At 39.4% G+C, this 72,089-nt stretch overlaps 4 protein-coding genes across 8 annotated transcripts; 3 read left to right on the top strand and 1 right to left on the bottom strand.

The window, feature by feature from the left end:
- The first annotated feature begins 23,174 nt into the window (after window positions 1-23,174).
- LOC104093350 (protein TOPLESS-RELATED PROTEIN 2-like) lies at window positions 23,175-36,457 on the top strand. Of its 5 annotated transcripts, none has more exons than XM_009599080.4 (26): window positions 23,176-23,434; window positions 23,577-24,143; window positions 24,526-24,705; window positions 24,829-24,942; window positions 25,021-25,179; window positions 26,143-26,320; window positions 26,435-26,561; window positions 26,658-26,767; window positions 26,887-27,025; window positions 27,241-27,350; window positions 27,718-27,787; window positions 27,890-27,963; window positions 28,057-28,152; window positions 28,285-28,380; window positions 28,546-28,673; window positions 29,563-29,797; window positions 29,886-30,050; window positions 30,174-30,281; window positions 30,411-30,557; window positions 31,083-31,193; window positions 31,293-31,475; window positions 31,650-31,778; window positions 32,745-32,840; window positions 33,074-33,259; window positions 33,903-34,075; window positions 35,993-36,457. In XM_009599080.4, exons 2-26 carry the CDS (start codon window positions 24,064-24,066, stop codon window positions 36,207-36,209), a joined length of 3,411 nt encoding a protein of 1,136 aa, XP_009597375.1. In that variant the 5' UTR covers window positions 23,176-23,434; window positions 23,577-24,063; the 3' UTR covers window positions 36,210-36,457. The 5 variants fall into 5 exon arrangements, with proteins under 5 accessions (XP_009597371.1, XP_009597375.1, XP_009597374.1 ...); XM_009599079.4 differs by having other exon boundaries at window positions 35,990-36,457; XM_009599076.4 differs by having other exon boundaries at window positions 23,175-23,434; window positions 27,718-27,963; window positions 35,990-36,457.
- A 3,132-nt stretch (window positions 36,458-39,589) lies between these two features.
- On the bottom strand, window positions 39,590-43,408 carry LOC138897564 (uncharacterized). Its single transcript, XM_070183546.1, has 3 exons — window positions 42,945-43,408; window positions 42,376-42,638; window positions 39,590-39,648 (listed from the first exon to the last, which is right to left on the bottom strand). Exons 1-3 carry the CDS (start codon window positions 43,406-43,408, stop codon window positions 39,590-39,592), a joined length of 786 nt encoding a protein of 261 aa, XP_070039647.1.
- A 17,616-nt stretch (window positions 43,409-61,024) lies between these two features.
- LOC138897563 (uncharacterized) lies at window positions 61,025-62,020 on the top strand. The gene has a single exon (XM_070183545.1). It carries the CDS (start codon window positions 61,025-61,027, stop codon window positions 62,018-62,020), a length of 996 nt encoding a protein of 331 aa, XP_070039646.1.
- A 264-nt stretch (window positions 62,021-62,284) lies between these two features.
- Window positions 62,285-62,761, top strand: LOC104093352 (uncharacterized). The gene has a single exon (XM_009599083.1). The coding sequence runs from the start codon at window positions 62,285-62,287 to the stop codon at window positions 62,759-62,761; it is 477 nt and encodes a 158-aa protein (XP_009597378.1).
- Window positions 62,762-72,089: the final 9,328 nt, after the last annotated feature.

Raw genomic sequence — 72,089 nt, 5'->3', positions numbered from 1 at the left:
ATAAGTTTTGCCAGTGATTTTCTTATGTTACAATGGTCGTTGAAGCCACTATTTATAGCTATACATAGGGAACAAGATCTAGGATCAAGCCCCTCTTAAATGACAATAAAGAGTGCCATTGATGAATATATAACGGCACGCCATGAATGGCAAAAATCTCTGCAGCGGCTGCATATTTAATACCGGAAATATTTTTCATTAAATGTCATCCGCTGACAAATATTTGTTTGCTTCCGTTGACCGCATTCCCTTCGGGATCTACCCGGTACCAACCGAAGTTGTTGTCCTCGGTCTTGGTTTACACTCGACTTATCTTCCGTCTACCTCTGGTTTCACGTCTCACTCAATCATTCGAGCATTTAATATAAACCAATTTACCCTATACAGATAGTCCCACTGCTTTCCGGTGGCACATTTTTGTGTCATCGGAAAGTTGGTGAAGATTCCTTTCTTGGCGGGAAATTTTTTAAACTCTTCTGAACAGTTTCTGACGCCTGATAAGACGCACGTCTCCTCGCATTTAATACCCCGAAAACGTGTTACCCCCACGATTTAGCAATATTTTTACTGGTTCTCGAGGTAATCATGACCACGATTTTAGCCGTCTATACCTTTACTTATACACCTCATTCTTCTTCTTTCACTTCTAACAACTTCATAAGCTTTCTTAACCTCTTTGCACTCAACTTCCTTCTACTTTCATCTCTCTCTGGTCTTCTTCAAAAAGATCTATCATCTCCTTATTATTATGGCTTCCCCTACTAAATCTTCCAAAAACTCTGGTTTTCTCTTCGGTAAAGGTCCGAAGAGGAGCAAAGATAAGGAAGTTGATGCTGATGTTGATCCTTCCACGGTGAGTACCATCATACCTAAATACCTGAATACTGCCAATGACTTCCAAGAGAAGTTCCCCACTTCAAACCCTCGAACTTGGGCTGTTGGTTAATATCCTTCTTCTATTTGCCCTTCCGGTATTCCTGCTGTGAATGAGGATTGTGACTGTCATGCCTTAAATATCATTACTCCTGACCTGATGGAGCGAGTGACCTTCACTAAGAAGGGTTTACGTTTATACGTACCCCTTCACTTTGGACCCATTCTCATTGAGCGGGGGACTTGACCTTGTGATCTTGGAATTCTGCCACCGGTATCAGGTTTGTTTGGCATAAGTAGGCCCTTCTGTATAGCGAACGCTGGCTAGTCTACACCAGTTGTGCTTGGAGACGAGGAAAACCCTCACCCTGACACATATGATGAACCTCTACTCTGCCAAAATCTTCCGTGGGGGAGTAAATTTCAGCAAGCATGGCCATCATGATTTGCTTACTAGCATGGATGATGACAATGACCATGGATGGATGGAGCGGTTTGTCGTATCCCGGCCACAACTCCATCTTTCCTAAATCCTGGAATCGTTCACGTAAGTTCAAAATCTACCCTTCTCCGAAAAAGGTCGTTCCATGTCATTGCTAACCTTTTTTCTTTCATTATTTCAGCTACTCGGTGGACACCACCAAGGGTTGAAGGCCTGGACTGATGGGTTCAAAAGATTTTGGGCATCACTACGCTAGATACCTGTCGGTGGAAGGAGTTGGCCCCCAAATACGGGTGGAAGTTCAAGAACCATAGTAAACTGACTCTTCCTTCATTCCGCCTTTGTATGTAAGAAAAACTGTTAACCTTACCTTTTTGTTTGATTCAGGGCTCCTACAGGGTTTTGTTTCTTGCCCTGAGGAGGATGTTTTGGCCGATCCCGCAGAGGTTGCGAGGTTATTGCATGAGGCTCTCACTCGGACCGGTGCCCTTGGGTCTTCTTTCAGTGCAGGTGCTTCCTCTCGGAGTTCCCGGATAGAGAACAAACAACCAAAAAGTCGGCGTTCTTCCTAGGCCGGGGGTAAAAATAAGAAGGTAAGGAAGGCCACGCCCGAACCAGCCACAACCACTGTGATTATTGACGATGACAAGGAAGGTAGTGATGAGGAGGCTTCCCTCCAAAGGAGACAACTGTCACGACCCGATTTCTAACCAAGACGTAACGCACTCAGTGCCTTAACTTGACCGAGCGAACCATCTTGGCTTATCTATTCTATTCTATTTTTGTTATGCAATGCATCTCAACACAATTCGATATGATTTAAAGTAAATACTTTTCTGAATCTTCAAATGAAATAATATTCTAAAAAGAAATTCATTCTGTTATCTTGAATACATTGAAAAATAAATGTAATGCAAAGTGGACACCCATGATTCTGTTCTGACTCTCTCTATGAAGCCTCTAAGAAATACTGAAATAATAAGACAAAATTCTGGAATCAACGAACTCCGTGAACTAAAATAGAGCTCACCAAATCTTCTGGTAATAGGAGGAGAATATCCTAGCTCGTAGCCTGCTTACCTGCAAAATATGTGCCTACATTGACATAAGTCAATGTAGGTTCCCATGAAGAGAATGTCAGTACACCACAGCGGTACTCAGTAAGTAAAGCAATCCTCCCACTAAAGCTGGAACGAGACTCTGAAAGAAGTATGTATGAATGATATAAGAAAGTTCTAAAACCTTTTGATGAAGAGTTGAAACAAACAACTCATATATCTAGTATAAAGTCTTCTTGATGTCATTCATAAAAATTCTCTTCTTTTCTTTTCTCTTCTTTTCTGAAAAATATAATAAACAACGTTCAAATAGATAGATATATAAACTTTCTTGAAACAATCCTTGTACATTTTTCAAAGAATTTTCTTTTCTTTTCTGGGGAGTTTCATTGATTCTAACATTCTTTCTGATTCTCATTCTGATTCTGAAAATGTCACCATATGATCGTATGGTGGACGATCCTAGCCCGATCGCCTGGACCTCATTCCTGTGGTGCCTCACAGTTCAAGGTTCTAGCATGCCCGCGTTCTTGTGCCTTACCAGGGCACATCTATCATAGTGCCCGAACCAACGGTACACTAGTCTCCTACTCTGGCACGAGTAGTTTCGGGGTAACATAAACCACTAGAGGCTATGAACCCTTCTCAAAGATCTAAGGAAACTCCCAAAATATTTTTCTGAGTAATTCTTGCATCACAAAATATGAAACAATGATACATCTTCATAATTCTTATCAAAACATTTCCATATAATCATGTAAAAGAAATTTTCAATGAAGTCTATACATTAAAGAAACATATGCAAGTCATGAATGCATGAGACATGATTTATGAAATAACAGATTATTCTTGAGTTATTAACCATGATAATCATCTAAAAGATTTTTTACAATTCTAATGGATAATGTGAGTCCACTCGCTCCATTCAGAGCCCACATTAACACCCTATACAGTCTAACAATAACTTATGGCATGATCTTTGTGAGAAGATAACTTTAGTAAAAGCATTGTCTCTACTCACCTTGATTCCTTGCTTTTGAATACCTTCGTTTGCTCCAATCCAATGAGTTCAACTCACCAAACTATACATAGTTAATAAAGATCAATACTAGAAGTTCAAAGATTTCCAAAATATAGAAACCTTAGGTTTGATTCTTCTCTCCTTCTAGGGTTTATCGTTAATCTAAGTTCTTGTAGTAGTTTCTAGGAGCAAATATCAACCATAAACCTCTCTAACAATTGTGGTTGAAAGCGGTTGCGAAGCTTACCTTGAATCGTGAAACCCTAGGTTAGTTGATAGACCTTGTTCTAGAGTTCTTGTTGAGAATCTAGCGATTTTGAGATGGAATATTGTTAGAATTGATATTTGGAAGTAGTATTCTAACGCTAATCACACTAAAAATTCTTAAGGTAATATGAGAACCCTTGGATGACTTGAGGATGAGAGGGGAGGTTTAATCTTTAAAGAATGAGGCTATTTTCTCTCTGCTCGTCCCTTTTATTTCAATTTCATGCCTTCGACGTCACGGTCCACGCCCAGTGCCACCCAAAACGCCCTAAAAATTCTACTTCTGACTTTGCAGTTTTGATTCGCGTCTGGCGCCCCCCGGGCGCCCAAAACGCTGCCTTTTTTTGCCGACATAATAGTATTCAGTAAACCGCCTATAACCTTTTATAGGAATATCGAAATGATAAACGGTTTAAAGTGTTAGAAACTAGACTTCAAGAGATTTCTTTTGACATGTAGCTCAAATCTCAATTCAATCTATATTGATCGATATGATCATTTAAACTTAGGTCATATGCGGCTAAGGTAATTTTTATCCCTTAAACAACTCTAATGGATTCCAGTTTACTCCTCTCCTCTTATAACCATCCATTCAACCTTCTAAACATAAGATTTATGTATTTTATGCCGTCATAACTTTTCTCACATCTTTGTGAACTTAGATCTTGAGTGAAAACATAATACTTAGCAAAAGTTTTTTTTTTCCGGGGCTTTACAATCTTCCCCCCCTATATGACATTCGTCCTCGAATGTCGAATGGGTAACTTAAAGTTAAAACTCCTTCCATTAGCTCTATGTCTCTTTTGCATAGTTTATCTAAAATGCAAAATTTGGCATACACTTTAAATTTCTTATAATTTCTATAGTGCCTCCTTTGGAACTAGAGCAACCACAATATTTTTAACATGTCAAATCTCAATCATTTATAGTCCATACGGCTATCCAACTACAACCCAAAATCCAGGCCACTCATGATCACACATAGCTATCAAAACATGTACATATATAGGTAGGAAAACTTTTCGAAACTTGAAATAGTTACATGCCTCTTCCTCAAATAAATGATGGTACTTTTTCTTCAAGTCCTCTTCGGCTTCCCATGTAGCCTTTTCTAAGCCTTTCTTTAGTCTATAATTTCTTGAGGATAACATAAAATATGACTTTATGTATATAGATCTTTTGTGACCTTTAAGAGAAATTATATAATATCCAAACCAATATAAGTTCCCTTATATATCGTATAAAGCTACTATACAAATATAATTTCACAATAACCTCCCTTGTTTGTGATTCAACCTCTATGCTCGAATTATTCACTCTTACTATTCTGATTTGCGACATGACCGTACTCACTTTTTCACTTTTCTTCTAATTCTTTCATCATGAAAAGACACGTATAGGTTGAAAAATGCACCATCTATTGTAGGTCTGCTCATAAAAGTCATAAAGTTACATCGGAAACATGACTCATATTTAGGCACTTCTTTCTTGATTTTTCTTTCTAACAAAAGATTTAAGGGGATTTATACATTATCTCCCTTTTCTTCTCAGAGTAGATATACTTTCCTTATATATCCCATATTTATAATATACCATATTTTTCGCAACCTCAATCTTAGGACGCCATTCTTCCACGTAGTACTGTTGCTGGCCTTTAGTCGTTTATATCTAATATTCCTTTTATCCATTTTGGGTCTTAGGATACCACTTATCTTATCAGGTTCGCTATATCAATTTGGCAACCCGGCCCTCTGCCCACTTGATTTTTACAAATAGAACTACTTCTGAACTTATGACAATATTTAACTTTGCGAGTTACCTATTCTACGGATAGGATATTATCCACCTCCATATGGCTTGTGACAAGTGGTGACACATAAACTCTAGAACATCCATGTATGTTCTTCATCTTCTCATCTTTTCTGATTTCTAGAAATTACCCAAAACATAGTGGTGCTCTTCTACCATCCTTGGGATTACTATAATTTAATGTCTGTCATGCCCTACGTATTGGCACCATTCTCAAGTTTATCACTTAATACTCTATACGATAGGAACATATTAGGGTTGCGGCATCGCATAGCTTAGGCGCACTAGCATACTCTGCTTTAGCTTTTGCACCATTTTTTAAATATACTTGTATGCATCCTCACATAACTTTTTAACGAATAATACTCTAGTGCTATTGTAGCCTCTCAGGCTATTAATATTTTAAGAACTCCACCCCTTGGTCTTGATCTATATGTGCGCTCATGATATCCCTTTTCTGTGGCATTCCTCATCTGTCTCTCTTAATCCCTTGATACACTCTAATCTACTACAACTTTCATGGTGCCTTTATCTTACTTTTTGTATTTAACCCGCATGATACAAGCACCTTTAATATTTGTGTACATACTCGAACCTGTCATATACTTCGATGATTGTTTGCTAGCCAACGATAAATGGTTTTGGCCTTGATCCTTAAAAGAGGATGTTAATTCATTTTCTAGTATGAGTCTATGGTTCTGACACTACAAACATTGCAATTATATGTACTTACTATCTATTTGTTTCACAGATGTATGAGGTCTTTTCTTGTTGGGCCTATCTCATGCCGTTTTTACTTATCACGATTCACCTTTGAAAGTATTGGACTTGTTCTTTACCCTTCTTTGTGCTTCATAGGACTCTTCCTTAATTGTACATGTTTCACTTCAGTAACCTAGTAATCAATTACTATTCTCGTAAGGAGATATTTCTTTCATGCATCCATATCCATTTACTTTGATACTTACCTCGTATATAGGTTTTTCGAGTACTAACCATTGTCTAGATTTATCTTAGTGTCGTCAACATCTCTTTAAATGTGCCTCCACGTGCATTTAATCCTTCAATAATATTCAAGACTTCCGCGATTTAATACTTTATAGATGAACCCCGTTTCTATTCATTGTTGCATCTCTTAATACCACTAGTTAGTCATGATCTCATATTGGCTTATTTTCTTCTAGTTATCTATTTCTTTAGGATATAATTTCTTATTTCATCATCTAGATTGTGTAATGCCTACACCTGACCACTTATTTGACCAATTGGCTCACTCATCCTGGGCCCTCTTGGTTCTTATGTATCCAAACTTTACAGCACTACAAAACTACTAACCTTTTATCTATACATCATTTACCATCTAATTTATTGTATTAGGTTGCACACTTCACATGCAAATCACCTTGATACTATTTCTTATAATGTTCTATTCTATTTTGAGTCACATTTAGTCGAACTTGAGAAAGTGAGGCTCTTCGAGGAACTCTTATGGCAACTCTCAAAATCTACTGTGCATTGGTAAAATTATTTGTGTGCACCATAGAAAAAAATATATATATATTATGTAATCTTACCCCTTTTTGATATCATACATTTACATAATTTCTTGGGGTATCTCGAAATTAAACTTCTAGCGGGAAGACTAATATTTTTGATATCTTTCCCCTTAGGGCTTGACTTCTCTGAATCTTTCTATGATACTATGGTACCTTAGCCAGACTGAACATCTATCTTATTAAAATATATAAATATCATATATTCTCATTATGTATATGCCTACATGCTATAAATTATGTGCTTAGCTTGTTGGCATGTGATTATTCTCAAGCTCGACCTTAAGTCATATTAAGCACCGCTGGCGACGATCAAAATATTATATAGTTGAGATTCGAGTCCCTTTATCCAATATCTCTGAATATTTCATAACTATGCTAGCTCCAAAATGTATCGGTATCATTTTAAGAACTCTAGGGACTTTCACTCTTATATCTTATTGGAAGTATATTCTTCACTTTATCCCATTGTATGTAGCATACATTCTCTCCATAATGCAAGGATGACTTTCTGAGTTTTGTGACTTTTCTTTTCCCTTAAGAGGATGCCTTATAATATATATTTCCCCTCTCTTCTATCTCCTCTTGTTCTTTGGTACTCATGACCAGACATTGTATCTTTAAAAAGTTTGGTGTTATTGTTCTACCGTGGTTTACCTCATGGTGGTGATTTATCTCAACTTTAAAATTTTGCAGTCATGTCTCTTTGCACTTCTGAAACTGTAATAGACCACGCATGCACTTCAAAAGATCTATTCATTGTGTTGTTATAGGCTCTCATACATATAATAAACCACCAGTTTCTTCTTATCATCTTCATCATCTAGAGGACATTCTTTATTAGGGGCAACAAAGTACTTGTTGCGACTACCATAAGTTTCATCCTAAGAGTATGTACAATTCTTATCTAACCCCCGTACATAACTTATTAGTGTCGTTGTTTTGCATAAAATTTGGTCTCAACTCAGGGACGAAATCTGGATATGTATTTCATGTGCCTAATCTCTTCACATTAATAATAGCATATGCCATGGCTGACCTCTTTGGTATATAAGTTAAATTTGGACATAGATTAGGGATATAGTCTTTCATCGTGTTGCTACTAACCTAACTAGCACCGATTCCTAGTGAGTTTCATGACAACTTTGACCTTATTGAAGACATCATCACCTCATCTCTTCAGTACAAAGTCTTTGACACGTTTATGATAGTTCTAATTTGTTACAATCTTGAATTAGGTCATCTCGGTATTACCTCATTCTCCCTTCTGGGATACACTTTTCTTGGTCAGTTCCCAGCTTAGCCTTTATTCTCCATTAAAGGCATTTAGCACTAAATCACCTCACTTTTAGACGGTGATGTCTTGCTAGCTTTTCTACAGTGTCTAATTCCATCGGTATATCAACCATTCAATTAATCGACGAAATAAAAGTCTGATTTACACTTTAAGCTTTAACGCACGATCTAGAGTCGTTTATAAGAAGTGGGGGCATCACAACGATAAACGGGACTCTACTGACCCGACTTCATAGACCCCTAGTACTCTTTAAACCCGTCGCTCTGATACCAAGTTTGTCACGACCCGATTTCTAACCAAGACGTAACTGGCACTCAGTGCCTTAACTTGACCGAGCGAACCATCTTGGCTTCTCTATTCTATTCTATTTTTGTTATGCAATACATCTCAACATAATTCTATATGATTTAAAGTAAATACTTTTCTGAATCTTCAAATGAAATAATATTCTGAAAAGAAATTTATTATGTTATCTTGAATACATTGAAAAACAAATGTAATACAAAGTGGATACCCATGACTCCGTTCTGACTATGTCTATGAAGCCTCTAAGAAATACTGAAATAATAAGATAAAATTATGAAATCAACAAACTCCACGAACTAAAATGGAGCTTACCAAATCTTCTGGTAATGGGAGGAGAATATCCTAGCTCGTAGCGTGCTTACCTGCAAATTTTGTGCCTACATTGACATAGGTCAATGTAGGTTCCCATGAAGAGACTCTCAGTACACCACTGTGGTACTCAGTAAGTAAAGCAATTCTCTTCTTTTCTTTTCTCCTATTTTCTAAAAATTATAATTAAAAAAAATTCAAATAGATATATAAATAAACTTTCTTGAAACAATCCTTGTAAATTTTCCAAAGTATTTTCTTTTCTGGGGAGTTCTATTGATTCTGACATTCTTTCTGATTCTGAAAATATCGCCGTATGATCGGTATGGTGGATGACCCTAGCCCGATCGCCTGGACCCTATTCCTGTGGTGCCTCACAGTTCAAGGTTCTAGCATGCTTGTGTTCTTATGCCTTACCAGCGCACTTCTATCATAGTGCCCAAACCAACGGTATACTAATTTCCTACTCTAGCACGAGTAGTTTCGGGGTAACATAAACCACTAGAGGCTATGAACCCTTCTCCGAGATCTAAGGAAACTCCCAAAATGTTCTTCTGAGTAATTCTTGCATCAAAAAATTTAAAACAATAATATATCTTCATAGTGCTCATCAAAACAGATCCATAAAATCATGTAAAAGAAATTTTCCATACAGTCTATACATTAAAGAAACATATGCAAGTCATCAATGCATGAGACATGATTTATGGAACAACAGACTATTCTTGAGTTATTAATCATGATAATCATCTAAGATCTTTTTTACAATTCTAATGGATAATGTCAGTCCACTCTTCCATTCAGAGCCCACATTAACACCCTATACAGTCTAATAATAACTTATGGCATGATCTTTGTAAGAAGACAACTTTAGTAAAAGCATTGTCTCTACTCACCTTGATTCCTGACTTTTGAATACCTTCATTTGCTCCAATCTAATGGGTTCAACTCACCAAACAAATCTATATATAGTTAATTTAAATATCAATACTAGAAGTTCAAAGATTTCCAAAATATAGAAACCCTAGGTTTAATTTTTCTCTCCTTCTAGGGTTTATCGTTAATCTAAGTTCTTGTAGTAGTTTCTAGGAGAAAATATCAACCATAAACCTCTCTAACAACTGTGGTTGAAAGCGGTTACGAAACTTACCTTGAATCGTGAAACCCTAGGTTTGTGGAGAGACTTTGTTCTTGAGTTCTTGGTTAGAATCTAGGGATTTTGAGATGGAATATTGTTAGAATTGATGTTTGGAAGAGTATTCTAATGCTAATCGCACTGAAAACTCTTAAGGTAGTATGAGAACCCTTGGATGACTTGAGGATGAGAGGGGAAATTTAATCTTTAAAGAATGAGGCTATTTTCTCTCTCCCGTCCCTTTTATAGCATTCTGTTGGAAGCCTTGCATATTCTTGGACATGCTGAATGTCGTGCGACACTCCATTTAAAGCATGCCAAGTTAATAACCAGGTATGTCACTTGATCTCTATGTGTTGTGCCTCCCGTATGGGTCCTTGATCCTCTGTACATCAGAAGTCACCTCTTAGGTCTAACTATGTGAATTTGAATTGATATCATGTCTTGCCATATCCTTGAATGAGATACTACTGTGAACATGTTGATCACCTAACAATCTTGTCTAAACCTAAGAAAGTTAGCTCGATGTCTAATTCTTGAGATTTCCATGCTTAAGAATGAACTCCATGACTTCTTGCTTGAAAGTCATGACTCATCCTAAATAGATGTCAGGTCATTAGGATTTCAATTCATCTAGATATCCAGCCTATAGGATAAAATATTCAGATAACTTGCTACGAATGATCTGTAACATTTGTTCTTTATTTAGTTCGAATAATTATTTAATCTGATTTGAACACTGGAAATACTCTATTTAGAAACTAATAGTAAGAGAAGTTAACAACTTTGTTTGTGTTAAAGACTATTGAGTTGTATTTCTCTAACAGGTTCTTTACATGACTAAACTGCAAATGATTTGAACCAAATACTAGAAAGCATATTATTAGGAAGTATGAGTTGAAATCTAGTTTTTCATGATAATTCGATCTCCATGTGTGTTGCATATGTATTCTGGTTTGGCTATGATGTTACAGGTGGCCTAATTCGAGCATTGGGCAAGAGTTTAGAGTCGTCTGGGAAGGGGAAGGTGTAATAATTATTCTGTTGGAATCTCCTATGCGCTTGAAGCTCATTAGTTTAGCCTATGTTGCAATGTTGGCCTTGTAATGCCGCTATAAATAATCTGTAGTAGTGTAAAAAGGGATGATGAGGCTGGAAACTTGTTTGTCATGTGTTGCTGCTATGTGCTATTTGCTATCTTGGTTTTTTTTTTTTACTCATCAGTGAAGTCATGCTTTAGTTTTCAATAATAGGGAGAATTAGTTTTCTGTTTTGTTATTGTATTAATAATAATTTATTGTAGTATTCTTGGGCTCTTTAATACACCCAGTTTTCTTTCAACATTGGAAATTGCCTAATATTTTGAACATGTCGCCAACCTAATCTTTTTTTTAAGAAAGAAGGGGAACCAGAAGATCTTGATTGAAATAAGATTTGTTTAAGTTCGGTCTTTCTGTAAAGAATTTTTATTCATTTAAGGCTTGGGGCCAAGAACAACGTTTTGTATATGAATAAGCTTTCTGGTGTATAATTCTATTCCTTTTGCAACACGAACCATGTGTCTTATGTCAGCCCATCTTTTCTGCTTTACTTTTCTACATATATGAACATATTACTTCATACTTTAATTCTAAAACTTTTTTATCTACTCAACCTTTCTAATAACTTTTTGGTTATGTCTATTCTCTTACGCCTATACTTGAGTCACTTAGTATCGAATTAAGACAGCAGCATATGTCAGGAGCCCATTTACTACATTAGTTAATCACTTCAATTAATTTGATTAATTCGGAGGCCAATATGAGCTATTTCTTATATTATATGCTACTTGTTTAAGTCCCTATGTGCTTATCTTATGTGACGCTTCGATAATCAAAGAATAGAAACCTGAGGTTTCTTTAAGTCTAGAATCATCCCTTAGATAGTGTCCAACACCTCCTGGACTACACGGATGGGACGGGTAAGCTTACTAAGGCACGATTTAGAATCAACTAGTACGTTTTAGGTAACAACTTAAAAATATGATACACAAATTGCCCGAATAGCTATTACACTTTGGGCTTTAGAAGTCTTAGCAGACTTTGCACGGGAGTTGATCCATTAAAAGTAAAAATTTAGGCCCCTTTAACTATTTAATTGATCATCCTTATATATTTCATTTGTGTGGGGATAGCTAGATTTTATTTTATTTTATTTTTTCGTTTTCAATGGTAATTTATGTAATAGTCGTTATATAATAGGAGTTGTTTACTTCCAATTAGTAAATTTGCTTCTCTGTTCCTTTGTATCTTATTTATACGTTTGCTTTCAAAACAATTTTGCTTAATTATTATCAGTCAATTTTCTTTCTTTTACTTTCTTTGTCACTTAGTACAATTGATAAATAATTGCATGTTAATCACTTAGCTATTAATAATAATTAATCAATTGGCATGTTTAAACCACTTAAGTTTACTTAATAACTCATATAATCCCACTTAGTTTAAAATTCGGCCGGAAACCACAGTTGTAGACTTCGAAGAGTGCCTAACACCTTCTCTTCAAAGGTAATTTGAACCCTTACCCTATCTTTGGTGACGTAGACTAGTCAAACTGAGTTATTCACAAATAGGTGCCCTAACGCACCTTAAAATCGTTAGGTGACGACTCTTCTCTTTTAATACCCATTTAAAAGAGTTGTCGTATGTTGAAACCCGCTTTCGCGAGAAAATGGGGCACAACAACAATAAATAGCACTACCTCTGCCGAAGCTGCTTCTCAACCTACAACACTATAAGCTTCATCTCCCTCCACACCAGTTGTGCCTTCATTACCAGCAATTGCCACATCTAATCCCCCGGCCGAAGACACTCGAGAGGATGATGTCCCTCCTCCCCAGTCCCTTGACCATGAGAATTTGGGGCACAACTATTCACCCCCTTCTGCAGATCCCCAAGGAAGGAGGAGCGTCTCTCTCGGTCTCAAAGGAGTGCCACCAATTATCTGAAGCCACTGGCTTCAAAAAAAAGATAAGACAAAAGCACATTCTCTTTTATGGGAGTGTATGTTGAATAAAATCATGCACAATGCAGCAGCAATACCGTACTTGTACTTTTACTGCTTGTTTCTAATTGTTTTGTTACAACAGGGTTTCTGACTTTGATAATTGTTTCACAAGCCAACTTTCTCGCTTCCGAGGGCTTTCAAAGATTGATCCTTGACAAAGAGGGACTCATGTTCGAGCGGGATCAACTGTTGGCCGAGAGGAATCAACTCGCCGGGCGCCTCCCAGTGCTAGAGGCGAAGGCTGCTGAAGCGATTGAGCTTGAGGCCCGGTTGCAATAGAGTGAGCAAGAGGTGATGACTCACAGTCAAGAAGCCACTCAGCTACATGTACAACTTCAAGATGCAAAGGCTAAGTGGGCTGAGTCTCAAGATGCTGCTTTTGCTGCTACCGAGTGCGAGTCTGCCTCCATTGAACGAGCAAATAATTTGGAGGCAGCTTTGAGCTCCAAAGCTGAAGAGGCTGCTGCTGCCGAGGAAAAATGGGCCCAGAAGGAATAGAGGTATAAGAAGATCATAGAGCAAAACCGAGTCCAGACATAACGCTTCGTGATCTCGATCTTAGCCTCGGTGCCACAAGATCCGAGCGGGATGGCCTTTTGGCCGAAGTAGACAGGCTTAAGGCAAAACTTCAGCCCCAAAGGGATTCCTTCGTTATTGAAAAAACATACTCTATGTACCATATGAGGAGGAAAACCCTGGAAGAGGCCAAAGCTGGCGTTATTGATATTGACGATGAGATTGCCAAGGCCCGCATGCTGGAGTTAACTGCTTGAGAACGTCTCCCGGCTCAGCCTGATACAACTGACTCTTCTAGTGTCGGTTCTGAGTTTTCGAGAACTGAGGAGGAACTTGAAAAGAATGATGATGAAGGCCAAAATCCTACATTGGCGGTAGATCCGCCTACTTCTCCCGGGGGTGTAGATGCCTCTCTTCCCTCGAGTTCCGGTGGCGATGAAGTTTAGCCTTTTCCCTTTCTTTTTTGTTGTTTTCCTTTTGTGCCTTTGTACTTATGCTGCTTGGCATGTTTGATAAATAAAAAGGACTTTTTGTTTAAGTATTGCGCAAAGTTCAATCTCTTTGCGTCGAATTAAGTAAGGCTTCGGGTGTGTTTCTTTTGATATTTTTGGATTTCGGGCATAAACTCTTCCGGAACCAACCCTTTACTATGAGGGTTTCATAAGAGGGACCTCTTATGTTTACGGTGCTCTTAAGGAGTACGTCTCATGTTCATTCCGGCACTAACATTTGAAGTTTTCAGTTAACTTTCAAATGATAAAATCAGTTCATCATTTGGACAAGAAACAAGATAAAAATAAAAGGATTTCATTTTTATTCCTTCTATCTTCAAAGTACATAAGCATTTGTTTGCTAAAAAAAGAAATTGCCAATACATGTGGCTAATTTGTACAACTTGTTTCTACGTGGTTAGCTGTGCAGTCCCTGGTCCTCATGAGACATTATTTTTCCCGGGTTTCGCAGTCCTGGTTTTCGTGGCAATCATGTTGTCGTAACCTAGTACTATTCCCCAGTGTTCGAACGCAAAGTATGCGAGTTGGAACACTGGAAGTCTTGTTCCTCTGAGGAAAAAATATTTGTGAACGGTTGAATAATCTTTGGTCCGATGGCAAGCTTCGTTTCCCGTTAGGAACTTTGCCATCGAGCCAAAGATTATTTAACCATCCCATAGTGTCTTGTTGTTTCGGTGCCTTGTCATTTAAAGGTCTTAACTCTACTGATGACGTTTCCTTCGTAGTATGCTTTCCGTTGCTGCCTCGTTAAAAACCTTGCTAGAAAAACCTAATTGGGACAGAAAATGGTTGAAGGAAAAAAGAGTGCAGCGCATACTTTGAGTATAAGCAGGACCCATCAACACTAATACCTATTGAGGTGAGTCACGTTCCAATTTCTCGGCAATTTGATTCCATCTTGATTCTTAGTTCGTATGATCCCTTCCCGGTGATAGTTGAAACCTGATAGAGGCCTTCCCACGTCGGACCCAATTTTTTCGCATTGAGCTCCCGGGTGTTCTGAGTCACTTTTCTCAAAACCAAGTCTCTCACTTTAAAGTAGCGAAGATTGGCCCTCCGGTTATAGTATCTTTCCATTCTTTGTTTCTAAGCCACCATCCTTATGTGCGCCAAGTCCTTACGTTCATCAAGCAGCTCCAGTTTGACCATCATTGCCTCATTATTTGCTTCCTCGTCTATTCTGAAGTACCGCAAGTTCGGTTCTCCTACTTCTATCGGGATCAGAGATTCTGCACCGTATACGAGAGAGAAAGGTGTCTCTTTCGTGCTTGACTTGGTCGTCGTCTGGTATGCCCACAACACTCCCGGTAACTCTTTGGGCCATTTGCCTTTGGCTGCTTCCAACCTCTTTTTGAGGTTTTGAATAATCACCTTATTGGTTGATTCCGCCTACCCATTTGCGCTTGGATGTATGGTAAAGATGAAATTCTTTTAATTTTCAGGTCTTCAAGAAAATTTGTGACTTTGGAGCCGATGAACTGTGGTCCGTTGTTGCATGCAATCTCTTTAGGTATTCTGAATTGGCAAATTATGTTTTCCCACAGGAAATCGACCACTTCGCGCTCACTAATCTTTTGGTAAGGACCTGCTTCAACCCATTTAGTGAAGTAATCAGTTAAAATTAAAAGAAATCTTACCTTCCCGGGACCCTGTGGCAGCTGCCCAACTATATCCATCCCCAATTTCATGAATGGCCATGTGGACAGTAACGAATGTAAGAGTTCTACCGGTTGGCGCACCAACTGTACATGGCGCTGGAACTTATCGCATTTCTAAATGAATTCCTTCGCGTCTTGCTCCATCTGGGCCAGTAGTATCCTGCCCTAGCTAATTTTAGCACCAGCGAATCTGCACTGGAATGATTCCCGCAAATTCCTTGATGGACCTCTCTCATGACGTAGTCTGCCTCCGAGGCTCCTAAACATCGGGCCAACATGCCTTGGAACGACCTTCTATATAACTGCCTCCCCAGAGGCTGTAGTGAGCTGCTTTGGTGCGGAGTGCCCGGGATGCCTTCGGGTCTTCGCGCAGCTTGCCATCCTGAATGTAATCGATGAACTCATTCCTCCAGTCCCAGACTAGGTTGGTTGTATTCACTTCACAATAACCATCCACATCCAATACCGAATGCATAAGTTGAACGACAATACTGGAATCTGATCCCTTCATCTCCGTGGATGACCCCAATTTGCCCAATGCATCTGCTTCTACATTTTCTCTCTCTCTTGGGTGATCGTGTGAGCAAAGTTTGAACTTTAATCACATACTGTTGCATACGTTCCTCCTTTGTGTCAAAGATCCCATATACTTGGTTTACCACCAGCTGCGAATCACATTTGATTTCTATGACCTCGAAGCCAAGTCTCCGGGCCAATTCGAGTCCTGCAATCAATCCTCATACTCGGCTTCATTATTAGTTAAAGAATAGTTTTTATGACCTGCCTCAGGGTTTCTCCTGAGGGCGTGATTAGGACCACCCTGAGCTTGGACCCTTTCACATTGGAAGTTCTGCCCATGAACAAGGTCCAAACTCATGATGTTGTTTCCGACACCATAACCGCTTCTTTTGCAGCCAAAGGCAGTAATCCAGAATGAAATCGGTCACAAAGTCGGCCAAAACATGCGACTTGATCGCGGTCCTAGGCTTATATTCAATTTCAAATTCACTAATTTCAACTGCCCATTTGGCCAACCGACCTGACAACTCAGGTTTGTGAAGGACATTCCGCAGGGGAAAAGTTGTTACCACGGCTATCGGATGACACTGAAAATAAGGCCGAAGCTTTCGAGAGGCAACTATAAGAGCTAAGGCCAGTTTTTCGAGGTGTGAAAACTAGTTTCCGCTCCTAACAAATTTTTGCTAACATAAAAGATTGCGTACCTTCGTCTTCCCGGACTAGAACGACACTTATCGCTACCTTCAAGACTGTTAAGTATATCTGCAACTGTCCGCCTTCCTTTGATTTTGATAGTAGCGGGGGGATTGATAGATAACGTTTTGGGCCTTATAAGGCCTGCTAGCATTATGGAGTCCATTCGAAATTGTTCTTCTTCTTCAGAAGTGAGAAGAAGTGATGACATTTTTTGAAGATCGAGAAATGAATCTAGTTAGGGCGGCCAATCCCCCGGTTAGCCTCTGGACTTCTTTCACCCTTGAATACTGGTCTGGGATGTCCTTGATGGCTTTGATATTATTGGGATTTACCTCGATCCCTCTTTGTGACACCAGAAAACTCAAGAACTTACCGGAGCTAACTCCGGACACGCATTTTTCTGGGTTAAGTTTCATGTTGTGCTTTCTTAGGATATCAAAGGTTTCCTGGAGGTGTTTTAAATGGTCACCTGCATTCAAAGACTTGGCTAACATATCATCTATGTATACTTCCACTATTTTACCTATTTATTTCTCGAACATCTTGTTCACGAGCCTCTGAAAAGTGGCTTCGGCATTTTTAAGCCTGAAGGGCATCATATTATAACAATATGTGACAAAAGTTCGCTATGAATGAAGTTTTTTCCTGATCCTGCGGGTTCATCTTAATTTGATTATACCCGGAATAGGCATCGATGCAACTCATTAACTCGTGTCTAGCCGTGGAATCAATCATTTGATCGATATTCGATAGTGGGAAAGAGTCTTTCGGGCACACCTTATTCAAGTCCTTGTAATCTACACAAATTTGAAGTTTGTTATTCTTTTTCGAAACTAAAACTACATTAGCTCGCCATTCGAGATACTTTACCTCCCAGATTGAACTGATGTCAAGTAACCGAGTTACCTCTTCTTTAATAAACCTGTTTCTGACCTCGTCTATTGGGCGCTTCTTCTGCCTTATCGGTGGGACGCTTGGGTCCAGGCTTAGCTTGTGCACTACCACCTCTAGCGGGATACCTGTCATATCCGTGTGCGACCATACGAAACAATCAACATTAGTTTTAAGGAAATCAATAAATCATAATCTGAGCTCGGGGTTGAGTCCTGTCCCCAAGTGAATTTTTCTCTCTAGGAATTTTTCGAACAAAGCCACTTGTTCGAGTTCTTCTGCCATGGACTTGGTCACGTCTGCCTCTTCTGGTACACGAAAATATATGTTATAGCCCATGTCGCCATCCACCACTTAAAATAAGGTGGTCTTCGTGACCCCTTCGATATTCGTGGGCAGCAAGATCTCCCTTCGAGTTTTCACACTCGCTAAGTTGAACTCGGTGAAGAGCTTTATTTCCGGAATGATGCTTCCCGTTAGTTTGGCTTGTTCCAGCACTCTCCATTGAATGATGTTGGCTGAACTTCGTGAATCAACCAAAACACGTTTAATCTTGAAATCTAGAACGTTAAGAGAAATTACCAGGGCATCGTTGTGCGGAAGAAGAAGTCCATCGGCGTCTTCTTCCGTGAAGGTGATGTCGTCTTCGGCGACTTCCCGGAGTCTCTTGCTATGAGTCACTGATACCTTTGTCTTCTTGGCTACCGAGAAAGTTACCCCGTTGATATCATTCTCCTCGAAATCATGTTGATGGTTACTCAAGGAGGGTCTTCCCCTATCTTTGAGGGTTATACGTTGTCTCGGCTGCGTCCGTAATTGTTCTTGGCCCGATCACTTAAGAATTCCCTGAGATGGCCGTTCTTTATCAGCGTTTCTACCTCCCAGCGCAGATATCGGCAGTCCCCAGTTTGATGGCCATGATTCCCATGATATTTGCACCATAAGTACGGATCCCTTTGGCTGGGATCGGATCTGATTGGTCTCGGGAATCATGTCTCTTTGATATTCCTCATTGCTGATACCAACTCCACGATGCTGAAATTATACTCTAACAGTCTGGGATAAGTGGAATCTCGGGAACCCGATACCTCTTTGTCCTGTAATGACATGTTGTTTCGGCGCGGTCAGTTCTTCTATCAGGGGTGAACCTATCCGCGGACCGGAACCCTTTGATGCCGCGTCATTCGGCCCTCCCGTATGGCAAGAATCAGCCCTTAAAAGATCGTCGGTCTGCATCAAAATCATCTTTGGATCTATCCCTGTTCTTTTCTCAGTCTTGACCCTTAGTTGATGTCGGGAACTCGAGCTAATCATCTTCTATCCTTATCTTTGATTCATAACGGTTATGGACATCCGCCCATGTGGTTGCTTGGAACTCGAGCAGGCTTTCTTTTAACTTTTGGGAGGCGTTGAAGCTCCTCGGGTTCAAACCCTTAATAAATGCCTCAACTGCCCATTAATCTGGTATGACCGGTAGCAACATCCTTTCTTTCTGGAATCTGACCACGAACTTACGTAACAATTCAGACTCTCCTTGCGAAATTCTGAATATGTCCGCCTTCCGGAACTGGACCTTCCTAGCCCCAGCATGGGCCTTGATGAATGAATCTTATTGAGTGTTCGGGTAGGAGTGAATACCATGTCAAGGCCATCTTCATGAGGGTTTTTCCGAATTTCTTCAGCAGGACCGACTCAATCTCATGTTGGGCCAAGTCGTTTCCTTTCATTGCTGGTGTATAAGTTGTGATGTGTTCCTGAGGGTCTGAAGTCCCATCATACTTCGGTATGTCTGGCATTTTGAACTGTTTCGAAATTAATTCTGGCACTGCGTTCGGTTTGAACGGCAATTGGGTGTACTTCTTCGAGTCCGGGCCCTTCAACACTGTGGTGTGCCCGGAATTTGGTCCATTCGAGCGTGGAATGCTTTTGCATTCTGATCCATCCGCTCATTCATTTCCCTCATGAATCTCATGAGTTCGGTTTTGAAGGGATCATTGTCGTTGTCGTTATCGGATCCGCTACCGATCTCCCCAGCTCCGTCGAAGCCGACCTCACCCCTCGGGGTGTTGTTATCAACTTATTGAGCTGTTTGATTTGCGGGAGCGCCGAGAGGAATATGGCCTCTTCCATTCGCATTGTTGGAAGCGCCTGACAATGCCTACTTCAGTTCTGTCGTGACCTGGTCTTGCCTTGAGAGATGGCCTATGATGGCCTTTTGCTGCTCTCTCAAGATCCTTACTGTTTTCGCAACATTCTCGTACTCAGCATCATCAGGAGTTGTCTCCTGCACATGTTGAGGATATTGCCCGCCATGGATCGGAGTTGCTACGTCTCCCTCGTTGCGGGTGTCACTGATTGAATCCTCATGTTGAGGCAGATTTTCTTGTGCCTCAACGTTGTGTGTGATGTTGACATCATTAGCTGCCATTCTTTTCGATTTTTGCTATGAAACAAAGAATCAAACAAGTTAGTAATAGATCCAAGGATCAACTCAATTACTCAATTGTCTAAGCCCCACGATGGGTGCCGAACTATTTACCCGTAAAATGATACAATTGAATTTGTTACGTGGTTTATAGACAAGCGAACTGATTTAATCCCAAAATGATAAATAAATTAAATGAAAAATCCAGATGGCAGGGTTTTTCTTGGTTGAATACAGAAAAAGACTTTGGAAAAGCCCGGTTCTCTTTGTTTTCGAGCTTTCATTCCTCAATCTACTTTAAGACTTAGCGTTAAAATAGAAGGAAATGGCAAGTATGGTTTTGGGAGCAAGGCTTCGGAAGACAGCGATAAGAACAATACTAGAAAGAAAATAAAGTTGTATTATTTAGCTTGAGAATAAAATGTAACATAAGTTTTGCCAGAGATTTTCGAGTGTTACAATGGTTGTTGAAATCGCTATTTATAGTTATACCTAGAGAACAGGATCCCAGGATCAAGCTCCTCTTAAATGACAATAAATGATGCCATTGATGAATACGTAACGACATGCCATAAATGCCAAAATTCTTTGTAATGACTGCATATTTAATACTAGGGAATATTCTTCATTAAATGTCATTTAGTGACAAACATTCGTTTGCTTCCGTTGACCGCGTTCCCTTTGGGATCTGCCTGGTACCAACCGAAGCTGTTGTCCTTGATCTTAGTTTCCATTCGATTTATCTTTCGCCCGCCTCCGATTCCACGTGTCACGCAATCATTCGAGCATTTTATATAAACCAGTTTTACCCTATATAGTCATATATTATTTTGTTATACTTAATCACCAAAAAGCTAAAAAGAAAAAGTAACTTGGAAAATGAACATTTCTATTGATAGTGATTAATTCTTTGAAATATTTTATGTGACACTACATGACTCTTTGAAAAGCAAATTTTCAAATTATGAATCACAAAGTAAGTTTTATTTTCAAATGATATTGATTAAAAATGACGTTAAGCATTCAAGACGAAGCGGATCGTCAAATTTATTAATTTTTTGAAAATTACCTCAAAAACTAAAACCACTGCACACAAATTAAAAGAGGAGTAACACACTACTCCTAGTATATTTTTACAAAACTACGCTTATATATTTAGCTTTTACTTACTTTGTAGTTGTGGAAAGTTGATCGTTATTATATTTAATCCAAAAATATGACATTATTGCAATCTGAGCATTTGAACTTTTTTGTCTCTCACTGCGAACTCAAGTTTTATAATAAAATTTTATGCACTTTTTGACATGTAAATATTTTTTCCAAAAAATATATTAAAAAGCTCAATGGTTGAAGCACACCTAAATTTAGATAGGTTGATTTCGTATCTCAAACATCCATTATCCTCCTTGTGCATGGAGTTGGTTCCTGCACAATGTCCAAAACTCCAAACGATACTGATTAAATAAAATTAGTTTTGATTTTTTTATCCACCATGCAAAAAAAATAAAATAAAGAATAAAAGACAAAAATAGGAGACAGTAGTATCCATTGGTCTACATAATTGGAAGCAATAGTAGAGTTTGGTTCAAAGTCAATCAAGAAGTGGCACTTCGTTGATACCACATACCAACAGGACAGAGTTGCCAATAATTTCATACAATGATATTATTCAGAATCCCTTTTTAAAACATGGAAATTATGTGAATTCGAAAGCTGCAAAATGAGCTCCAAATAAGGGAAAAAGATATGTCCAATGAAAAGCAATAAGAGTACTATGTTTTAATGGATGTAATATCTTAATTATAGCATGACTCCACAGAGTAGAAAATAAATAAGTATTGGGTCTTTTTGTTTACATACAAATGTAGTTAAATTGTTTATCTCAATGAATTGATTGCATCAAAAATTAAAAGGCTTTTACTTAAATTCTAAAATTTGAATAAGACAAACATTTGATAATATAGAGCCAGGTGAACTGTTGAGGCAGCATAGTAGCTCCCCCATTTAATCTTTAACTCCACTAGGAAAAAGCTTTTTATTTTTATTTGTGTCCTTTGATTCCCGCTAAAGGAAAAGTTGGAATAAGGAGAAAAAGGCAAGGAAAAGTGCTAAGAGGAAATATATTTTGCCACTTTTACTTTTGATTTTCTTTCTACGTTAAACTATATCCAAAAGTAATATAGAAGTACTATAGTAATATAAGGAATTAAATCCATTTTCATTATGGAAGTGCAATATCACTGTATTTTTAAAAGGTTCTATATAACTTCTTTATATATATATATATATGGTTTTCTAAGAAAAATATTCTTAATTTCGATAGAACAGAAATATAATCTTCAAAACTAAGGAATTATGAAAATATTATCATGAAACAGTACTATTGTTTTTCAATTATAGATAATTGGAGCAAGTCAATGATGAGAAGTTAGCAAAGATAGATACTCATCATAAAAATCAAGGATTTAACAATTATCACATCAAAGGAGGCAATTCTGGTTGAAAAAGTTAAAGGGAAATAAAAAGGAGGCTCGCTTGAGCTATCAAAAGGAAAAAGGAAAAAACAAAGATTAAATCCTCTTTTAATACCTTTAGGCAATACAAATTTAAATTAATATAGGCTCCAAAGCGGATACCGAATACCATACGAAAAAAAAAAAAAAAACCGGCATCACAACATATTGTGACATTCTCTATTCTCACCACCATGTCATTTTATCAATCTGCAAAGAATTTGAGATCACACGTGTTTTTATGAAAAGAAAAATGTTAAACCCAACAAAAACCCACCCACCTTCTTATATAAAAGGCAACACTGAGCACTTCTAGTGAGAGAAAAATGGAACACATACTATAAATATAGAAAGAGAAAAAAAGAGTGATTACAAAGAAGGGAAAAAAGAGAAGTAGGAGTAGTGGGTGGTTGTCTGCTGAGAAAAAAAAGAGAGGAAAAGAAAAGGAAGTCCCTTTCAGTATTAGTCCTCTCTTCTGAGGAAAAAAAAAACAAAAAAACCCTAGCTTTTGCATTGTTAAAACATCTCGTGGGGTTGTCATAAACAAATAAAGTACCTGTAACTCTTCAAAATATGCATTCTTGTTTAGGTATTTCGCATACCCAGATCTGAAAAAGATTACCTTTTGCTCTCATTATTGGTAGTTTTATGATAAAAATGAGTTCTTTAGAGAAAAACTGAAGTGAGTTTTTTTTTTCTTTAATGTATTGCATTTTCTGACTTTGTTTTAGGAATTTGAGGATTTTGGGGATTTGGAGGAGCTCATTTTCCAAGAAAGTTGCGGACTTTGTTTTGTGGGTGCTTTGATTGGGGTTTGGCGTGTCGCATCTTCTTGGGATTTGAATCGAATTCGTTGATTTGAGAGGTTTCTGAAAGCTAAGCGTATGATTCTTTTTTGCACTACTCTTTGGTGGTGAAGTTGAAAGAGTAAAGTTTCAAGTGATTTCTGTTGGATCCCAAGTGTTAGTACATTGTGTTTTCTGCTTATAACAGTTATTATTTGTGCAATGTTGTGAGAAGTTTGAGCACTCAGAAGACATATTCTTGTCTCGGGTGAACATTTTCTTGCTTGTTGGGGAAATGATCTAAATTAAGTAGGTGATTACTTGGAGCAAAGGGGCTCTATTGGTGGAAAAACTGGGTTACTTTTTATTTGCTTCTGCTAATTAACATCCAACATTTGCACTGGAGTGGCTAGGAGTTCCTGGAGCTGTCACCATGTCTTCCTTAAGTAGGGAACTGGTTTTTTTGATCCTCCAGTTTTTGGATGAGGAAAAGTTCAAAGAGGCAGTTCATAAGTAAGTTTCCATTCTGTACGCCTTCTATCGTTAATATTCAAATACCTCTATAATCTTGCGAATGAAAAGTGATTATATGACTGGTCTTTCCATTTTCTAGTTCTTTTCGATTTAGACCCTATGAATTATGTAGTCAACTGATCGCCTTGAGTCAGATGTGGATTTGTGCTGTTTACAGAATTTTCAGTTTAATGGTGAAATATTAGGAATGTTTATTTTAGGTTATTTGTTTTTACATTCTCTCATTTCCTCATTTAGCTAGAGTCTAGACAGCCAGTTAGATGACATAACTTTTACTTAGTACCAAGAGGTTGTAATGTTAGTTCTCTTGTTTTTTGTAAAGTTCCATTTTACCATGAGATTGCATGAATATTAACTTTAGGTTGGAGCAAGAATCTGGTTTCTTCTTCAATATGAAATACTTTGAGGATCAAGTGCAAGCTGGTGAATGGGATGAAGTTGAGCGATACCTAAGTGGGTTCACAAAGGTTGAGGACAACCGCTATTCAATGAAGATCTTCTTTGAAATACGAAAGCAAAAGTATCTTGAAGCTCTTGACAAGTGAGTTCAAATGTCATTCACCATTATTTACTTGATAAAAAAATGTCATTCACCATTAAATTGATTAAAAAGTTTCATCTGCACCTCTGATCATTTGGGTGGTTTTGGAAACGTATTTGTCAGGAATGATCGAGTAAAAGCAGTTGAGATTCTTGTGAAGGACCTTAAGGTTTTTGCTTCTTTTAATGAAGATCTTTTCAAAGAGATCACCCAGTTACTGACTCTCGACAATTTTAGGTATTATATTTTGACATTTGAAGTGTGCTCTCTTCTTTTGTTGATGATTGGTTGAAAAATCTTTTGTTGTGTCCCTAGGCAGAACGAGCAGCTTTCCAAATATGGTGATACAAAGTCGGCAAGAAATATTATGCTGGTAGAACTAAAAAAGCTTATAGAGGCAAATCCTTTGTTCCGTGACAAGTTAACTTTTCCTTCTTTCAAAGCTTCACGACTGCGGACATTGATTAATCAGAGGTGCTATGCTAATGTGAACTTTATGTCTTTCATTTTATCCGCTGAGGTTCTCCATCTTGGGATATTTATATGCTTCTTATATTTCTTATTCGTATGTGAGAGATCTTTGGAATGATCTTTTGTACCATCAATCCTTTTAAAATTACCTCAAATAGAAGGCGCCAATTAAGTTAGTTTCAACCCCTAGCTGAGCTGATACAAATTAAAATGCAGAAATTAAAGAAACAAGGATAAAAAGGATAGAAATTGAGACTAGACCCAAATAAGGTGCAATGTCAAACAATTGATATAATCGATCACCCAACAATAGCAAGACTTATAGTACCTAATCTATAGGATATACCTTCAAATGGAAGGATTTCCACTCGAAAACACACCTTGAAAAGTTGTCATCAACAATGGGAAACCACCATTGCAATCTCACAGAGAGAACTCAATAATCATCAATGTAGTCTAACCCTAAAATGAGAACTTAAGGACTATTTATAGTTTTATACTAGGGTGGGTTTTTGGCTAACATGACCCAAATACCCCTAAGTTAACCTAAGGAACTTAAGTGTAGTCACTATTTACAAAGGATGACCAAATACAAATATAGCCGACACTTTCAAATGTAGTCTTCAATTGTTGGTCAAATTGCACATGTAGCCGCCCATTACGAAAGTAGCCTCCAATCGGAAATCCAAAGTGATTGGTGGCTATCTTGATTCGTATCATGAGCAATGACATGGTGGGTCCATGATTCCGCCACTACTAATCATAATTGCTTGTTGCTGTTAGCTGTTGATATCTATAGAAGGGGATGACATCCCCTTCTGTGTTAATCTGATTTTCTTGTTAAGACTACATTATTATTATTATTATTATTATTATTGTTTTTATTTTTCTTCTTAAGTAACCTCTTTCCCAATCATAGATATTATTAAGACTACATTATTAAGTTTTTTGTGATTTGAATTTCAGTCTTAACTGGCAGCATCAGCTATGCAAGAATCCACGTCCAAACCCTGATATTAAAACACTATTTACTGATCATACTTGTGCTTCTAGCAATGGAACTCGGCCTCCCCCCCCTGTAAATGCACCGCTTGGTGGACCAGTTCCAAAACCTGGGGCATTTCCTCCTCTTGGAGTTCACAGTGTGAGTGGAGATTAAACATGTTATTATCTTAATAACAGAACTTCTTACTTTTCTGCTAACCATTTTTTTAATATTACACATGGTGTCTCAGTTGTTTTAGTTTTCTTAATGCAGCCATTCCAACCAGTTGTTTCTCCTTCACCAAGTGCCATTGCAGGGTGGATGTCAAGTGCAAATCCTAATATACCTCATCCTGCTGTTGCTCCAGGTCCCCCTGGACTTGTGCAGGCTCCTGGCGCTGGTCTGTTATATTGTTATTGGTTTGGTGGAAATTGTGGTTGCTTTTCCAGAAAGTTACTATTTTCTTAACTAAAATTGTCTATTGTAATGTCGTCAGCTGCCTTTCTAAAACATCCAAGAACTACGCCAGGGGGTCCTGGAATGGACTATCAAATGGCCGATTCAGAGCATTTGATGAAACGAATGCGTGCTGGTCAATCTGATGAGGTGAGTTTGAAGCGAGGCAGAAGTAGAAAGTTCGCGAGATTACCTTACCTGAGTTATTAAATGACCTCCTTTTAACTGATTAACAAGGCAAGCAAACACAACCTTTTGTTATTTTCCAGGTATCCTTTTCTGGTTCAACTCATCCTCCCCATATGTATTCACCGGATGACCTTCCCAAAACTGTTGTGCGGAATCTTAGCCAAGGATCCAATGTTATGAGCATGGATTTCCATCCACAACAACAGACGGTTCTTCTAGGTTGATTCTGAATGATCCCTTTATAGATTATAGTTAGTATGGGAAGGGTTACTTATCACTGTTGGATGTTTATGTGCATATTCCTGTTAAAGAATGTGATTTATCATTAAGTACTTTGTAGATGAGATCATGAGATCCATGGTTGGGAGGGGGCGTTGTGTGGTCTCGAATTTCTATTGATCCTAATTTCCATTTTTTCCTGTATCTCCATGTAGTCGGAACCAATGTTGGTGACATTAGCATTTGGGAAGTTGGATCTCGAGAACGGTTAGTGCATAAGACCTTCAAGGTTTGGGATATATCTGCATGCTCAATGCCATTCCAGGTGGGTATTTCATGCAGTTTCTGAATTCCAATATGCTTATTTGATCCCCAATTAGTGGAATTATTTTGCTTTCTAATCCATCATAATTTACTTCGAATCCCGTCCCCTAAAGTGAGATATCAAACTAATTCAGAATTACTGTATATTATTTGGTTCGGCATGTCATCTTTCAGTGAACTACTTTACTTTACTTATTAACAATATTTTTTTAACATAAATCTAAATACGCCTCAATAAACAACTCCAAATACTCTTTCTTATTTTTCCGATTATTAGTAGGATTCATTTTATCGGGGATTTATTCTTTGGGTTGTGAGATTCACTTTTTGCATCCCAAATTGACATGCTTTGGTTGCTTATCATTCAGACAGCTTTAGTCAAAGATACCACTATATCAGTCAATCGATGTGTATGGGGCCCAGATGGTTCTATACTTGGTAAGGTGGACTTTAATTGGTTCATCTTTTCTTTTGTGATAAATTTTTGTAGCTTTAGGAACTCAACTGTACTCATTATTCTGTCATTTTTGCTTTCTGTAGGAGTTGCTTTTTCCAAGCACATTATTCAAATATATACATACAGCCCAGCAGGAGAATTGAGACAGCATCTAGAAGTAAGCCGTGCGAGACGCTGTCTCTTTGCACTCACATCCTCACATCAATAATTACATAACTCATCAAGTCTTCATTATTCTTCCGTGTTATAGATTGATGCTCATGCTGGTGGCGTTAATGATATTGCTTTTGCCCATCCTAATAAGCAACTCTGCATAGTAACGTGCGGGGATGACAAAACAATCAAGGTTTGCTCCTTGACATGATAACATATTATTGGTTTTATGATTTCCTTTATAAAATAAAGAAAATAATTGGTACTATTATAATTCCAAAATTCTGTAGGATTCTTTTCTTCATTATTTGCTTTCTTATAACAGGTCTGGGATGCAGTAGGTGGTCGTAGACAATATATGTTTGAGGGGCATGAAGCTCCTGTATATTCTGTCTGCCCTCACTATAAAGAGAATATCCAGGTAAACCGATTGCATTGTGTGGTTAATTTTCACAATATTGACTCTCAGGCTGCTAAATGACTTTCATTGGGTTTCTTAAAATGAGAGTCAAGGTGGTCTTATCTTATAATTTTATGATTTTTCTGTTCGATAAAGAAGACTATTATCTGAAATTTATATTTGCAGTTTATTTTCTCTACGGCCATTGATGGTAAAATAAAAGCCTGGCTGTACGATTGCATGGGATCAAGAGTAGATTATGATGCCCCCGGTCTTTGGTGCACAACAATGGCATATAGTGCTGATGGAACGAGGTTGGTCCAAAAGCCAGTACAGTTTGATCCTTGTTTAGTAAGTGACCTTATTTGTTTCAAACAAGTAAGGAAGCTTTTACTATTTTTATGCAATGCATGTAATCTTGCCTCATCTATTTCTTCGATAAGATCTTATCCTTGTGATGCAATGTTTGGTAATACATTTTATTTCTCCATCGTTATGCCAAGCTAAAGTACCATAATGATTCTAGAATCTACCACTTCTTTAACTTCAAATTTGGTATAACCCCATTATTTTATTGTTGCCAAATTTTCTCACTATTCCTGTTCTTTTTTGTGTTATATTTCTGCACTTTCTTTTTGTCTCTTGTACTTGTCCTCTGCATTACTTTTGAGTTTTGACAAGTAACATATTTTTATTCCACCAAAACCACATCAAGGAAGTGCAGACTAGTATAGCTTCCAGAAACTCGGGTTTCCTTTATAAATTTAGGCAAAAAGAGTTCAAGCAGGTTGTCTTTATTCATCATCATTCATCTGTGGAATCAAGGATATGTTTGAAGTATTGGAAGACTTCAATCTTTCTGTTTTAGCTTGATAAATTTGAATTTTTTCCTCCATGAAATTTCCTCAGCTTTGACGATTTCCTGGAGCTCCTCTTCCCACCTTAATTTGGACACAGCTTCTCATCAGATAGCACCCTGCATTATTGATTTTCTGTAGGTTTGTAGTTTATATTCAAAAGGTGCAATGGTAAAAGATTAAGCGCCATAGTGAATGAGTTAAAGGTGCTTATTGAAGGTAGAAAAATTGGATTGGAAAGAGGCCTATGGATTTATTATCAATGCTCTAAAAGACTAAAACAAGACTAACTTGTTTGCATTTGATGTATTCATAGTCATTCTTAACTTTTCCCATTTTCTTTCAGACTTTTCTCGTGTGGCACAAGTAAAGAAGGTGAATCCCACCTTGTAGAGTGGAATGAGAGTGAAGGAGCAATCAAGAGGACATACGCTGGCTTTAGAAAGCGTTCATTAGGTGTTGTGCAGTTTGACACAACAAAGAATCGTTTCTTAGCTGCTGGTGATGAGTTCCAGATAAAGTTTTGGGATATGGATAATAACAACATGCTTACATCTACTGATGGCGATGGTGGATTGCCTGTTAGTATTGCTATTTTTTGAATTCATTTGTTTGATAGAGGACATATTATTGAAACTGAGAATTTGTGAACTCCAATTTTCTTTTCAGGCCAGTCCTAGACTAAGATTCAATAAGGAAGGCTCGTTGCTGGCTCTCACGACGAGTGATAATGGAATCAAGGTTCTGGCAAACACTGATGGACAGCGAATGCTGAGGATGCTGGAGAGCAGGGCATTTGAGGGTTCTCGTGCGCTTTCTGAAGTCAATGTTAAGGTAGTATTTCTCCCCATTTGGGCAGTTATGGTTTCTTACTATACAAGGCCCTTAACCAATTTTAGTTGTCATATTCATACCACTGAATATAATGGTCATCTTTAATCTTGATGCACACTGCAGCCTCCAATTGCTGGTTCCTTAGGTCCAATTCCTAATATTTCTGGCTCTGCACCTCCAATCATAGAACGTAGTGATAGAACTCAGCAATCAATGTCCATCGGCAATCTGGTATTTTCATTTGCCATGGTTCTCCCCCTCCCCTCTTTATGACAGGAAAGTTCATGGTGCTTCCTGATCTTTTGTCATTTGAAGTATGATTCTATGATATTTGACTTATCATGCTTGTCACATCAATAGGCCACTATGGAAAGCAGCAGAGTTCCTGACGTGAAACCTAGAATTGCAGAAAGTATGGACAAGATTAAAAGCTGGAAGGTCTCTGACATTGCTGACTCATCTCAGCTTAAAACGCTAAAGTTGCCAGACTCTCTGTCAGCCAGCAAGGTTGTTATAAAACTTCATCTGCATTTTTAATTTCATTGGTTGTGGTAGTTTTTCCTTTGAAGGCTAGATTTGGTGGCCTTTTATCATAACCTTTCCTTGTTGAATTGAGTTGTGACAACCTCATATAAAAGGTTAATAGTTAGACAGATATATTATTTACTCAATTATATCTCGAATAGGTCCTCTCATGTGCCAATTCTTTTTCATGGCCAAGCACGCATAAACTCTTTTTTGACGAATGGTGACGGAGAGACTTTAACCGAGTCTGCTTGCTCTAATACCGTTGAATTGTTTGACGACCCCATTAATAGCTTAAGCTGTTAGATGGGCCATTCTTTATTTACTCAATTAGATTTCAACAACTCATAATTGTTCCTGGCCACTAGTTGTTGAATCTCCTACTGCATGTTTAGGTCTTTCTTGATGGTATATGAATTATTGCTATTAGTATTGTTGAGGCACATGCTTCTTCGATTGACGGTCTTCGTCAGCAACCTAAAGACATTTGAATTGTAACGATGGCAGGTGCTGCGGCTACTCTATACAAATTCTGGGCTTGCTGTGCTGGCACTGGGCTCCAATGCCATTCATAAGCTCTGGAAATGGCAGAGAAATGAGCGAAATCCATCTGGAAAGGTTAAATTGGAGTATCAATATGGCTCGCCTCAAATTTTCGCTAAGTTCCTGTTGTCAGCAAATACTGACTGGTTTGCTTTCCTTATTTCTTTCTTTCAGTCCTCTGCGTCAATTGCCCCACAACTATGGCAGCCGACAAATGGAGCACTCATGTCTAACGATGTCGGTGACGCAAAATCAGCTGAAGATGCAGCAGCATGTATTGCTTTATCTAAAAATGATTCTTATGTCATGTCTGCTTCTGGTGGGAAGGTCTCCTTGTTTAACATGATGACTTTTAAGGTTTGTTGACCCTCTCTTGGAAAAGGAGTGGAAGATCTAGTTTAGTTCTTGAATGAAAATTTGTCAACTTTTTTTTTCTTATTATGTACAAAATTGATTTTTCCTTTCTTTTCCAGAATTAATTTTGATGATGATAAGTTGGTTTATCTGAACTGACACATGAACTCTGGTTAGGTGATGACAACTTTCATGCCGCCACCTCCTGCAGCCACCTATTTGGCATTTCATCCTCAAGATAACAATGTTATCGCTGTAGGAATGGAGGACTCCACTATCCAGATATACAATGTTAGGGTTGATGAGGTACTTACTTTTGTCTTTTTTTTTTTTTTTTTTTTTGTGTTTGGTCCTAGGTTGCATATCTCATTTCGAAGCGACAGTGTTGCGTATTTAAATTCTCACCGTTTGTTCTGATACTGAAACTTATTTTTGTTATTGTTTTTCATTTATTTACTGGTTATTGTATTGCTTTTCATCTATTTTCTGGTTCTTATGATGCTGTCATTATTTCTATGGTTTTCTTTCTATCGGAAATAGCCTCTCTGCTCCCTCGGGGTAGGGGTAAGATCTGTGTAGACACTACCCTCCCCAGACCCCACTTGTGGGATTTTACGTTGTTGTTCTCTTTCTCCTCCCCCTTTTTACAATGGTTATTACCTATGTGTGGTGGGAGTATCCTCATACATGTTTGTCTTTAAATATGCCAGCTAACAACTCCGAGTTTACATTGGACTTCATTGTTTTAGTAAAGTTTTAGATAAATAATTGGAAGAATGAGTTCTTATGCTATGTTTGGTTTTGGGTTGTAAAGAGGAGGGATTACCGGAGTGGGGGTAAATGTCGAGGGATAAGGTTTCACTCGTTTGTGAAGGAAGTAAAAATGGAGGTGTTGGTTGCCCTCCACGTTAGCATTATCAATTCATTAAAACTGGATGGAGCTTGAAAGTATAATATCCTTACTGATCTTTTATTCATAGACAATTGGATTAATTGTTAATAGTTCACAGTAACCACCCTTGGTTTTTCTCCTTTACCCTCAAAATAAACATACTTTTAAGGTCAGCAATATATAGATGCCATCAATATCAAAGCAAGAGTGTTATTTCATTATATTTCTCTCAAGCGCTATGCTTATCAACTTCGTTTTCTGTTTTCCTTATTCCTGCATGTCCTTTAGAATTTTCTAGTAATGGATCTTTTCTGTTTGCTTCTTTATGGTTTCAATGTGAAATAATGTTGCACCCTTTTGGTTATCTGATCCTGTCATAGGTCAAAACCAAGCTCAAGGGTCACCAGAAACGGATCACAGGCCTTGCATTTTCACAGAGTTTGAATGTACTGGTATCTTCAGGTGCAGATGCACAGGCAAGTTGGTGGTTTTTCTCCTCTTAGATTAATTTTACCTTCTCGTGTTCATTTCCTTTTTGAGGCACAGCACTGCTGGTATGCACTTATGCACGAGTCTTAGTTGCTATTCCTTTAGGCTGGGCAATGGGGCTTCTATCGCAACCTTACAATCTTGATGCTATAGTAGTAATGCTGTATAATTTCAATGACATGCTAATAGCATGATGTTTGGTGCTTGTTCTGTGATGCAGCTATGTATCTGGAGTGTTGATGGCTGGGAAAAGAAAAAAGCAAGGCCTATCCAAGTGCCGCCAGGTCACCAAGGTCCCTTAGTTGGAGAAACTAGAGTCCAATTCCATAATGACCAATCTCATATACTAGTAGTTCATGAAAGCCAAATTGGAATCTATGATACCCAACTTGAATGTCTGCGTGCAGTAAGGCTTCACATTAATTTATTGTACTTTGTTTTTAAATACACAGAGTTTGTAATGATTGCTTAGAAATCAGGTGTTTTATTTTGACTTAATTCCCTTTTCAGAGTCCAATTCCATAATGACCCAATTTGTTTCTAAATGTGCATAGAGTTTGGGAATGGTTATTTTATATATTGGTGGTTCTTGTTTGTTTAGAGTAAGTTTCCTGTGTTACAAAGCTTAGCTGTATTTCAAGAGTATGATCGAAAACAAATCATTAAGCACTTTTTTTTTGAGAAAGATAACAGTAAATAATCATTAAGCACTTAGGATCTATTAAGCAATGCTAACCAGAGTTGCTGTGGACTAAGTGCAGTTATCTTTGTTCTTTGTTCCCCTTGTAGATAGGCATCGTTAATTCATTTGCTGTGTTGACATTTTTGCTTTTCCTAGTTTCTATTTTCCGTTCTTGCTTTACATACTTTGCAGTAAGCTGCATATATATTGCTTGACATGGCTCAACAAACGAGAACTTTCATGTTGCATATTTTATTATGAACACTATATATTCATTATCATGTACTCCAGAGTTTGACGCTCGAGTTCCCTACTTTTCCTATTTCCTGGTTCAAATATACATGATTTGAGCATTAATTGGTTGCAGTGGCATCCAAGAGATTCACTCAGTGCTCCTATTTCAAGTGCTATATACTCATGTGATGGCCTGCTGGTCTTTACTGGATTCTGCGATGGTGCAATTGGAATATATGATGCAGACAGTCTCAGACTTCGATGTAGAATTGCACCCTCAGCTTACATATCTTCTTCAGTTAGCAGGTATTTCAGGTTGTTTTGTTAAATTCATTGTTTCCAGGCAATACATAAGAATCCCTAGGTCATGGGTTCCAAATCAAGCTGCATTTTGAAGCAATTAAAGCGAACCCAAAGCCATTAGACAGCCACTCTCTCCTCTGCCAAAATAGCTCCAGCACCTTCCTTAGGTGCTTCAGTGGATTGATCTGAGGAAATTTGAGAGTGTGCAAGTAGGTCATTGGAATTTGCTAAATCGGAAGGAGGAAAAATTCAAAAGAACTGCTTAGTCACCTAGTCCAGCTGTAACCCCGCCCAGAGATCCTGAGATAAAATTTTACTCAAGATAGGTCCAAACTTAACAAACCCCTCCCCTAAAAACCAAAAGAACAAAGGAGTTCAGGAGAAGCGGGAAGAGGAGACCAACAGATACGTTAGTCCGGGGACAGTTCCTATGGCGAGATTTTATCAAACATGGCACACAGCCCTTGAATAGTATTATTCCAAGCGTTCACCTCTATCTTTACATTGAATATATGATACTACAAGATGCCTAAATGCTGATGCCAGATCTTAATTGATCTCTTGGAAACTTGGCTTTGTTTGGACGCCAGCTTAGTCGCTTGAAAATATATTTCTCAAGAAAATTACAGTAGGGGACTGTAAAGGAAAATGATTTTCTTGCATGTCTTTGTTCAAAAGGAAAATAATCATTTTCCTCGTAAATTTTTGCACTTTCTAGAGGACAATTTTGAGGAAGAGAAACTCGCTGGAAAGTTCTTGACTGAATGCACAATACGCCGCAGAACAGTAGTTTGTTAAAACAAAGTGAGCTCTTGGATTTCAGCTTATATTTGGTAAAGAGGGCACGACGCTCTCTCTAGGTACAACAACAACAACCCAGTAAAATCCCACAAGTGGGGTTTGGGGAGTGTAGTGTGTACGCATACCTTACCCCTACTCTAGAGGAGTGGAGAGGCTGTTTCTGATAGACCCTCGGCTCAAGAAGATGAAAAGAGACAGTGAAGCAGTAACATCAAGAGACGCCAAAAAGATAACACTAGCAATTTTATAACTAGAAAATAGAAAGAAAAGCAATAACAATAAGCAGTAGCAATGGTACAGTACTACAGACACAATGGAGTAATATGAACACAACAAGAACCACTAGCAGCCTAAGACAAAACCCTATCAGACTAGCCTCCTACCACTTAACTTACAACCCTAATGAAGTAATATGGACACAACTGGAGCCACTAGCAACCTAAGACAAAACACTATCAGACTAGCCTCCTACCACCTAACCTAACCTACAACCCTAATGCTCGACCTCCACAACTTCCTATCAAGAGCCATGTCCTCGGAAATCTGAAGTAGCACCATGTCCTGCTTGATCACCTCTCTCCCCAATACTTCTTAGGCCGCCCTCTACCTTTTCTCATACCCGTCAAGCCCAGCTGTTCACACCTCCTTATTGGGGCATCCAGGCTTCTCCTTCGCACGTGCTCGAACCATCTAAGCCTAGCTTCCCGCATCTTGTCACCTGGATATGAGAATTGTTGACTGGTCAACACTCTGCACCATACAACATGTCCGGTCTAACCACCGCTCTATAGAACTTACCTTTAAGTTTTGGAGGTACCTTCCTGTCACACAAGGCGCCGGACGCTAGCCTCCATTTCATCCATCCCACCCCTATACGGTACGTGACATCCTCGTCAATCTCCCCATCCTCCTGGATAACCGACTCCAGGTACTTGAAGCTCCCTTTCTTATGTCCGTTTTTCCCGACACGTCGCTGAACTTGCACTCCAGTATTCTGTCTTAGTCCTGCTCTCTCTAGGTGGTGACTTGTAATAATGACATGCTCGTTACTTATCTGAATTTATAGGTTATATTTTGGAACTGTGGCCAACTAATCTGAATTTCACGTTGTTTTAGCAGCGGCGGTGGCACTGCATTTCCTGTGGTGATAGCAGCACATCCATCTGATTCCAACCAATTTGCTCTTGGTATGAGTGATGGCACAGTGCATGTGATTGAGCCATCAGATGCAGAGCCCAAATGGGGCAGTTCACCTCCTCAAGATAATGGATCTATGCCTTCTATTCCCTCAAGTTCTGCATTGAATTGTCAGCCATCAGAAACCCCTTCAAGGTGATAGGTAATTGGTGTTAGAGAGATTATGGTGCTCCCACGGTTCTTTTAGATCCTAATATTGTAAAGTTTTAACATAGCTTATTCTTTTCTATCTCTTTCGACTATAGACGTCATTGTACATTTTTTTATCAGCTGCATTTGTAGCCAGGCCATTATTTTTGTGTCTCAAATGTTTCATTGATTTCTTCCATCTTGTTTCCACTGCGAAGTTCTGAATTATCATATGACATGATAACTTAACTTGCTTTATATTTGCAGTTATGATTCTTGCTTTCCTTTTTAAGAATTTTTACCTTTTGACATTGACGATGTAAAAACAACTTTTTTAACGATTAGGTCTCCTTAATGATAACTACATGTAACCGTGAGCAAAGTTAAAATGCCTTGCTGTTCAGTAGACACATGATTGATTATTGGAATGAAGTTACATATTGAATACTCTAATGCTAGCCTATCATATCTCTCAGTCCTGAATTTTCTTCACTTTTACAAGGATTGGTGTAGCCTGTTTTTAGACACGAAAACATTCTTTAATTCGTTCTCTTTTCATTTTAGAATATGAAAACTACTACATGCCCTTTTCTATTTTTCTCATCAATCTTAGAGGCAACAACTATCTCCTCCCCAACTACTATAAGATTCAATCTCTTTCCAGATTAGTGGTAAAATATACGAGGGTTTACTTCCAATTTGTGCTACCACATACTCCATTATGCTCGCAAAATCAATCTAACATTATCAATTAATAGAAGAAACTTACTCGCACTCGATATTGTACATAATGTGTCTTCGAATATACTGTTGTCATTGGACATAGTAAATCTATCAAATTGTCACATCAATTTATCACTTAATTATGATTAATAATCATGGTTTGATCTTAACATCAAATGCGGGGGTAAATTAACCCCAATTAACTACCTCTAACCAGTGTTTTAAAAGGCGCGGGCGTAAGGCGAGACGTTTTACATATGCCTCAGCGAGGCGTAATCCTCGAGGCACGGGGTGTAAGCCCCATAGGTATTTAATTTATAATATTTTATAAAATAATATAATTACAGTAAATATTTATAAACAGAAAAAATTGCATAAAAATTGAAGAAAATTATAAATATGTGAAATATATATATAGATGTGCTCCATCCCCACAAAAAAATAGTCAAAACAATCTATTATACGCTACTTATAAGCACAAGTAACTTGAGTCGAAAAGAATAATTTTTTCTACATGAAAGAACAAAAAGGATGACTAACCTGCAATTTGAACTTTAAACTAGCTGCTATGAAGGAGAACGTAGTTCTCTTTGTATTTGTAAAAAATAATAATTGAATATTCGTTGCTTTTGGGAGATATTAGCAGACTAGCAGACAAAATAAAGAATTGGGAAAGACCATGAATTAGGGCTTCAATCAATAAAAAAGGTCTTGACTTTTAAATTTAATACATTTCAGTTCCTTTTTAAAACTTTTGAGTAATTACCAAGCTGACTTTAGAGAATTTAGGTATTATATGAAGGACTTATTCAATAAATTTTGTTTTAATTTGAAAAAGTCTCTGGGGCTTACGCCTCACTAAAAAAACGCATCTCAAACGCCCGGGCGTATGCTCCGGACGTCCGGGTGTACGCCCCGAATTGCTGGGCGTACGCCTCTTGAGACTTTAGCCCCACACCATCGCCTAAGGGCGTTTTTGGTGCGCCTCGCCCCATGGCTCGCCCTGACAATGCCTTTTAAAAGTGTGCATACAACTAGAGAACGTCAAGATATACACAAGTGATACAGTTTCGTGGTATGCACGTAAAGGTTTTAATAAATCATTTCTAATCAAAGAAATTACCATACACAATTCAACAAACAGATACTCTAGGTACTCATTTGTTAAATTCCCGTAATATATATCCAAATAAAAGGTGCATAGATCTTTTGAACAAATTAACATAGATAAATTTGACAGCCATGGTTGAACAAGTTGTACAATAAACTAGGTCTTCCAAATGGTACCGCTTGTTGATTTGGCAAATGGTACCACTAGGGGGTTCAAAATATTTTGAATAAATAAATAGTCATGATCCAATCCGCCTAAAATTTACTCTGCACCATGATATAACTAAGTCAGTAGACAATAAAATTGCGTCACGAACAATCGTATTATTTGATTTTAAGTAATATGAGTGTTATAATATTTTTCGGTTTTGATTATTTTCTTGACGCAATTTTATTGTCCACAAATTCTGGCACGCCCAGTGGGACAATCTCTACCTCTCATCTCAACTTTTCGATCATCAAAGTTCAAGAACATCGAAATGATTCAAAGAAGATTAACTCCAAATTGACATCATCAGAGGCTGCTAATTTCAAGTTTTACACTGAAGTGGAAAACATCCTCGATGTTACCTTTGGAAGCTTTGGGCCAGTTACAAGAGGCAAAACAAACTTTCTACGACAACAAACACTCTAAGTGTCGTCCACATCAACCCCGTTTTTTGGATCTTTATCCTCAAAAGGAGCAAGATCCTCTACGAAAGCACCCGAAGGAGGAAGAATTGTTGCTGAAAAGATTAAGAAAACTCTAGCTCTGCTTAACCTCTTCGGATCCAAGAACTCTGCTGTGAAGGAAGATGATGATACTTCAAGTAATGGATCCTCCCTACTTACACAACATAGCATGATCCAATCAAGGATCAATCTATGTGACAATTCATGCTACTCTCCGCCATCCACAACAATCATGCAATCAATGGTGACAAACGCTTCATCTATAGAGGAGCAGTTGGAAAACTTGACAGAAATAATTGCTCGCTTGACCAAGTGCATACAAAATCAAGATGTTAGAATTGAAAAGTTGACGGATAGAGTAGGAATCTTGATGGAAGAAGAGTCCAGCCATGCACCTAGCAAGCTCCCAAAAGTTTTAGAGAGTGATCCTCCCCCAAGACAAGTAGCATCCGCTAAGGCTATCCCTGCCTCATCTGTAGGGATGATTCAAATCGATCAACTGAAGGAATTCATTAAAGGGACTATCAAAAATAAATATGAAGTTGCTTCCAAATCCTCCCTTACATACGCAAAGCCGTACACTGCAAGGATCGATATGTTGAAGATGCCTGCTGCCTTTCAACCTCCAAAATTCCAACAATTTGATGGAAAAGGAAATCCAAAGCAAAATGTGATGCACTTTGTTGAGACATGCAACAATGCTGGGACTTATGGAGATTACCTCGTCAAGCAGTTTATATACTCGATAAAATAAAATGCTTTTGACTGGTATACAGACCTCGAGGCCGGATCTATTGATAGCTGGGATCAACTAGAGCAAGAGTTCCTCAATCGCTTTTATAGCATGAGACGTACTGTGAGTATGATAGAGCTTATAAATACTCGTCAACGAAAGAGTGAACCAATTATCGACTTTATCAATGTTGGAGGAATGCAAGCCTCAACTGCAAAGACATGCTTAGTGAAGCTTCTGCCATAGAGATGTGCATCCAAGGCATGCATTGAGGACTACGCAACATCTTGCAAGGTATCAAGCCTAACACATTTGAAGAACTTGAGACTCGTGCCCATGACATGGAGTTGGGCATGGTCTCTGCTAGAAATGAAAGGTTGCCCATCTATTAGCCTCACAAAGGGAGAAGTCAGGAAATAGAGCAAGTTCGTACCCAAGTGTCACCACCCAAACCGATGGGCCGCGACGGGTACCCGGTACCTTACTCAACCGAGTACCAATGTAAAGTATCTTTCGTATCATACTATCATAGTTAATTGAGCCGGAGAGACTGTCGTGAGATAAGTAGAATAAAACATGAGGAAATACTTATTATAGGGTGACCCAACTTGATATATCGACCTATACATATGACGTACTGGCCTATAAGAGCATACCAATATCCGTATACATGATATCTGTCTACAAGCCTCTAAGAGTACATAAATAGCATAAAGGCCGGGACAGAGCCCCGCCATACCAAACAATACATATTCAAATCATACTGACTAAATAGGCAACTCCGGAGCAAGTGGAGTGCACAAACACCTTCTACTGAGCTGATAGCCTACTAGGAGAACTCTCAACCTGTCTATCGGGACCTGCGGGCATGAAACACAGCATCCCCATGCAAAAAGGACGTCAGTACAAATAATGTACCGAGTATGTAAGGAATGAAAATCAGTAAATCATAGACATGAGAGAAACATGGAGTAAAAGACTTGACATGTAAGTCCGAATAGCTCTGTGAATCGTTTAATATTATAATGTCATGCATATGCGTATAAATATCATACCATGCATAGGTATATGCGTTCATAACATCATCAAGCCTCTGAGGGCATCCTATCATATCATCTCAGCCACTGTGGGCAAATCATCAACGTATACCAACTGATCAGGTCGTGGTACGTATATAATATCATAACCTCTTCCCATATCCCATATACATATAATATATACGTATATAACGCCTTCTGATCATGGGTCAATGTACATGTATAAATGCATGAAATGCATAAGAAATACGTTAATAAGATTTCTCGAATATAATAAAATCAATATGCCTTTCGGACAAACTTTATCAAATACATATTTTTCTGAGACACATGAACAGAGGATATAATAATAATTCACATGGGGAATCAAGAATTTAGACATCCCTAGTATTTCTATGAATAGAGTCATTTATGAAAGTTGCGTATTTGCTCGTTTTGTTTGTATCGTACGGATCATGCCAAAAGGAAAGGAGGGATAGTCTTAACATACCTTAAATCTGTTGAGTACTTAATACCTTCCAAGAAATTCTTCAAACAACTCAATTCAATCTATCATATCATAAGGAGATCCAAAATCAGTGCTGAGTAAAGGCTAAGTCCTACACTTAAACTAGTAGCTCATTTACGTAAATTTGGGCAGCATCTCCCCTGTAACTAGGCCCTCCTCCAATACCATATACCGACAGCAACAAGAGCACAACAATAACAACATGTAATCGTCATTTTCCAACCTTATATCCATCACAATATACCACAAAACAGCCCACACACCCTAATCACTTCATACATAAACGACAACCAAAGTAGTGCCAAACAACTTAAAACAATGTAATGACGAATGACCACCCCACCATTCCGCCATTATGTGGTATTTATACATACAATTTGTCCTCCAAAAATCCATTAAACAGTAGAAAAATATACAGCCCAAAGTCAACACAAAACAGCCCACAAAACAGTCCACAAAATAGTCCACTACAAGTCAAATAACTCGAATTTACGGCTTCTGATCACCGTCCCGTGAGTTCTAACTATTAAAAAATGAATTTATCAACATTCCTTGATATTTAAGAACTTAAATACAGAAATTAGGAATTTTATTAACTATTAAATACATTCCAAAACTCAAACTACAAAGAAAAAGAGATGTGATATAGCGATACTTACGTTGTAGGGATCGTTTTAATGTTATTGCTTCTTGATTTCGTGCCTGGGATGATAATATTCTTTGAAACACTATTAGAGAGCTCAAATACAGGTTCTATGGTCGGGTTCTATGTGAAAATGATGAGAGAGACGAGTTAAGACATAGTTATCAACGTTTGAAAAGTCAAAAGGTGCTAGCTTGGCACCCTCTCATTCGCCCATCTTCAGACGCTTATGTCTTTTTATCCGGACGTCGTATGAAAGAACGGTTAAGTGAGTTGGAAATTACATTCCAAGAACTATAATTTGGTATATAATATGTCCCATAAAACCTCATATAGCACATGAAATATATTTCTCAAAAAGCTCTATTACAGGGCAAATCCTTAGTCGGTTTTTTCGCAACTTTAATTCGATTTTTTCCAAACTTCATATTTTCTATCCAAAAATCATATATAGTCATATTATGACTTTAAAGTCATTTAAATCATGATTAACAAGTCTTCATTATGCCACCTTGGGACTCACAGGGTGTAACAATCTTCCCCCCTAGAAACATTCGTCCTCGAATGTTAAACTCCCAGAAATCTATAGACATTTTGGCGGAGTTTCCTATGTAACGGTACTACTACCAACTTGTCACACAGAAAACCCAATAATACAAAGACACACTGGTCCATAATCATCAATAACACCAATGGCCTCACACGACCAATAACAATAACTTACATAAGAATCAAGTACCATATACGTACCTAAAGGTTGTGATGTCTCAGTCTGATCCTCCTCCGGAAGTGGAAACAAGTGAGGATACCTAGTCTTCATTTCCTCTTCAACTGCCCGAGTCATATCTTCCACATTATTGTTAATCCTAAGTACTTTAACCGAAGCTACATCCTTAGTTCTTAATCTCTGAACTTGTTTATCTAGTATAGAAATAAGAGCTTCCTCATATGATAGTTGCTCTGTAACCTGAACATCGTCAACCAGAATGAATTTAGAGGGATCTGCAATACACCTACGGAGCATAGACACATGAAATACTAGATGTACAGACTCCAATTTGGAAGGCAAGTCTAACTCATATGCTACTTGGCCTACTCTGCGTATAATCTTATAAGGTACAATGTACCGAGGGCTAAGCTTTCCTTTCTTACTGAATCTCATAACGCAGTTCATCGGTGATACCTTTAGGAATACCCAGTCATCTACATGAAACTCCAAGTCTCATCGTTGATTATTTGCATAGGACTTCTGACGACTCTGTGCTGCTAATAGCCTTTCCCTTATAATCTTAATCTTCTCAACTGCCTGTTGTACTAACTCTGGTCCTACTAACTTAGTTTTCCCAATCTCGAACCATCCTATATGTGACCTATATTTCCGTTTGTAAAGAGCTTCGTATGGAGCCATCTGAATGTTGGAATGATAACTATTATTATATGCAAAATCAATAAGTGGAAGATGATTATCCCAGCTACCCCTAAAGTCCATCACACAAGCCCGTAACATATCCTCCAGTGTCTGAATAGTAAGTTCAGCCTGACTGTCTGTCTGGGGATGAAATGCTGTACTAAAACTTATCCGAGTCCCCAATCCTTTTTGAAAGGACCTCCAGAAATTAACTATAAACTGAGCACCTATATCTGAGATAATAGATATAGGGCCACCATGAATTCGTACTATCTCCCTAATGTAAAGCCTTGCATAATCCTCTGCTGAGTAAGTAGTCCCGATAGACAAAAAATGGGCTGCTTTTGTAAGTCTATCGACAATCCCGTTTAGCATCGAACTTACGTTGGGTACGAGGTAAGCCTATGATGAAATCCATATTAATCACTTCCCATTTCCAAGTCGGAATCTCTATAGCCTATAATAATCCAGTGGGTTTCTGATGCTCAATCTTAACCTGTTGACAATTTGGGCACTAAGCACCAAACTCTGCTATATCCTTCTTCATTTCGTCCCACCAGTATATTCCCCTGATACCATGATACATCGTCATCGCTCCTGGATAAATAGAATAACGAGAATAGTGAGCTTCTCCCATAACCTGCTGGCGCAACCCTGCCACATTAGAACATATAATCGACCTCGATATCTGAGGACTCCATCTCCTGTAATTTCAAATGGTGTATTCTCCCTTTTAGGGGATGTATCTCTGTAATGAGCTAGCACATGATCCGCATACTGGCGTTCCTCCACTTCAGTTACTAAAGAGGATGTTGCCGTGTCCGAAATAGTAACTCCGGTATCACCTGAGTCCAGTAATCGAACTCCAAGACTAGCTAGCTGATGAATCTCATGGGCTGTCCCACACTTCTTTGGCTATAAATATGACAGACTATCCATAGATCTACGGCTGAGGGCATCGGCTATTACATTCTCCTTTCCTGGATGGTATAAAATATCAACATCATAGTCTTTTAGTAGCTCCAACCATCGCCTCTGACGTAAATTCAATTCCTTTTGCTTGAATATATATTGAAGGCTCTTATGGTCCGTATAGATATCAACATGAATGTCATACAAATAGTGCCTCCGCATCTTTAGTGCACGAATCACCGCGACTAACTCTAAATCGTGGGTCAGATAATTCTTCTTGTGCTTTCTTAGTTGTCTTTAAACATAAGCAATTACTTTTCATGGTCGTTCTGCTACTTGTTGCATGAATACATGGCTTATCTCATTTTCCACAAATACTGGAATTTCCTGTAACTCATATGATCTCAAATATCATCTTTTGATTTTTTTCCCATTCATTAGCCACGATAGGTGCCACTTTCTTATGGAGTACATACAATGTTGTTGTGAGACTGTTTTTACAAGACCATTTCTTTCTTATGTTACTATGCTTAAGTTGAAGCCTTCTTCCTTATTCCCTCAGCTAGTCTTTCTTTGTAGTACTTAAGAGAAACCCTTTGACTTCTGTAAAGTTGCGAGCTTATTACATCGTATACCCGAAAGAATTTTTGACGTTCTTACTCGCCTATAATTATCCTTAATTACTTACCTCCGCACCCTTGTGCTCGTAAGGTTGATTCTAAACTAAAAATTTTGACTGACTTCTCAGTGGCACAGTTTTTTTTCGTAACACTTGTACGGTAAAACCCCAACTCCTATCTGAATATTTCTCAAGGATTACGATGTCATCATATTTGCGAGACTGAATTCCCTATGTTGGGTTTCACTATGTTTATCTTGCACAACCTACTGATTTGTCGGTATCCTCTTATTTAGCAATGGCTAGGCTCTTCCTGAATCAACTACTAACTACACGTTAGTCCATTTTCATATCTATATTCTGCATAATTTCTCTTGGGTTATATCCTTTGTCTTAACTTATCCCACACACTGGCTCCTTATGTATCCCGTGTTTATTTTTATTTATTTATCAATAACATCTAGTGATGGAACCCTTTCTGCCTCTTCCAGTCATCATGCTTACATAATATTCTGGAGTCGTATCATATCCGTAGGATCTGAATAAATGCAATCTCATTCCTTACGCCTTTCTACCACATTTTTCCTTTATTAATCCATAGTTACCTTAACCACATAATTCCGACTTAATGCATATCTCAAAATTTCCCCCCTTTTAGGGGAGTACTAACATTTATTGCTATGAAGATTTACGTATAAATGTTTCACCTCTTCATATTTGGCATCTTTTCACATCTTCATGGGCTCTTACCTGCCTTGCGGTAACCCTTCTGTACCAGGGATAATTTAATTTCTTACACACAAAGGTGACACCTAGTGTAACTGGCACACTTAGTCCCTTAAGCTTAACTATGCTCATAGTGCTTGTTTTAGGGAAACGTCTTCCTGAATGACCTTTAAAAGTTATTCTTCTGTTGTCCATTCAATTATCGCCCGTAACGCAATCTCTGAAATTCTCACGATGTCAACTATTATCAAATCCTTCGGTCCCGAATGCATGCTCAATTTATCTTATTCACTAGCCCATACTAATTTCTATTACTCCGGGGGTCTAACTTTTCCTTCTGGTAATCATGTATGAGTCACCAACTCATTTATCGAAATGAGAACATGAATTTATAGCTTATACTCTTTTATTGTCTCAAGGCTTGTAATTTCTTGTCTTTTCCTTCACTTGACTATAGAATCTGTAGTCTTGTCATGTTTTGATTTACCGTTATCATCCCTTTATCACATCTTACTCACAATGCTTCATTTACTTTCTTCTTATTTTCCTACTAATATTTCTGTCTATCACCTTATTATGAAAAGTTCTTCAAAACATTCTTTCACTTTTAGCCCCCTTGATTCAACTCACTGGCTCTTCGGGTCACCTAACACTCTCTCTTTACTAGGGACGGGATCCATACAAAGGTAAATATTTATCCCTTTTAGGATTCCAATGCCAATCTTCTGAAATTTCTGAACATTCTTGTATTCATATCGGATTGTACTATTCTAGAGTGCACCATCTAGGTGTCTCACAAGGAGAACCATTACCACATTTGCAATATCCCTTAGAAAGGTGAGCTAATGATAACAATCCATCCACAATTTTGGGTTACTCTAACCCCAGTTGGATGCTGATATCCCATTCTTCTCTTACATTATATCTGTTAGCTCCCACATGGCATAACTGAAATGGGTGTTGTCAAATGAATATATCTTTGTTATTGTTGAAAGTAACTCAGAAGGCTTATATTTCTCTCCCTGAATTGTAACTACAGATAATCTTCACTAACTGCGTACCTCGTATCCTCCTTCACCTAGCTTCTTTTACATGTTGAAACTTGTATCTACCTTTTGATTGTCTCATTGCTTTTTACGATAGGAGTGGATTGATATTCATGTCGTAGGGCTCTTTATCAAGAGGTTCTCACATCGTAGTACACAAATATCTACTGAAGGCCTTACATGTACTCATCATAAGAAAGAGTGGTACACAACACACCCATAAACAAGACTCTACTAGACAAGGCTTGTAGACTCCCTCGGACAAAACTGCTCTGATACCACTTCTGTCACGACCCAAATCGATGGGCCGCGGCGGGCACCCGGTACCTTACTCAACCGAGTACCAACGTAAAGTATCTTTCGTATCATACTATCATAGGTAATTGAGCCGGAGAGGCTGTCGTGAGATAAGTAGAATAAACATGAGGAAATACTCAATATAGGGTGACCCAACTTGATATATCGACTTATACATATGACATACTGGCCTATAAGACCATACCAGTATCCGTATACATGATATCTGTCTACAAGACTCTAAGAGTACATAAATATCATAAAGGCCAGGACAGAGCCCCGCCATACCAAACAATACATATTCAAATCATACTGACCAAATAGGCAACTCCGGAGCAAGTGGAGTGCACAAATACCTTCTACTGAGCTGATAGCCTACTAGGAGAATTCTCAACCCGTCTATCGAGACTTGCGGGCATGAAAAGCAGTGTCCCCATGCAAAAGGGACGTTAGTACAAATAATGTACCGAGTATGTAAGGAATGAAAATCAGTAAATCATAGACATGAGAGAAACATGGAGTAAAAGACTAGACATGTAAGTCTGAATAGCTTTGTGAATCATTTAATATTATAATGTCATGCATATGCGTATAAATGTCATACCATGCATAGGTATATGCGTTCATAACATCATCAAGCCTCTGAGGGCATCCCACTATATCATCTCGGCCACTGTGGGCAAATCATCAATGTATACCGGCTGATCAGGTGGTGGTGCGTATATGACGCCATAACCTCTTCCCATATCCCATATACATATAATATATGCGTATATAACGCCTTATTATCATGGGTCAATGTACATGTATAAATGCATGAAATGCATAAGAAATACGTTAATAAGATTTCTCAAATATAATAAAATCAATATGCCTTTCGGACAAACTTTATCAAATACATATTTTTCTGAGACCCATGAACAGATGATATAATACTAATTCACATGGGGAAGCAAGAATATAGACATCCCTAGTATTTCTACGAATAGAGTCATTTATGAAAGTTGCGTATTTGCTCATTTTGTTTATATCGTACGGATCATGCCAAAAGGAAAGGAGGGATGGCCTTAACATACCTTAAATCCGTTGAGTCCTTAATACCTTCCAAGAAATTCTTCAAAAAACTCAATTCAATCTACCACATCATAAGGAGATTCAAAATCAGTGCTGAGTAAAGGCTAAGTCCTCAACTTAAACTAGTAGCTCGTTTACGTAAATTTGGGCAGCATCTCCCCTGTAACTAGGCCCTCCTCCAATACCATATACCAACAGCAACAAGAACACAATAATAACAACATGTAATAATCATTTTCCAACCTTATATCCATCACAATATACCACAAAACAGCTCACACATCCTAATCACTTCATACATAAAATGACAACCAAAGTAGTGTCAAACAACTTAAAAAGATGTAACGACGAACGACCAGCCCACTATTCCATCATTATGTTGTGTTTATCTACACAATTTGTCCTCCAAAAATACATTAAATAGTAGAAAAATATACAGCCCAAAGGCAACACGAAATAGCCCACAAAACAGTCCACAAAACAGTCCACTACAAGTCAAATAACTCGAATTCACGGCTTCTGATCACCATAGTTCTAACTATTAGGAAATGAATTTATCAACATTCCTTGATATTTAAGAACTTAAATACAGAAATTAGGAATTTTATTAACTATTAAATACATTCCAAAACTCAAACTACAAAGAAAAAGAGAGGTGATATAGCGATACTTACGTTGTAAGGATCGTTTTAATGTTATCGCTTCTTGATTCTGTGCCTGGGATGATAATATTCTTTGAAACACTATTAGAGAGCTCAAATACAGGTTCTATGGTGTTCTATGGTCGGGTTCTACGTGAAAATGATGAGAGAGACGAGTTAAGACATAGTTATCAACGTTTGAAAAGTCAAAAGGTGCTAGCTTGGCACCCTCTCATTCGCCCATCTTCCGACACTTATATCTTTTTATCCGGATGTCGTATGAAAGAACGGTTAAGTGCGTTGGAAATTACATTCCAAGGCCTTAAATTTTGTATATAATATGTCCCATAAAAACCTCATATATCACATGAAATATATTTCTCAAAAAGCTCGGTTACAGGGCAAATCCTTAGTCGGTTTTTCCATAACTTTAATCCGATTTTTTCCAAACTTCATATTTTATAACCAAGTTTCATCATATATAGCTATATTATGACTAGAAAGTCATTTAAATCATGATTAACAAGTCTTCATTACACCACCTTGGGACGCACAGGGTGTAACACCAAGTCTGAAAGCCAAGAAACTATGAGTGTCAACACATCACCCGTGAAGTTCACAATGAAGGTGAGTAAGAAGCAGAATGTGAGGTACACCTATTTTCAAGATAAGCCAAGTGGAAAGTTGACTCTAAAATAAATGCAAGAAAAAGAGTACTTGTTTCTGGATTCTGAATTGCCTGCCATTTTTGAAGAACTCCTCGAATTAAAGATTATTGAACTTCTAGAGATGAAGCGGCCAAATGAATATGGGAAAACTGTTGACCCAAATTACTGCAAATATCATTGACTTGTGAGTCATACTCTTGATAAGTGCTTCGTCTTTAAGGACAAAGTAATGGACTTGTCTTGTGAAAAGAAGATCGTGCTTGAAGATGAGAAGGTAAGTGCGAACTAAGTCTCTATCAGCTTTGGCTCCTTCAGTCTAGATGAATTATGTAGTTTCAAAGAAAATAAAGATTAAGAATTACTAGAGAAAAACAAAGTCGAAGTTGATCAACCCGATGAAGAAGGTTGGACACTGGTGACATGTCGTAGACGCCATAAAAGAGCTCTACGAAAAGAATCAATCAAACAACCAACAAGAAAAATGATTGTGAAAAGGACAATGAAACAGAAAAGCATTTGAAGAAAGCAAAATTCAAGGTGCACCACCCTCAAAAGCCACGGCATCTAGTGACCTTGGAGGAGTTCTTGCCAAGTTGGTTCCACATGAAGATTTCCCATAATGGTATCAAGGCCTCTAGTTGCAATGATGATAAAGGAGAAAAAATGAGTAACGACGCACCGTTAGCACCGTCTTCGGAAAATCCCATCGAGTCCATGCCCCAAAAAGTTAATATTTACGAGGAAAATGTCACGTTCAAGAATGATGACCTTCTACTAGGTGTCACTCCTTATAATTGCCCTTTATACATAGTTGGCTATATGCGTGATGAAAGGGTAAATCGAATTTTGATTGATGGAGGATCCTCAGTGAACATCTTGCCAATTCGCACCATGAAGGAACTTGGCATTCCCGTGGATGAACTCTCTGAAAGCTACTTGATGATTTAAGGATTCAACCAAGGGAGGCAAAGACCCATTGGCGCAACCAAATTAGGGATCGCCATTAGAGATATGCATTCAAGTGCATGGCTGCATGTGATCGATGCAAAGACTTCATACAATGTCTTGCTTGGAAGGCCTCAGATTCATGAGAATAGGGTGGTTCCGTCTACCTACCATCAATGTTTGATGTACTTCAGGGGTGAATTCGAGAAGAAGATATTTGCTGATGATAAACCCTTCACTGAGGCGAGTCACACTTCGCTGATACAAAGTTCTACTTGTAGAACCATGTTATGAAGGAGTTAAAAATTGATGATGTCATGAAAATCAAGAATGACGAGTTCAAAACTTTCTGATCAAATTTCACTTTCAGGTTGCGCACTTTGGTAATCTTTGTCCCTTTGAGAATATACGCTGTGTTGGCATAAACTTCCCAAACAAAATGTTCCTTCACATCCACCAATTTCTCAGTAAACTGCATCCACCCCTTTCTCTTTGTAAACTGCTTTAGGACTGCGGAGTTGTATTTGTCTAAGCCTTTAAGGAGGAATTGCCGCTCGTGAGTCAGTGATCTCTCCTTCCACCATATTCGGAAGTCTGAATATGCTCTCAAATTTAAGAATATGTCTTCCTATACAACCTTCTTCTTTGTCCGAGCTATGCCTGCCTGTGCACTGGCTCCCCCTCTCCCATTATCCGGGGCATCATCAGAATCAGAGCCTGGAGTAGCTGCGTTGGACTCATGATTGTCATTCTATGAACCCTGGGAGGTGCTGTGAGATGTAGAAGGCATATCTAGAGGCTTAGACTGCCTCTATGGCCTAGATTGTTCTTCAGTGTGCTCCTCCGATAAAGACACTGAATTCCCCCCCGAAGCCTCCCTAGACGGTGCATAAGAACTCGACTCTGAGAGGCATCTACCTCTCCCCCGACCTACAGTTGTCTTCTATGTAATTGCTCGCTGTGCACATGGGTTCATGGCACCTCTGCCCCTGCCCCTTGAAGATTCACCTCAACCTCTTGATCGCACCATTATCTATATATGCACAAAGAGACTTGTCAGTTGAAATTCATATTGCAAACAGTTAAGAATCATATAAGTATGTGAGGACATCATAAAAGCAGTGAGGTTTCAGGATTTCAGCATGCAGTTGAAAAGGGTCAAGTGCGATCCGCACATTTTGAAGTGTGGTCCACAAAGTGGAAGTGCTGACCGCACAATTCCACATGCATGACGCACTTCAGTACATGTATGCTGGGTTCTCAGGTTTAGCTTCTCTAATAGACTGTGCGACTGCCTTCTATGACCGCAGAAATTATTTGCGGTCGGCATAAAAGGTTTTGCGGTCCGCACTTGAGATGCTCAAAGAGTAGATCTCTGATTAGCAGTGCAGACCTGACCTGCTGTCGTGTAAGAAAATCCACAGTCCACACTATTAAAGTGCGTCCACATAAACAACAAACCAACTAGTTACCCTAAACAACAATTCTGCGGACCGCTTAATTTCAAGTGTTGTCCGCACAGTCAAGAATAGTGATGGGACAGGTCTATTAATCTAGATTATGCAAAAATTGTGTTCAATCCTACTGGGCAACATGGCATAGACACGATATCAACCAAACCCAATCTAAACACGCTTTATCAATTTCCCAGTATTAAACTACCCCACATGGATACATTTAAGGAATGCAATAATAGATGGCCTAAAAGAAGTTAAATAGTCAAAATAAATTTAAAAAAATAAAATTAACAAGATTGAAGTGATTCATACCAGATAGTGCCAGTGTACTAATATTCAAGTGATTGAAGGGTTGTGTGTGATCCAAATTGCAAGTAATCAACAACTTCTCAGAGTAATAATATGAGATTGAAGAGAGTGAAAAGTGTAAAAGGGGAGGCTACTGTTCTAGTTGTACTCAGAGATAATTGAGGGTTAGAGAGGCGAGTGCGGCCGCACAATTTCAAGTGCCGTCCGCACTCTGTTACCTGGCCATTAGTCAAAAACATAATTGTGCGGTCTGCACTTTTTCAAGTGCGGCTGCACTCCTGACAATGTAGTACAACCACCTCTCTGATGGTGTGCTTTTGCGACCGCATAATTTGGGAAAGCCCACACTATTACTCTGCACTGTTGGGAGAAAAGTTCAAAGGACCTTCCATTTAGCACCTAAGATTGACTCTTGCAAGTGTGGACCCAGAGGAAATCTGCGGCAGCACAAGAGCTTCTGCGGTCATCATTTCTTTTCTACGACTGCAAAAAGAAAAAGTGTGGTCTGCAGTTTCTTGCCTGGATGATACAACCTTGTCTACCATTTCACATCTAACACTTATCCCTGTAGCACACTTCAAATCAAGTTAAAAACAACAAATAATATTTAACCTAAAGAGAAAAAGGGAAAGAACTTGGGTTGCCTCCCAAGAAGGGCCTTATTTAACATTGTGGCACGATGCAATTTCATAGCAACCTCAAACGAAGTAAATAACCGCCACCACGTGGCTCTCTCAAACCTTTTCCAAGTAGTTCTTCACCCGGTGACCATTGATTAAAAATACTTCATTGTTCTTGTTCTTCAAGTCCAAGGCACCGAAAGGTGTCACACCAATAATTTCAAAATGACCACTCTACTTTGACTTGAGCTTCTTGGGAAACATCCTCCACCTTGAGTTGAACAACAATACTAGATCACCGGCCTTGAACTCCTTGTTCCATATATACTTGTCATGAAGATATTTCATCTTTTCTTTGTACAAGGACGAACTCTCTTATGCATGGTATCGAAACTCATCCAATTCATTCAAGTGTGTAACCCACAAGTTAGCGGCTATATCCAAATCAAGATTTAATTTCTTCAAGGCCCATATTGCCTTGTGCTCTAGTTACACTAGAAGATGACAAGCTTTCCCGAACACCAGCCGGTATTGGGACATTTTGATAGGTGTTTTTTAAGCCGTCCTATATGCCCGTAGAGCATCATCAAGCTTCTTGGACCAATCGTCTTATTTGCATTCACTGTCTTTGACAAAATACTCTTTATCTCCTGATTGAGGACTTCCACTTGACCACTAGCTTGTGGGTGATAGGGAGTTGTCACCTTGTGAGTAACACCATACTTGCCAAGTAAAGTGTCGAAAGCCTTGTTGCAAAAATGTGACCCCCCATCACTTATGATTGCTCGCGGAGTACCAAATCTTGTAAAAATATTCTTCTTTAAGAAAGCCACTACACTTCTAGCCTCATTATTGGGGTAAAGCAACGACCTCAACTCATTTAGACACATAATCCACCGTGACCAAAATGTAGGTATTTCCACAAGAACTTACAAAAGGGCCTATAAAATCAATACCCCAAACATAAAAAATATCAATCTCCAAGATGGTTGTAAGGGGCATCTCATGTTTCTTTGAAATTCCACCGGCCCGTTGACATTCATCACATATTTTCACCAACTCATTTGCATCCTTGTAGAGAGTAGGCCAATAGAAACCACAACTTAGGACTTTAGCCGCCGTTCTTGCTCCACCATGATGACCTCCATATGGTGAAGAATGACAAGCTCTAAGAATCTCACCTTGCACTTTGTCCGGCACACACCTCCGAATCAACCCATCCGTGCAAATTCGAAAAAGGTATGGTTCATCCCAATAGTAGTCTTGACAATCTCTCTTGAACTTCTTCCTTTGGTTTGAATAGAACTCATACAGAATGATACCACTCACAAGAAAATTTGCCAAATCCTCGAACCACGGTACCTCTTTCGTTGAAAGTGACAAAAGTTGTTCATCGGGGAAAGAGTCATTGATTTCAAGGCCATCATGTGGCCTCCCCTCCTCCACCAAACGAGACAAGTGGTCCGCCACATGATTTTCACTTCCCTTCTTATCTTGGATGTCAATATCAAACTCTTGCAACAAAAGCACCCATCTCATCAACCGAGCTTTAGATTTCTTCTTGCTCATAAGATAGCAAAGTGCCTTATGATCCGTGTGGATAATAACTTTGGCACCTATCAAGTACGGGCGAAATTTCTCAATAGCAAATACAATAGCTAGGAGATCTTTCTCTATAATGGTATAGTTGACTTGGCACTATTCATGGTCTTACTAGCATAGTAAACTGGATGAAAAACTTTGTTAATACATTGCCCCAAAACAAACCCAACCGCTACATCACTTGCATCACACATGAGCTCGAACGGAAAACTCCAATTTGGAGAGGTAATGATAGGAGTAGTTGTCAACTTGAAATTAAATTGTTCAAAAGCTCTCATACAATCATCTTTGAAATGGAACTTGGCATCCTTCTCAAGGAGCTTGCACAATGGTTTTACCACTTTAGAGAAATCTTTGATAAATCGTCGGTAGAAACCCGCATGGCCCAAAATACTCTACATACCCTTCACAAAAGTGGGGGGTGGGGGGTGGAAGCTTAGAAATAACTTCAATCTTTGCCTTGTCTATTTCAATACCATTCTTTGAAATCTTATGGCCAAGGACAATGCCTTCCTCAACCATGAAATAACACTTCTCCCAATTGAGTACCAAATTAGTTTCCTCACATCTATCCAACACTTTATCTAAATTTGCAAGACAATCATCAAAAGAATCTCCAACCACCGAAAAGTCATCCGTGAAGACCTCAAGGTAATCTTTCACCATATCCGTGAAAATAGCCATCATACACCGTTGAAAAGTCGTCGATGCATTGCACAAACCAAAAGGCATCCGTTTGAAAGCAAAAGTATCATATGGACATGTGAAAGTGGTTTTCTCTTGATCTTCCGGAGCAATAAGAATATGATTGTAGCTCGAGTAACCATCAAGACATGAAAGGAAGAGAATAGTGATCCTTCCTTGTGGATTTGTTGAGCTTACGATAATCCATACAAACTCTCCAACCAGTGACCGTTCTTGTAAGAATCAACTCATTCTTATCATTGGTAATAACCGTCATGACCCCCTTCTTTGGGACACATTGAAATGGAAAGGTCCATAAACTATCGAAAATGGGACAGACAACCCCGACATCCAATCACTTGATAATCTCCTTTTTAACCACCTTTTGCATAGCTTCATCAGGTCTTTTTTGATGTTTAATAAACGTGGAAGCATCATCCAACTTGATATTATGCATGCGAAATGTGGGGCTTATACCCCGAATGTCTGCGAAAGTCCTCCAAATAGCCTTCTTACTCTTTTGCAACAACGCTAATATGGAATCAACCTGCACGTTAATCAAACAAGAGGAAAGAATAACCGGTAAAGTAGAACAAGGGCCATGAAATTCATACCAAACGTGAGGTGGCAATAGTTCTAACTCCAAAGTAGGTGGCTCTTCAATAGAAGGCTTTGTAGGAGGAGTATTCCTATTCTCAAGACCCAAAGGTAACTTTCAGGGTGCATAGTTGCAAGACCCCATTCCTTTCAAAGAGTTCACACATTCCATGAAACCATCCATTTCCTCATCATAAAAGTTGAGCAAAATGGCTTCCAACATATCACCAACATTGATTGTAGCACTTGTGTCATCAATAATGACATCGGTCACCAAGTCCACAAAGAACACACTTCATTACTATTTGATTGACGCATAGACTTGCACACATGGAATACCACTTGTTCATCACCAACCCGAAAAGTGAGTTCTTCGGCTTCCACATCAAAAAGGGCCTTACCTGTAGCAAGGAAAGGCCTCCCAAGAATGACAGACACTTTATAATCAACCTCACTATCTAGAATCACAAAGTCCTCTGGAAGAGTAAACTTATCAACTAGGACTAACACATCCTCGATCACTCCAAATGGCCTTTTCATGGTACGATCAACCATTTACAACCTCATAGATGTAGGTCTTGGTTTCCTCCTTTTGGATCACTTGGTCATCATACACAAGTTGTCTTTCATTTGAGGTGGGTGTATTCCCGCCTCTTCCACTTCTTGTGATAACTACCATGGCATGTCTCGTGGTGTTACCACCCTTTGAGTTCACTACTGTGTAACTTGGCAATGCACCCTTAGGATGAGTATTACGAGTTTGAGATATTTGCCCTATTTGATTTTCAAGATTACAGATTACGTGGTATGTGAGGCAAGTTGGGCATGTGAATCCCCATTCTTCTCCATCATTTGCTTGAACATGTTTGCAATACGACCCATTTTATTGTTTGAAGAACTTGAACCATGGAAAGGATAAAGAGGCGGGTTGCTTAGTTGTTGGTACATTTAGGGCCTTTGAAAACCCGATCCTCGATTTCCATGATTGTTATTATTTCCCCAATTTCCTTGATTGTTGCCTCCCCAATTCCCTTAGTTATCATTGTTGTTATGCCGATTCCCTTAATTATTAGAGCCCTAACTACCTTGATTATTTTGAGAACACTATTGATTTTGATTGGAGCCTTGGAAATTGCTCCGTTGTCCTTGGTAATTGTTCCCAAATTGCACCTCTTCTTCTTGCTCTTGATACGAATCATCTTGGTCAAAGCTACCATCATCTTGTGCATAATTCTCTACACAGGATTGAAATTGTGGACCTTTGGTCCTTTTCTTGTTGACCAAGACATTCACCCCTTTGATAACACGAACTTGCTTAGGAGCTTGGGTTTGATGAAGTTGGTCCTTAGCAAGTTGAGTCATGGTTGAGGTCAATTCGGTAATGGCTTGACCATGGTCTTGCAATTTTTTATGAAGATGAATCATGTTGGGATCACCTTGGAGAATATTAGCTTGGGATTGCCAAGCCGAAGAAGTTTCCTCCATCTCATCAAGAATCTCACATGCTTCCGTATAAGATGTTGCCATAAAATTACCTCCGGCCAATTGATTGACCATACATTGATTCGTAGTATTACTACCACTGTAGAAAGTTGTTTGGATCATGTTATCATTCATATCATTGTTCGGGTACTCCTTCACCATTGTTCGATATCGCTCCCAAATTTTATACAAAGGTTTATTGGGCTCTTGCTTGAAAGCCAATATTTCATCCTGTAGAGTAACCATGTGCCCGGGAGAGAAAATCTTTGAACTAAACTTCGCCGCCAACTCATCCCAAGTATGGATAGAATGATTGGGAAAGCGTTCCAACCAATCCAAAGCCTTGCCCCTTAGTGAAAAGGGAAAAAGCCTTAGCCGCAAAACATCTTCCGAAACATTTGTTTGTTTTCTCCCCCAACACGTATTCACAAAACCTTTCAAATGCTTGTAAGCATTTTGACTCAGAGCCCCGGTGAATAACCTCATTGCTCGAACAAAGAGAGTATCACATTGGTAATTTGAAAGTTTCCCATCGCTCCCAAACTTTATACAAAGGTTCATTGGGCTCTTGCTTGAAAGCTAATATTTCATCCCGTAGAGTAACCATGTGCCCGGGAGAGAAAACTTTTGAACTAAACTTCGCCGCATCCCAAGTATGGGTAGAATGATTGGGAAAGCATTCCAACCAATCCAAAGCCTTGCCCCTTAGTGAGAAGGGAAAAAGCCTTAGCCGCAAAGCATCTTCCGAAATATTTGTTTGTTTTCTCCCCCAACACATATCCACAAAACCTTTCAAATGCTTGTAAGCATTTTGACTCAGAGCCCCGATGAATAACCTCATTGCTCGAGCAAAGTGAGCATCACATTGGTAATTTGAAAGTTTCCCGCCCTAATACGGGGGGGGGGGGACTATGGCACTTGCATAACCTTCATTGGGCAAAATCCGATATTGTGCCACTTGTGGTTGTCGTTGTGGTTGTGGTGGATGCACATTGTCTTTTTGACCACGACCTCGACAATTTTTTTGTGGAACTTGAGGCATTTCATCAAATTGCTCCTCTTCGCCATCCACTTCTCCCAATGGCAAGTTTCCAAGCTCGTTATTCGCCATTTGGCACCTATGATCACTTCAATAAATTAGAATCACGAAAGTAAATGAAGATATTTCAAGAAACAAACTCAAGTATATATCTAAAACCATAAAACTCCCCGGAAATGGCACCAAAAATTGCTCACGTCCAATTCACACCCAAATAACGAGTATGAAATGGTCGTTACAATTATAAAAACCCAACGCGAGTCGGGGTCGAATCCACATGGAGTTTAGATCGATGCTAAGGTAAACACTCAAGAAGAGAACGTGAAATAACTAGATTTATCTTTCAAACAACAGTGAGAAATTGTTATCTAAGCTGACTTCTAAGAAATTAAACTAAATAGTAGCAACTAGTGAATGAAATATTTTTGGTGTTTATATCAAATAAGGGAAAAGCTTAGGGATGTAACCTTCACCTAGGTCTAAACCTAATGGGTAGAGTAAATCTATGCTTGTTGGGTAGATCGGGGTGTGTTATGACTCTCAATTCTCAAGTACCCACTCAATACCTCTCTGTTAAATAATGGTTATGCCCAAATTGGCTTTCTCAAGACCAAATGGGTAGAAATCAAAACAATTGATATGAGTCCAAGTGGGATTATCCCTATCTCTAGTTCAAATCCTTTAATCAAACTAATCAAAACCTCAACTAGTTCAATTTCTTGTTAGCCAAGGTTTCTTTTTCTCAAGCAAGAACTAAGTCAAATAGGCATGAATCAATGTTTGCAACCATTAATTCTAGATATAAAGTATAAACAAGGCTAAATAACATACACCCAATCAATAACAAGCATTAATATTAAACACCCAAAAGTTTTACACACTAGGGTTGGGTCACAATCCTAGATAAAATCTAGCAACTCATATTCAAAGACATAGAAATGAAAAAGATGAAGTAATTGAACAAAAAAAAACTAAAAGTAAAAATGTAAAAGTAATGGGTGTTCTCTAATTGTTGTCACCAATTTCCCAAAATAGCTAGCTCTAACCGCTACCGATTGCTACAGTACAAAACGTTTTCAGAAAAAGTGTTTCTCATCTATTTATAGTGCTCAGATATTTGCTGACAAAAATACCCTTTGAGAGGTTCTGCGGCCGCACAATTTGTCTGCGGACAACACTTTCTTCCGTTGCTCTTGTAGTAAGAGGGATTCTGCGGCCGCATAATAACTTCTGCGGCCGCACAATTTGGCTGCGAACCGCGCTTCAAGGAGGCTTCAAATTTGATCTTTTGCAGCTTCTATGAACTTTCCACGCTTGTCAGTGTGAACAACTTTTGCGACCGCATAATTTGGTGTGCGGACTATGTTGCTGCTAAACCCTTCTGAAGCTTTAAGGGTAAATCTGCGGTCGCACTTGTCTTTTTGCGGGCCGCTTTTTCATCTGCTACCACAGAATAAGTTTTGCGGACTGCACAATCCTTTGCATTGATCCTCTTTGACTAGTTGAGCTGGGGCATCTCCTTTTTGCGTTAGATTTCTTCATTGAGCTCACATCCCCCAGCATGCGTGCAATTCATAGAATTTCATTAGATTCGAAAACAAAAATCACTACTTCCAAAATAAGTGGTTAAAATCTACAATTATCAGAAACCACGTGAAGGTTTGTGATACAAGCATCCCTCACCGGTGCGAATATCCATAAGAAGGGCAAACAATAATTATATCACTATGGAAGATGAATTTGCTGCTTCCCATAGGACTTCTATATTTGATTCACTTGAAAAATCAACTGTGAGGACTTCCGTATTTGTGATTTTTGGTATATTAAAGAAGAAGAATAATTTTATGAAAATTATCTAAACACAAGAACACCCACTTCGCTCAGGATCTAGAAGGCCTCTAAGTATTTCCAAAGTTTGCTTCTTTCTAGAAAGAGGCGACAAACAAAACTTGTGGTTCCATGTGAAGAAGTACTGAAGTAAAGCCATACACCAGGTCTAAACTAAGGAACATGATGAATACGAAGAAAGTGTGGGTTCTTCGTGTCATGTTACTGCACTAGACGAGCAAGGTACTTCATCTCTAATGGAAGACAACGAGAAACTGGAGGATGTTTCATCGTGTTATCACATATCTTTCAATAATGGGGACCCTCCAGAAGATGAAGATGCGAAAGATGCTCCACCTGAACTTGAAGAAGGGGTGAAGACAATGGTTGATGCTTTAAAAGAAGTTAACCTTGGCACTGATGAAGAACTGAGGCCCACCAACCTAAGTGATTTATTAGTAGCTGATGAAGAAAGCACTTATATTGAGTTACTCAAGGAGTTTAGGGATGTCTTTGCTTGGAGTTATAGGGAGATGCCTGGCTTGGACCCTAAAGTAGTAGCCTATCACCTTGCAATCAAGAATGTCGTTCGTCCTGTTAAGCAAGATCAAATGCACTTTAGATCGGACTTGGTTCCCTTGATTGAAAGTGAAGTTAACAAACTCATTGAAGCTGGATTTATTCATGAAGTTAGATACCCAACGCGAGTTTCAAGTATTGTCCCAGTGAGAAAAAAGAATGGCCAAATTCAAGTGTGCGTCAACTTTAGGGACCTCAACAATGCATGCCTTAAGGATGAATTCCCGCTTCCTATTCTAGAGATCATGATTGACGCTACCACTGGGTACGAGGCAATGTCATTCATGGATGGTTCATAGGGATATAACCAAATTTGCATGGCACTTAAAGATGAAGAGCTTACAGTAGTTTTCTTTTCACCCCAAAGATATTTATTGCTACACGGTGATGCCTTTTGGCTTGAAGAACGCCGGTGCCACTTACCAAAGGGCTATGGAGAATATTTTTGATGATCTTCTCCACAAGAATGTCGAATGCTATATTGTTGACTTGGTGGTAAAGTCAAAAAAGAGGAGTGACCACCTAAAAGACTTAAGAATGGTGTTTGAGTTGCTTCTTAGGTACCAATTAAGGATGAATCCATTGAAATGTGTCTTTGGAGTTACTTCTGGAAAGTTCCTTGATTTCATTGTCTGGTATCGAGGGATCGAAATTGATCAAGCCAAAGTTGATGCAATTTTAAAATTGCCCGAGCCTACAGATATTCATGAATTGAAAAGTTTGCAAGGAAAGCTAGCTTATCTTAGGAGATTCATCTCGAATCTAGCTGAGAGATGCCCATCATTCACTCGCCTAATGAAAAAAGGTGTCCCTGTCAAGTAAGACCAAGCGTGTAACAATTCCTTCGAGATCATTAAAGCTTACTTGATGAAACCTCCAGTTTTAGCAGTCCCTATACCTGGAATGCCATTGATACTATTCATTGCGGCACAAAAAAGGTCTGTTAGAGAACTGTTGGCCCAAGAAAATAGTGAGTTGAAAGAAAACTCCCTTTACTACTTGAGCAAAATGATGACACCGAATGAGCTAAATTATTCGCCAATCGAGAAGTTGTGCTTGGCGCTAGTCTTCTCAATTCAAAAGTTGAAGCACTACTTTCAAGCTCATATCATTCTTCTTGTTTCTAGAGAAAATCCCATGAAGTTTGTAATGTCAAAACCAGTCCTTAGTGATCGACTAGCAAGGTGGTGCCTCCAATTCCAACAATTTGAGATTGTATACATTCCTCAAAAGGCTATAAAAGGACAAGTATTGACAGACTTTTTGGCAGATCACCCGATACCCGATGATTGGGAACTGACTCATGACCTACTTGACGAAGATGCAATGGTTGTTCAAGTACAACCTCCATGGAAGATGTACTTTGATGGTGCTGTACATCGTGGAGGAGCTGGTGGTAACATAGTGTTTGTCACTTTTCAAGGGGTGGTTCTGCCCTACTCCTTTATGTTGACACAACTCTGCTCCAACAATGTTGCTGAGTATCAAGCATTAATACTTGAACATGAAATGGCTGTCGATATGAGGCAGTTTCAATTGCAAGTCTTTGGTGACTCCCAATTGGTGATCTACCAGCTTTTAGGTAGTTACGAGGTCAAGAAACCTAAACTACGCCCATATAATTATTATGCTAAAAACTTAATGGGATGGGTCGATGGCGTGACTATTCAACATGTTCCTAGGAAAGAAAATAAGAAGGCTGATGCTTTAGCTTCTCTAGCCTCATCGTTAACTCTGCCTGATCAAGCGCAAGTTACTATTTACCAAAAGTGGGTAGTACTACTACCAAATATGGGTGAAAGTAAAGAAAATGAAGTCGAGCATCTTGTCGTTGCTTATGAATCTAAGAAGGAAGATTGGTGATAACCCATCATTGACTACTTGAGATATGAGATACTTCTAGAAAATCTAAGAAGAAGGACTACAATCCACCGTCGCGCACCGCGTTTTCTTTACTACAAGGATTCTCTATACAGAAGATCATTCGAGGGAGTACTTTTGTGATGCTTAGGGGCATATGAAGCACTCCAAGCTTTGCAAGAGGCACATTCTAGGGTATATGGATCACATCATACTGGGCCAAAGCTCCACTTCCATATAAAAAGGATGGGATATTATTGGCCAACGATGGTAAAAGATTGCATGGACTATGCTCGAAGATGCAAGGCTTGCCAGTTCTTGGAAAACTTTATTCATCAGCGTCCTGATATGCTACATCCGACAGTTGCATCGTGGCCATTCGATGCTTGGGGATCGGATGTTGTTAGAACGCTACCAAAATCTTCTGGCGGACATTTGTATATCTTGGCTGCAACCGATTACTTCTTAAAATGGGCAAAAGTTGTTGCTCTCAAGGAAGTAAAGAAGGAGAATATTGCAAACTTCATCAGAGTAAATATCACCTATCGCTTTGGCATTCCTCGTTACATAATAATATATAATGGCAAGCCATTTGATAATAAATTGATGAACAAGATTCATTTTCTCTTTGGCTTCACGCAACGTAACTGTTCTATGTACAATGATACCGCCAATGGTTTAGCTGAGTCATTCATTAAGACTCTATGCAACATGTTGAAGAAAGTCATCTCCAAATCCAAATGAGATTAGCATGACCGTATGGGAGATGCTCTATGGGCGTAAAGGACAACTCACTACAGACCAACACAAGCAACTCCTTATTCACTCATCCATGGAGTCAAGGCTATTTTGCCACGAGCATCAAATACCTTCTTTGCGATTAGCTCTTCAAGAAGGTATCACTGATGAAGAAAAGGCTCGACTTCGACTAGTAGAGTTGAAGGCTCTTGATGAGAAGAGGTTGGAGGCTCAATAGAGTCTTGAATGTTATCAAGCTCAATTGTCTCGCGCTTTCAATAAAAGAGTTCGCCCGAGATCCTTTTAGGTAGGACATCAGGTCTTTGCTGTACGAAGACCCATTATCACTTCCCATAAATCTGGAGGGAAGTTCACTTCAAAATGGGATGGGCCATATGTTGCGTAAGAAGCTTATTCAAGTGGGTCTTACAAGCTGGTTGATGTAGATGGCATGAGAGTCGTCCCGATCAATGAGAACTTTTGAAAAAGTATTATCTTTGAAGTTGCTATGCTCCTCAATGCAAGAGGATAAACTGCACGTTACTCCTGGCCCGCAAGAGTATAAACTGTGTACGACCCAAAAAACGTCTGGTAGATTGAAAACCTCGAGATAGGCGGCCTAAGCAAAATTTAGGACATTAAAAAAAACTCACCCATTCTGAACTACGTTATGATTTGATCCTCTTCACCGGGTACATAGGCAGCTTAGAGTTTCATTCTAAGATCAGTCGCATGAATTCAAAAGATATATATTGCCCCAATCGTGGTCCGAACTAAGTATGATGGAATATAATCCACTCAATTAGTTATCACGACCCAAATCCCGTAATAGGCCGCGATGACGCCCAACGATGTGGTTAGGCAAGCCAACGGTGAACCTCCAATTTAATTATCAGATTTAGCCTTTAAGTTTAGAATTTTCATTAATTAACTAGGAACTAAACATGAAACTCATGGAAACATATACACTGCTTTACCAAAAATAAAGGGTACAAATAGTACATAAAGTAAGGTGATAATAACAACAAGTACAACTGTGAAAGTCCACTAGAAGCCCCCAAAACCCGATGTCATAAGTGCATGAGCAATCTAGGGAATGTATAAAACTACTATAGCTACTATCTGAAATAAAATATAAAGAAACAATAAATAAGGTAGAGGGAGACTAAGGGTGCTGCAGATCGAAGAAGGACAATCATCTCACCACTAAGTCTCCGTGAAAATGCGTCTACGCACCCGTGTGACCATTGGAAGTACCTGACTCAGTACCTACCCAATCAGTGCAAAAGTGTAGCGTGAGTACGTAAATCAACGTGTACCCAGTAAATATCTAGTCTAACCTCGAAGAAGTAGTAACGAGGGGTCGACTTGACACTTATTAGTGGTCAAATAATAAAATATATAAAGTAGACATGTATGAAGTACAACAAGTAGCAACGAACAGATAAACCTTTAATAGTAAATTTCCAAACATGGATCAATATGAAATCATTAAAATGTCATAACCGTCCTCGAAGGCACGAACTCAGATGATATTAATACCAAATCAAATCTCAAGTATTAAGCACGAGTCTGCCGAGGTGAACGACCCGATCCCACATGAATAGTGATACACAGTACTGCCGAGGTGAACGATCCGATACCATAAGAGTAGTATTACCATACTACCGAGGCAAACGACCCGATCCCATAAGATTAATTTACAACACTGTTGAGGCGGATGTCCCGATCCCATTAGAATAGAATCTCACTCACGAAAATACATGCAAGTTGGGAAGACACGGATCTATTATTCATCAAGTATTCCATAATTCCCAAAGTAAGAGAATCTGTCAATATGTTATTCTAGCCTTAGTCCTAGTCATGAATTAAGGAAATCAAATATACATGGTAAATATAAATAATACATTTAAGGCATGATTTGAATCTAAGTCTACCCGGACATAACATGAATATAGTTATGTACGGACTCTCGTCACCTCGTGTGTACGTAGATCCCAAAACAAGTAGCACACAACAATTAATATACCTAAGGGAATAAATCCCTCTTACAAGGTTAGGCAAGATACTTACCTCACTTCCAATCTCACTACTCAGTTCTAAGACCTCACTAGTAGACCCCAAACGACGTTGAGCGTTACTTGTGTTACTTGATGAAACTACCCTCAAAATAGCTCAAAAGTGGATAGAATTCACTTACCTTGTGTTACTTGATGAAAATATCCTCAAAATATCTCCCCAAATTCGGCCACTCCAAGTGGAATGAGAGAAAAGAGAGCTAAGTCTCGTATTAAAATTCAAGTCTGCCCAGGCCCATCCTTCTTCGCGATCACGGAAAAGGCCTCGCGATCACGAAGGCCAAGCTGGCTCAGCCCAGCTACTACCTTTACGCGTTCACGACATAAGTATCATATTCATGATGCCTAGAATCCCCTACCCTTTGCGTTCGTGGTCCCTCATCCACGTTCGCGATGGCCAACAGCTTTCCTTCCCACTCCGCCTCGAACCTTCTTCACATTCGCGAACCAGCCTACGCGTTCGCGAAGGAGGACTAGATCCTTCACCGCGTTCGTGATGGATTCCTCGCATTCGCGAAGAGTAAAGTCTAGGACCCTTCTCCAAACTTCTTCGCGATCGTGGGACAACCTTCATGATCGCAAAACACACCAGCACACCAGCAATTTTAGCCATGTTTAATTATGCTCTAGGTGGTTCAAAACACACCTGAGCCACTCGGGACCCCATCCAAATGCACCAACAAGTTCATAAACATGTTACGAACTTACTTGAAGCCTCAGACTACATAAAATAACATCAGAACTATGAATCACAACTCGAAACCAAATTAATCAACTTCTAAGCTTCAAGCTCATTTCAACCAACTCCGAACGCGATGAAACACACTTAGACTACTCGGAATGATGCCAAATTTTACGCAAAAGTCATGAATCACAATACGAACCTATTCAGAGGCTCGAAATCCCAAACGGACATTGATAACACCAAAGTCCACTTCAAGTCAAACTTAGAAAATTCTAAAACCTTCAAAGTGCCAGCTTTCGACAATAAGCGCTGAAATGCTCTCGATCCACCCGAAACTCGATCCGAACATAGTCCCAAGTCCAAAATCATCATAAAATCTATTGAAACCTTCAAATCCCGGTTCTTAGGTCGTTTACTAAAAATGTTGACTCAATTCAAACGTGGCCACCTTAGGCCATTATTATGGAACTAAGTGTTCCGAATTCAACCCGAACCCTTTCAAAATCAAATCAACCATCCCCTAAAGTCATAAAATTGTAAAATCACATTCGGTAACTCTTAAATAGGGGAACAGGGATCTAGAAAGTAAAATGATCGGTCGGGTCGTTACATTCTCCACCTCTTAAACAAACGTTCATCCTCGAACGGGTCTAGAATCATACCTGGAGTGCCGAATAAGTATGCATATATGCTTCGCATGTCCTCCTCGATCTCCCAAGTTGCCTTCTTGACTGGTTGACCCCTCCATTGGACCTTCACTGCTGAAATCCTCTTAGACCTCAACTTGCGACCCTGCCTGTCAACAATGGCAACTGGCTCCTCCTCATAACCCGAGCTCTCACCAAGCTGCAGTGTACTGTAATCTAACACATGTGATATGTCAGCATGGTGCCTCCGGAGCATAGACACGTGAAATATCGGATGAACTCCCGATAGGCTACGAAGCAAAGCAAGCTTGTATGCAACCTCTCCAACTCGCTCCAACACCTCAAATGGACCGATGAACCTTGGACTTAGATTTCCCCTCTTTACGAACCTCATGATACCCCTCATCGACGAGAATTTTAAGAGAACCTTCTCGCCTACCATATAAGACAAATCACGCGCCTTCTGATCCGTATAACTCTTCTGTCTGGACAGAGCTGCGCGAAGTCACTTCTAAATCAACTTTACCTTATCCAAGGCATCTTTCATGAAATCAGTACCATATAACCTAGCCTCGCCAGGATCAAACCAACCGATGGGGGAACAACACCGCCGACCATACAAAGCCTCAAATTGAGCCATCTCAATGCTGGACTGATAGATGTTGTTATAAGCAAACCCGGCCAACGGTAAGAATTGGCCACTGCCATTCGAAATCAATTACACATGCTCTAAGCATGTCCTTCAGAATCTGAACTTTCTGCTCCGATTGTCCATCGATCTGCGGTTGAAAGACCGTGTTGAGCTCTACCCTGGTACCCAATCCATTCGGTACATCTCTCTAGAAATGTGAAGTAAACTCAGGGCCTCTATCTGAAATAGGTACACCATGCAACCAGACGATTTCCTAAATATAAATCTGGGCCAACCTTTCTGAAGTGTAAGTAGTAACCATTAGAATAAAATATGCAAACTTGGTCAGCCTGTCGACAATGACCCAAATATCATCGAATTTCCTCAACGTCCGCGGCAACCCAAATATGAAATCCATAGTGATGCGCTCCCACTTCCACTCTGGCATAACCATTTGCTGAAGTAGGCCACTTGACCTTTAGTACTCGTATTTATCCTACTGGCAATTCAGACATCTAGAAACATACTCAACTATGTCCTTCATCATCCACCGCCACCAGTAATACTGCCTCAGGTCATGATACATCTTCGTGGCACCTGGATGAATAGAACAACGCAAACTGTGTGCCTCCTCTAGAATTGTCTCCCTCAGGCCATCAACATTAGGAACACATAAGTGGCCTTGGAGTCGCAGAACACCATCATCACTAATAGTAACATCCTTGGAATCACCCCGTAGTACCGTCACTCTAAGGACCAACAAGTGTGGATTATAATACTGACGAGCCTTGATATGCTCGAATAAGGAAGTTTGAGTCACAACACATGCAAGAACTCAACTAGGCTCCGAAATATCCAACCTCACAAGTCGGTTAGCTAAGGACTGGATGTCCAAAGCCAATGGCCTCTCCCTAACTGAAATGAATGCCAAACTACCCATACTGTCGGCCTTTCTGCTCAAGGCATCCGCGACCACATTCGCTTGCCCGGATGATAGAGGATGGTAATATCATAATCCTTTAGTAACTCAAGCCACTTGCACTTCCTCAGATTAACATCCCTCTACTTAAACAAATGCTGCAAACTGCGGGGATCGGGGTAAACCTCGCAGGACACCCCATAAAGATAATGCCTCCTGATCTTAAGGGCATGAACTATTGCAGCCAACTCCAAGTCGTGCACAGTGTAATTCTTCTCGTGGGGCTTCAGTTGGCATATGCATATTCAGTAACTTGCCCCTCCTGCATCAACACAACCTAAACCAATGCGTGAAGCATCATAATACACAGTATACATCCCCGAAACGGAGGGCCAAACCAATACCGATGTTGTAGTCAATGAGGTCTTGAGCTTCTGAAAGATCTCCTAGCAATCATCAGACCATATGAACTGAGCACCCTTCTGGGTCAATCTTGTCAAAGGGGCTGCAATAAATGAAAAACTCTCCACAAAATGGCGATAGTAACCTGCTAGCCCCAAGAAACTCTTGATCTCGGCCGCTGTGGTAGGACGAGGACAACTCTGAACTGCCTCAATCTTCTTGGGATCCATCTTAATACCCTTACCTGATACAATAAGCCCCAAGAAAGCCACAGAATCTAACAAGAACTCGCACTTGGTGAACTTAGCATATAACTTTTGTTCCTGCAAGGTCTGAAGCACTAACCTCAAATGCTGCTCGTGCTCCTCCATACTATGCGAGTATATCAATATATCATCAATGAAGACAATGACAAATGATTCAAGATATGGCATGAACACCAGATTCATCAAATCCTAAACACTGTCGGGGTGTTAGTCAAGCCGGAGATCTTCACTAGAAACTCATAGTGCCCATATCTAGTCTGGAAAGCCGTCTTCGGAATATTCAAAGAATGAATATTCAGTTGATGATACCTAGATCTCAAGTCGATCTTCAAGAACACTCTAGCACCCTATAGCTGATCAAACAAATCAGCAATAAGCAACAATGAGTACTTATTCTTGATGGTGACTTTGTTCAACTAGCGGTAATCAATGCACATCCGCCTACTCCCATCCTTCTTCTTCACAAAAAGCACCGGTACACCCTAAGGCGACACACTTGGCCTGATGAACCCCTTCTAAAGTAACTCCTAAAACTGCTCCTTCAACTCCCTTAGCTCTTTTGGAGCCATACGATAAGGCGAAGTAGAGATAGGCTGGGTTCCTGGATACAAATCAATGCTGAAATCAATATCCCGATCTGGTGGCATACCCAGTAGATCAGCAGGAAATTCATCAGAAAACTCTCCTACCACCGGCACTGAATCTATCGTGGGAGTCTATACAGTAGTATCCCGAACAAAGGTCAAATAGTCCAAACAACCCTTCTCGACCATATGTCGAGTCTTCAAGAAAGAAATAACCCGGCTGGAAGTACCAATAGATGAACTTTTCCACTCCAACCTGGGCAACTCAGGCATCGCCAAAAGTAACAGTCTTGCCATGGAAATAGAGAATGGCATGGTACGGAGACAACCAGTCCATGCCTAGGATAACCTAAAAATCAATCATATCGAGCAATAACAGATCTGTTTTGGTCTTATAACCATAGAAAGTCACTACAGAAGATCGGTAGACCCAATCCACAACAACAGAATTACCTACTGGCGTGGATACATATACAGGAACACCCAAGGACTTATGAGATACATCCAAATAAGGAGAAAATAGAGAAGATACATAGGAATAAGTAGACCCTGTATCAAATAGTATCGAAGCATCTCTATGGTAGACCGAAATAGTACATGTGATCACTGCATCAGAAGCGACTTCCTCTGGCCTGTCTGGGAAAACATAGAATCTAGCCGGAGTGTCACCTAGATGGTCTCCACCTCTAGGGCGACCCCTACCCACCGCCTCTGGTCGGGCGGGCGGGCGGTACGGTAATCATAGGCCGATGGTCCTGCTGCACTACCTTGCCCCGCAGTCTGGGACAAAACTTCTTCACGTGGCCAACCTCCCCACACTCAAAAAAACCCCTCGGAGTGGTGAACTATAGACTCGAAGTCTGACCTTGATAGCCTGAATACCCACTAGAGGAACCCTGAATAGCTGGCAGACGGTAAGTACTCTCTAGCATAGCACTAAAGTAGGGTCGTGTTGGAGCACTCCGAGCAGGCGATGGTGCTGAATGCACGGGCCTGCTAGGCTGGCCCCTCATGAGCTGCTCCCTGCCCCCAGAGGGGGCGCCACTGAATCTGCCAAAATATCGAGGCTGCTTACCCTTGGGCACAAACTCTCTACTGTGGTTGCGGATACACTCGATCCTCCTAGCTATTTCCACAACATGTAGTAATGAAGTCCCCATCTCGGCCTCGCAGTCCATAGAAACCTGAATCTCAGGGTACAGACCAGAAATAAACCTCCACTCCTCTCTGCATCCGTGGGGAGTATAATAGTTGCATGACGAGACAAGTCAAAGAATCTCGCCTCGTAGTCGGCCACAGTCATATGACCCTATCGGTGCCATTCGAACTGACCTCAAAGCTCCTTTTTCTCTGATGGTGGAATATATTTCTCCAAGAAAAGATGTGTGAAATAGCGCTAAGTCAAGGGAGGTGAACCCGCTGGCTTGCTCAGGAGGTATGCCTGCCACCATCTACAGGCCTTGCCCTCTAGCTGAAAGGTGGTTAAGTCCACCCCGTTGGATTCTAATACTCCCATATTACGCAGCCTCTCCTTGCAACGGCCAATAAAATCTTGTGGGTCCTTTAATCGCTCACCGCCAAAGACTGGAGAATGAAGCCTAGTCCTCCTGTCCAACCGCTTCTGCTCCTCAACAGTCGTGGTTGGTCCGGTCTCTAGTCTATCTGCTGTAATCAGCTGAGCCCCGCCCGCAGGTAAGGCACCTGGAGTCTAATAAACAGTAGCAGAGTGCCCTGGAGCATGAGCGGTAGGGGTCTGTACTCCCCCTCCCACCTGAGATGTGGCTGGATCTCCTGGAAATAGTGCAGCCTGGGTCATTGAATCCATGAACCGCAGCATACGGCACATAACCTCTTGAGAGCCTGGTGCGGTCATGAAATCCGTTGAGGCCGGCTCAGCTGTAGGTACCTCATCTTGCTCCTCAATCACAGAATCCTCCATTAGATCCACTGGTGGTACTACTAGAGCAACTCTAGGACGTCCTCATCTTCTAACAGGAGTTGTGGCTCTCCCTAGGCCTCTGTCCCTGCCTCGAACAATCGGGGGAGCAGCCCCTCTGCCGTCGGGTACTGTGATAGCATGTGTCCTCACCATCTGCGAGAGAATAAGAGAAAGATACTTAGCGCAACATCAACTGTATGATAGAAGATGAAGAAAAAGGAGTTTCCTAACACCCTATAGCCTCTCGAAGATAAGTACGGACGTCTCCGCACTGGTCCGCAAGGCTCTACTAGGCCTACTCATGACTCGTGAGACTTAAGTAAACCTAGAGCTCTGATACTAAACTGTCACGACCCAAATCCCATAATAGGTTGCGATGGTGCCCAACGATATGGTTAGGCAAGCCAACGGTGAACCTCGAATTTAATAATATAATTTAGCCTTTAAACTTAGAATTTTCATTAATTAAATAGGAACTAAACATGAAACTCATGGAAACATATGCACTAGTTTACAAAAAATAACGAGTACAAATAGTACATAAAGTAAGGTGATAGTAACAACAAATACAACTGTGAAAGTCCACTTGAATCCCCCAAAATCCGGTGTCATAAGTGCATGAGCAATCTTGGAAATACACAAAACTACTACAACTAGTGTCTGAAATAAAATAAACAGAAACAATAAATAAGGTAGAGGGAAACTCTGGGTGCTGCAGATCGAAACGAGGCAAGCAGCTCACTGCTAAGTCTCTGTGAAAATGCGTCTACGCGCCCGTGTGACCACTGGAAGTACATGTCTCAATACCTGCAAAATCAGTGCAAAAGTGTAGTGTGAGTGCATAAATCAATACGTACCAGTATGTATCTAGTCTAACCTCAACGAAGTAGTGAAGAGGGGTCGACTTGACACTTACTAGTGGTCAAATAATAAAAAACATAAAGTGGACATGTATGAAGTACAACAAGTAGAAACGAAATAGATAAACTTTAATAGTAAATTCCCAAACATGGATCATTATGAAATCACTAAAATGTCATAACCAGCCTCGAAGGCACGGACTCAGCTGATATCGAACCAAATCAAATCTCAAGTATTAAGCACGAGTCTGCCGAGGCGAACGATACGATCCCATAGGAATAGTGATAAACAGTATTGTCGAGGCGAACAGCCAGATCCCATA

This window comes from Nicotiana tomentosiformis, chromosome 8, assembly GCF_000390325.3.
Source record: "Nicotiana tomentosiformis chromosome 8, ASM39032v3, whole genome shotgun sequence".
Taxonomy (NCBI): domain Eukaryota; kingdom Viridiplantae; phylum Streptophyta; class Magnoliopsida; order Solanales; family Solanaceae; genus Nicotiana; species Nicotiana tomentosiformis.
The sequence above is the reverse complement of the archived record's forward strand: the minus strand, read 5'-3'. Positions and strand labels throughout refer to the sequence as shown.

Excerpts from the sequence above, each read along its gene's own strand:
- LOC104093352 (XM_009599083.1), top strand. The coding sequence starts at position 62,285 with ATGGTAAAAGATTGCATGGACTATGCTCGAAGATGCAAGGCTTGCCAG.
- LOC138897563 (XM_070183545.1), top strand. The coding sequence starts at position 61,025 with ATGAAACCTCCAGTTTTAGCAGTCCCTATACCTGGAATGCCATTGATA.
- LOC104093350 (XM_009599076.4), top strand. The coding sequence starts at position 24,064 with ATGTCTTCCTTAAGTAGGGAACTGGTTTTTTTGATCCTCCAGTTTTTG. Across the intron at positions 31,194-31,292 it reads AGCGAAATCCATCTGGAAAG|TCCTCTGCGTCAATTGCCCC; the intron begins GTTAAATTGGAG and ends TCTTTCTTTCAG. Across the intron at positions 31,779-32,744 it reads ACAATGTTAGGGTTGATGAG|GTCAAAACCAAGCTCAAGGG; the intron begins GTACTTACTTTT and ends ATCCTGTCATAG.
- LOC138897564 (XM_070183546.1), bottom strand. The coding sequence starts at position 43,408 with ATGCTAAACGGGATTGTCGATAGACTTACAAAAGCAGCCCATTTTTTG. Across the intron at positions 42,639-42,944 it reads ACTAAGTTAGTAGGACCAGA|GTGTATTGCAGATCCCTCTA; the intron begins GTTAGTACAACA and ends TATGCTCCGTAG. Across the intron at positions 39,649-42,375 it reads TGAGACATCACAACCTTTAG|TTGAGGCTTGCATTCCTCCA; the intron begins GTACGTATATGG and ends ATGTCTTTGCAG.